The sequence below is a fragment of the Sander lucioperca genome, chromosome 9, assembly GCF_008315115.2.
Source record: "Sander lucioperca isolate FBNREF2018 chromosome 9, SLUC_FBN_1.2, whole genome shotgun sequence".
NCBI lineage: Eukaryota > Metazoa > Chordata > Actinopteri > Perciformes > Percidae > Sander > Sander lucioperca.
In genome coordinates, this window is record NC_050181.1 from 26,934,981 (window position 1) to 27,007,069 (window position 72,089).

The window sequence follows — 72,089 nt, forward strand, 5'->3', positions numbered from 1 at the left end:
TCAAACAGTGTTTGTGACAGGAAGAGATCAGTAAACCACAGCCCAGGTTCACATATTTCACCTCCATCTCAGCCAGAGTCACAAACAGTGTTGGGCAGTAACGCATTACTAAGTAATCTATTACTGTTATATTATTAGGATACTTTCCCCAGTAATGAGTAGTGTAAGGGATTACAATTTAGAAAACAGTAATCATATTACAGTTATTAATCCAGTTAGGAAGTAATATAGTAATATAACAAGTACAATAACTCATTAGTGTTGATACTAAGTAATATGTAAGGTAATATTACTTTTTTAAGTAGTAATAACTAACAAGTAACTGATTCCACTTCCTGAGTAAGTTGTCTAACACTGGTCACAAACACTTCCTGTGTCTCCTTCACAATAAAAGCTTTGCAGACACATTTCTAACATCACATGTTGGAACTGATTTCAGCAGAAAATCTCACTTTAGTCTTTTCATCCAACCAGAACTTTGATCCAGAACCTGAGACCAGACATGATGGTTATGGTCCTCAGAGGATAAATCCTAATATTTATACTAGGGCTGTCAGCATTGACGCGTTAATCGCGATGCGATTAAGGGTCGAGCATAATGCGTTAACTTTTTTTAATTCGTATTAATCGCATGCCGCCATTTATTAATTTATTTTCACTTCACTCGGCTTTGCGTCGTGCCTAACAGGCTACTATTTTGCCGTACTTCCTCGTAACACATTCTGCTGCTGCAGGAATAGCAACGCGCATTTCGGTGCCTCATTCTGGTGCCACTGATATGTCTGCACTTCCGTTACAGGAAACGGAAACATCGCTGCACATGACGCTAGTTAACACTACACTCGACAGCAGCTAACGTTAGCCTACCGCTAGCTAGTAGCTGGATTAAACACGGTTACAATGCTGACAGCTAAACGGTGTAAAGTGTGACTGTATTTCACTGGAGAGGATTCCTACACCGGGATGTAACAATCTGCAGCTGTTGTTGTCGGAAAAACACAGACGGTGCGTTCAATGAAACTGGTAATTTACAGCCTCATGGTGCATTCAAAGTTGTTGTTAAATTCAAATGTGTGACTACATTAAATATATAATAAGCAAATACAAATCTTAAAATCATGTTCACTTTCTTTGCATTCATTTGATTCCCAATCAAGATACACTGGTAAGAATGGCTTTCCATTGTTAATATGTACTTAAAAACAGTTCTGAAATGCAAAATAATAGAATTTTAAATATGTGATAAAACATGCGATTAATCGCGATTAATTATAGAAATTCAACGATAAATCGCGATTAAGAAAATGTAATCGTTTGACAGCCCTAATTTTTACACATTTTAAGATTTCTTATAAACTGTTAACATCAATATCTGTTAGCATCAATATCAACAGAGAAATGTCTAATGACAACATGTGACAGAATATGGATTGAAGATATTTGAAGGTTTTAAAACAAAGTATAATTATATTAATGTCAAACCCTATATATATTCATCCAAACACTGAAATCACTTTGAATGAATGATTAAACTGCAACAAACCTTTTCATCCAATAACGTTAACTTCAGCTTTAATATTTCTGACCTTAAGTTCAGCAAATATTTTAATAGTAGGAGGATCACAACTCTTTCTACTTTAGATAAAAACAAGACTACATTGCAACACAGAAACATAAATGTATTATAATGGACAATATAAAAGTGTGAGCTGACGATGTTACAGGATAAAAACGTATCAAAGTCAGTACTGGTTAATAATTTGGAATGGTTCACCTCAGCAGACACATTCAACAGCAGACAGGTTTTTGTATCACTCAGTTTCACTGTGAGAGCCAGATGAAGGGGACAGATTGTATTACAGGATCTTTGGCTCTGGAACTAAACTGATTGTAACAGGTAAGAATACACTTTCATATCCTTAAGTTATTTTAATAAATAAGTTGAAAATGTATTTTAATGAGTTTCTGCTGCTTCAGGATTCACATGTTAGTTTTTTCATCATTAGAAGAGAATTCTTGCAGCCATGCAGCTATTGTTACATAAAAAGGTTCATAGTTCCTGAAAACATGTTTAAATCTCACTGCACAACTCCAGTTATTCTTTATTTCTGCAGGAGATTAAACTGATTTATTGAAAAAGTTTGATGAAATGTTAGAAACATAGAGTATTTGATCCTTTCAGTAATTCAGCAATAAGATAATATATGATTTTAAACAATCTAATATATGACAGTAAATGCATTTTGTAAAGTGTACAACTTTAATTTTATTGTTTAGGTGTTTAGGTTAAGTGTTTTTCATATGATGGTACATTTGTCTTTTAGTGGAAGATATATTTATACATGAAGACACAGAGATACTGAATATATTACAATAAATATAACTATGCATAATAATTTATATATTTCTCTACATGATACAAGATTATATATAACAGCACACATACACACACACATATATATATATATATATATATATATATATATATATATATATATATACAGTATATATAGCATACTATATAAATAATATTTGATAATATTTGATAATTAACATAATCTGAACAATTTGTTGTATTTGTCGAAGTTGTTGTGAAAAAACATTGAAATTACTGATATATTGATTTGTTTCTTAAGCAATTAGATAAAAAATAAGATGGTAAATGTATGTTATATGTAGCCTATTTTAGTAATTAAAATGATAATTGTATTTTATGAAAAGATAAATATGTAATATATTGTAATATGTAAGTTAACTCTACAACACTTTTCCTTTTGTGTGAAGGTACATTTTGTAATTATTATATGTCATTTTTCAATCAAGGATCAAGATAGTACGGAGCCCCGGAGGTGACATGGAGGAAAAAAAAAAAAATCGAAGAAAAAAAAAAAAAAAAAAACATGTACTGGGGGGAAACACTAACTCGAGGTCTCGACTTTCAAACTCGAGATCTCGAGTTTATGACGGAGAAAAAACAAAAAAACCCGAAGAAAAAAAAAAACAAAAAAAAAAGAAGAAAAAAAAATAAATAAATAAAAACACGTACTGGGGGAAAACACTAAACTCGAGATCTCGACTTTCAAACTCGAGATCTCAACTTTCAAAGTGAGCCAGTCCAGATGTCAGCGGGAGGCGGAGATTTCCGCCCGGCTGCAGCGTGTCCTCCCCCGGGCAGGAACACAGCTTCGCCTAGCTGCTGCGCCGGTCCCCCGGTCATGTCCGCCAGACTCCCCTTAAGAAACCTGTGATTTAAACTTCAGCAGCCTGTGAGAGTCCACTCTGCTCAATCCTGGTACTGGTTCTCCCGGGCTTCCCTTCCTTCCAGCGGGCCCAGCAGTACAGCCTGGGGCTCCAGCTGCGTGGTGTCGGTTTTGGCTCCCAGGAAGCAGGCAGTGAGCTCCAGATCCTGCAGCCGCAAACGGACTCTGCTGCCCCGCACCACAATAGCTCCTCTCCGTCCGCCTGCCACCGGCAAAGGCAATGGAACTTTCCGCCGAAATCGACGTACAGGTCGTCCTGGACTACGTGGAAGATCCCCCCGATCACCACTGTGTCTTTGTCCGGTCCCATCTGGATCAGCAGGGACCGGCACAGCAGCGAGGCAAAGCTGCCGGTGGCAGCGTCTCTTCCCCCGGGCAGGAACACAGCTGCTCCCCGTCATAAACTCGAGATCTCGAGTTAGTGTTTGCCCCTAGTGCATGTTTTCCTTCGTCTTCTTTGATTTTTTTTTTTCCTCCATGTCACCTCCGGGGCTCCGTATGATAGTCTGTTTATTATATTGCAGTTATTATTTATATTTGATATATCATAAAAATCATTCACGGTTTAATGTGAGGATTTTGTTGACGTAAAAATGATTTCTACTCGTTCAAAGTCAATCTTTATTGGCTCCTATACAAATAGTTTTTCATTAGTGGTTATCAAATAAGGACTAAGACTCAAATAAATAGTTATATTTGATCTTTATATAAAATGTATAAACACATCATGAACAGTGTCATAGATGAGTTAAAGTTCATACTGAAAGTGGATGCTGTTATTTAAAAAAAAACTATCAAATCTAATAACAATTACTTAACTTACTGGAGAGACAGTGATTTCTATCTGTTTTTGACCACATACATTTAAAATATAAATTATTTAAATCTTTCTTGTTGTTGTTATATTTACTTGCCCCGGGCCATGGGGCAACACTTATTGTTGAACATTGTTATTGTAGTTGTGTATAAACGTGAACATTGTTGTTAAAAATGATGACAATTTTTATAGTTTATTATTATGTTATATAGATTGTAATAATTCAAAATTGCTCAAACATTAAATGTGAAAGTTAATCTTATTTATTATTATATAGAAAAAAATTGTCCATTCTATGAAGGAAAATGTCATCTATATATTATGTTTTTAATAATAATTATAGTGAATAGACTTTGTACATTAATCCATAATGTGTGTCCATAATTGTCTTTAGTCTCCATATAACACGTGTTGACATGAGATGATCCGTGTGTTTGATATGAAGGTGAATACAGTATATGTAGTGAACTTTGTGCTGTATTGATGAGTAGTTTAGTGATCAGAGTCCATGTAGTTTCCAGGATCAGACTGAATGCAGTGCTGTAAGCTGCTGTTGACTGTGTGAATGTGTGTCTGTGCTGCTTGTTGCTGCTGTCAAACTTCAGATGAGCCGGTAGTGAAGCCCGTGGTGAGCGTGTACCCAGCAGCATCCAGAGCCCACCTGGAGGGGAAGAGCTCCCTGCTGTGTCTGGCCTCAGCTATGTTTCCTCCTCTGGTGAAGTTCTCCTGGAAAAGACGAAATGGGAATGGTCCTCTGGAGGAGCTGCCCTCTGATGAGGGAGAGCAGCTGGAGATCAGAGAGTCTGGACGCACCGCCTCCATCTTGCTGATCCATCAGCAAGTTAACAAAAACTACAAATACCACTGCTACGTCCACCATGAGGGGGGCACAGTGGAGGCCCAAACAGAACAAGGTAATGAAGGCTTGGTGACTGCACTTAATAATTCGGTTTTATCTCTTATTCGGAAAAAGACTATTTTCTGACTAAGCTGTTTCCATAGCTAAATAAAGAGAATATTCCACTAATATTCCCGTATACATGCAGCCGTGCAAAATAGGATTTTTGTTCCAGCATTAGTGGACTTGTTGGATTATGTGAACACAGCCTCCCTCTTTCATTCCTTCAACCAGCTTCTTGAAAAAGTTGGCATCTCTACAGCAGCCTTGCACACTGTTGCTTTTTGTACAACAACCATAGCAACGCACAGAGCTGACCCTAATGAAGGCTTGGTGACTGTGTTCAGCAGTGATTCAGCTTCATGTGGAGATGCTGTCAAAGAGCACAGAGGAGTAGATGACTGACATTTGTCACTGCAACTCCAAACATTTCACTGCTTTTCTGTTTCAGAGGTTCCAGCTCCAGCAGCCTCCCATCCTCCAGAGAGAGATCCACCAGACCAGCTAGCTCTGGAGGAAGCTGACTGTAAGATCACCTGCTCACTCTCCTTCAATAACAATGTTTTCTTTTGCACTTCAGCTTTTGTTGTCAATGCCAACATTTAACGACACTGTCCCGGCTCCATAACTAAAATGGGGGGTGTAGCCGACCCCTGTCTTCATTTGAAGCTGGTTGTCCGTCTACAAAAGTCCAAAATATTTCGATGAAATGAAATGAAATGTATATAGTAGAACATACTGAAACCTGTCTCTCTATGTGTGTGTGTGTGTGTGTGTGTGTGTGTGTGTGTGTGTGTGTGTGTGTGTGTGTGTATCTGTCTGTGTGTCAGTGTCCTTCCAGTTTCAGTGCAGGGTGAAGTTGTTCTGTCTGCTGTACACACAGCTGATAGTGAAGAGTCTGGTGTACTGCTGTGGACTCTCTCTGCTGATGATCCTCAGAAACAAGGGACCGTCCACCAACTGAACACATGCTGACTGACTGTTTTCTGCTCGCCATCAAATCTCATCAATTCATCTCATTTATCACTTTGATCAGTATTCACAAATATCAATTATGAATTGTTGTAGTTGTCATCTTAACCATATAAATACATATATATCTTAACAGTTACTAAGTTTAAATTCTGTGCTGTTTTTAGATACTTTAGTTTATTTTTACTTTTAATTGTGACTTGAATAATGATAGATAATTTGAATAATCTGTCTGGTAGGTATTTTATAGTTCATAGTGTTTTTTCTGTTCTTGTGTTTCTCTTTCATACATTATGTCGAGTGAGGCAGCTTTGTTAATTTTTTTCAGTGTAACATTCTTAATGAACGTAAATGAACATAACATAAAAGTTTCTGTTTTTTTCATCCTTGTTTTTTGAATTTCATTTTAATAATTAGAATTAGAATCATTGTTATTGGACAGGTAACCAAATATAACAAATACTGTATATGTAACCAGTTGTATACAAATCAGAAGGTGTGGTTGTTCCACGCTGGAGTCTTCTCGAGGACAAATCTTTTATGGTGAGTTATTCGGTAATACCTGGGGTCATGCAGTATATGGGGCACAGGTATTTTTTAATCGTAAAATTCTGTAAAAATAGGCTTTAACATTTCATGGGGTCGTGCGGTGTTTGGGGCACAGGAAATGTCCAACAGAAATATTTAATTGGCTTTTTAATTATCTTTAAAAAAAAAGAGAAGAGTCAAACTAGTTTGCAAATTTAAACATTCAATTTCATAATACTTGTAATACAAAAACTAATTGTCTTAATGTAGGTAATCAACTGGGAAGGTTTCATGGTGATGTATGTTACAATATGAACACTTATTCACCTGTAGTCTTTAAAATGTCTTAATAATACATATAGTTAATTTTATAATCCATATCTTTAAAGGTTTTGTTCTCATACTCTGAGCAAGAAATCTCCACTTCAGTAGCACTTACATAAACCACACTACACACTTTCATTTTTTTTACACTGGTCATTGTTCAGATATCATTCAGAGTCTGACTTGTACAACATTGTATGTATGCAAAAAAAGCACATATTTAATAAGAGAATGCCTTATTTGCATTGCATATATTAACCACTGAGACATCACATCAGAAAATACTCAATGTGTTGTTTTGGAGTTGTTTTTCTTGTTTGTATGAGGACTTTCATCAAATCCAAGTGTAAACTGTAAAGTTCACCTTTGATGGCTAAAATCCCCATAAATAAAGTCCATGGACGTGACCTCCAGGTGGGTCATCATTGTTGCTCTCTGGGCTCAGTTAAACTGTGTGTGGGTAGAGGGCTCAGTGGAAAAAAAGTCTTCCAGACCACAAGAGAAAAGACACACAGCTGCAGAGAGGAAGAGGAGTTCCTGAGTGTTTACAGCAGCAGCAGATATGAATCTGTTCTCAGTGGTTATTAGAAATCATAAAAAACTGTTGACAGCGAATCACCACTTCCTTTCCTGCAGCAGATGGGCTGTGTGGGTTTCTGCTCTGCAGCCTTTCTCACGTTAACAACACAATGACAGTTACAACCATCCACTCTGGTTAAAGGATCATTCCAGGAACTTGAGTTTGATTTCAGCGCTCAGTATTCACTCTTTTAGCTCTTAGTTTTAATTTGAAAGAGAAACATCTCAAATTAAAAAGAAAAAAAGTATTTAGTGAAAAAATAACATTCATGTGCAGACTATACAAAACCGCAAACATCACGTAAATTATATTTCCGTTTATTTTTTAGAATAAAGCAAAAAAAGGGAATAAAAGAGTATGAATATGTTTTTCTTATGTTCCCCTTAAATCATAAATAATTGTTAACTAAAACTCTGATTCATAAAACAGTGGATATTATGAATAACAATGTGTAATAATACATCATTATTATACATACACATAAACGTTGAAGAAGTCGACCGCAGTATTTAAGCGGTACATCTGTTATCATTGATCAGAGCGACAGAACACAAACCACAGAGACAAACAAGTCATCTTGTTGTTTCACCCCCTCAAAAAAACATCTGCATCTCTAACAGCAGAACTAGAGCGTCCATGTTAACATGTTAACATCAAACAACCTATCGCTGCACCGCCGTAACTCAAGCTTTTGAAAACACAATCATAATTTACATAACCAACCATACATATTTTATTTTCCTGTATGTGTCATAAAATGTTTTGAAATTGTCTGAATTATAGTTTTTTTGGACCCCAGGAAGACTAGCCGGTTGTCTAGGCGACAGCTAATGGGGCTCCTTATAATAACCAATAAAACGATGATCAGCTCTGTGCTCCTCCTGTTGTTACTTTGACACTGCTGTCCTCTGGTGGCTGCAGAGACTCACTGCTTCAAACTACAGGTCTTGTGTTTCTTTATTTGTGTTTTTCTTGTCTCTTTTTGTTGTTTCTTGTATACAGTGTTGCAGAAAGTATTCTGATCCTTTACCGCAGTAAAAGTATTGTAAAAATACACTGTTACAGTAAAAGTCCTGCATTGAAAATGTTCTTTCAGTGAAAGTCTGTAAGTATAATAGTAAAGTTAGTTAGTTAGCTAATGGACATTTTGAGCCTCACTTGTTAACTACATGCTGGTAAAGAGTAAATAGTGAGAGGTGTTGTTCAACTAGTGAGACGAGATGTCTAACTAGTGCTGACAAAGACTGAAATCGTTGAGGAAACTGACGTCTGATATTAAGAATATGAAATAAATGCTTGAGTGCATTTTTCATATTTTTACCCTTGGTGTTGAAATGGTACAAATGTGTTCCTTCTTTTATGTAGTACCCTTAAAGTTCTGGCCTTTTAAAAAACAATATTGTACTGTTAGGGGAACATTTTAAAGAGTGAACCTGTAAGAATAGAAATGTTCTTGTCTTGTATCTCCAGTTTTGAGTGTGTGTAAGAGGCCTAGTGTCAGGATTTATGCAGGCTTGGACCCAAAAATGCAGAGTTAAGACGAGGAGGCAGAGGAAGGTTTCGAAGGTTTATTAAATTAAAATGGCTACAACAAAAGGTGTCCTGAAGCAAGCAGGTCTGAAACTGGCAAAGAGATAATTACAAAACACTAGGAGCAAAACTACAGTCACAGGAAAAGACACACATCTTGACAACCGAGTGTTTGCAAGTGAGACAAAATAATGGATATCGCTGAAAACATTACCAGTTCATGTGTAATACATGTCCGTTTAAGCATTATCCACACAAATACGATACATACTGTATAATAAAAAAAAATAAAACGAAACAACGCACTAGATATCTAGCTGGGATTCCAACCTTGGATGTCATGGACAAAAGAATTAACAGACTAGCTTCTACATCATCTATGCCACTACACGACGCACCGCTGAAATCATTTTGTGATTTCTATCTATATATTGGACTTTTATTGGACTTTTAGTCTAAGTTAACACAGGTTAACATATGAGAGAAATATACACTCATCTTAACTGGTGATATCACAATTTAACATGGGCAAATACAAGCCTGGAAACAGTAAAGTAGGTTCATCTTTGCCTCACATACCAAAACCTAACTGATGTACAACAAACAGGCATGACCCCACTTAACACTTTAATCTGTTTTTGGGGGTAAAAATGAAACATGTCAGTCATTCGCAAACGTGATCATTTATCATTGTCATTGTGGGCCATCTCAGAAGAATGTGTAGGCCTATCTCAGCACAAACAGTCTCTTTCAACCTGTGCCACAAGTCAACTGATTATAGTTGTGTTTAATTTAATTAAAATAACAATATGCTCTAAGTACTGCGGATTGATAAAAAATAAATGGATGTTCAAACTTTTAAGCTGTAGCCTCACTTAACCGTCCATGTTTTGTACTTTTTTTTAAATTTCATCTTCATATTGATACTTATTTTTCCTGTGCACTATAGCAATTTTTTTATATATTGTCAGACAGGTTTCAGTTACTAAGTGATTCATTTCCTCTGGATGCTCATGATACAGAAACCTTTAAAACGTCTAAAAAAGAAATCCAGGTCTTCAACCAGCTCCTGCAAACTCAAGTATTCATATAGATTATCTTGCTTTCACTTCAGTTGTTTGCTGTAACAAAAAAACAATAAAAACAAACATATAGATCAATGACTTGAACTATTATAATCAGATGTATTTCTTTTACAATTTTATAATTTACAAAAAAAAAAAACATTTTTAAATTTTACCAATAATTAAAAAGTCAACTGAAGTAAAGCCATTAGAGTATGTAACTGACATGAGTAAGTCAAATTTTAGAAACAAATCTGCTGAATCCTTTGACGAAAAAGAGTAATCACATTTTTTAATGTACTCAGCAGTTGTTTTATGGAGGTTCAAATGTGTTTAGTCACTATTTGTTACTTGTCAGATTGTTTAAATGATGTTTTATGTTGTGTTTTGTTCATAGCCAGCCTTGAATTTGACTTTAAAAGCAGATTGTAATGTAGGAGGAGCTAACTATGAACAAATTCTCACAGGGATCCAGTTGACATCATATTTAAAGATGGATTCATGGATTGCAAAACACCGTGAACATGGCTTACAGAAAGGTAACTCTCTTGGTGGTTGCTGTGATACTTTCGGCTGGTGCTGAAGGTCAGACCATAACACAGTCTGAACCAGCTTTTAGAAAACCTGGAGAATCCCACAGACTCACGTGCACAACATCTGGATTTAGCTTCAGTAGCTCAGTTTGGAACTGGATCAGACAGGATCCTTGGAAAGGACTGGAGTGGATTGCTGTTATACACACATATAGTTTTCCTATCTATTACTCCCAGTCAGTCCAGGGGAGATTCACCATCTCCAGAGATGACTCCAGCAGTAAAGTCTATCTGCAGATGAACAGTCTGAAGACCAAGGACACAGCAGTGTATTACTGTGCCAGAAGAGACACAGTGAGAGACACTAATAGGAGAGTCATACAAAAATTACTTCCTCTTTTTTCCACCACAACTGATAACATTAAACCATGTTCTCTGTAGCTCTGCTGCTGCTGTTGGCAGCTGGATGTCAGTCTCTCTGGATTTGTCAAAGTCAGCAGTTATTCTTTTTCAGTATAACTTTATCATTTATCACACGTTTGTCTTTAACAGGTGTGAAGTGTGAACAGTTGACACAGCCAGCCTCTGTGACTGTGCAGCCAGGTCAACGTCTGACCATCACCTGTCAGGTCTCTTATTCTCTTGTGGCTACTACACAGCTTGGATCAGACAGCCTGCAGGGAAAGGACTGGAATGGATTAATAGGAACACAAATGTAAAAGATTCACTGAAGAGCAAGTTCAGTGTAAACTTGGACTCTTCCAGCAAGACATAGGCCCTCTTTTATGAAACGTGTGTACGACCTAAAACAGATGTAGGATGGGCGTACGCCGATTCCTACACAAAGCAAGGGATTTATCAATTTGAACGTGAGCGTAGTCTGCAACATTGTTTGAGCCTGTGGGGTTTTGCACAACATCGCTCAGGAAAACAGGGTGCCATAAATGTAGTGATGGAGCTGTACGAAAGAGACAGGATTTTATTCCTCGCTTTTAAAAGGTATAGTGTTATGTTTGGCAATGATATTCAATACAGAAAACATGACGATGCACAACATTTTTATTTATTCTTCAGGTTTTCGTTTCTCTTTTAAAGTGTCGTTAATGGCCACAACTGAACAATTTATTTCTGCCATTGACCGAGTTATTTTGGCTTGTTTTTCCAGCCCCTCTGCTGTCAGGAGACAGGGTCGGGGTGGTGGTCCAGCACGGGGGGGGCGGACACGCGCTCTCCCTCACAGCTCACGGTTGCCTCGCTCTGACTCATGAAAAAAACATGAGTAAAATAAAAGACACTGCATAAACTCCGCTACTGTGGAATTATTTAAATATAAGTACACCTACATGTAGGCCTAAGCCTGTATATTACTATTAGGACTATAGCATATGTCAAGGATGTATACATTAAATAAACTTCAGCTGGAGTCTGATTTACTACGGCAACACTGTTGACTGCGTAAGTGATCTGTTTCCATTTCACATTCTTTCTACAGCCTTTAATACCAGTTTTCAGGCTGCCAAATAGTACACACGTTGGTGCAAAAGAACCTGAGATATCAGGGTTTCAATCTCCACCTCTGAAAAGTGCCGCTTCTCAGCCGGATTATGTCTCGCCATGTCGTAAATTGTAGGGGCGGGGCCTCAAAACCAAGAATATATTGGGGCGTGATATTTAAATTACGATTGTTTCCAGCCACTGCATTTATCAATGTACGACCATTTTTACGCTGTGATTGGTGTGATACGAACGTTTCATGAATCACACGTGGAGCCTGTCGTAAGATGATTTCTGCGCTCATATCTGCGCTGGTTACTAAATTAGGTTGATAAATGAGGGCCAGTGACTCTAAATGGATGGAATGTGCAGCCTGAAGACACTGCTGTGTATTACTGTGCCAGGAGATCCACAGTAACGCAAACCACCAGTAGACCTGAACAAAAACCCCTCAGAGCCTGAACACTTGTAACATGAAGCCACCAGAGGAGGAGCCCTCACTAATGATTTCAACACCAGCTCACTGTTACAGCAAGGAGAGAAACATCTCTTTAGATTTTATAAATGCTTCTAAATTAAAAACAGTTTTCATTAATTTAAATACCTTGAAATTACAATCAATGATACATCATTACACAGTACCAGTCAAAAGTTTGGACACACCATCTCAATCAATGGTTTTAATTCATTTTTATTATTTCCTACATTGTAGATTCATATTAAAGACATCAAAACTATGAAGGAAACATTTGGAATTATATAGTAAACAAAAAGTGTTAAACAAACCAGAATATGGTTTATATATTTTAAAATCGTCAAAGTAGCCACCTTTTACTTTGATGACAGCTTTGCACACTCTTGGCATTCTCTCAGTCAGCTTCATGAGGTAGTCACCAGGAATGGTTTTCCAACAGTCTTCAAGGAGTTCCCAGAGGTGCTGAGCACTTGTTGGCTGCTTTGCGTTCACTCTGCGGTCCAACTCATCCCAAACCAGCTTAATTGGGTTAAGGTCGAGTGATTGTGGAGGCCAGGTCATGGACACAGCACTCCATCACTCTCTTTCTTGCTTAATTAGCCCTTACATAGCCTGGATGTGTGTTTGGGATCATTGTCCTGTTGAAAAACAAATGATGGTCCCACTAAGCGCAAACCAGATGGGATGGCATGTCGCTGCAGAATGCTGTGGTAGCCATGCTGGTTAAGTGTACCTTGAATTTTGAATAAATCACCAACAGTGTCACCTGCAAAGCATCCCCACACCATCACACCTCCTCCTCCATGCTTCACGTTGGGAACCACACATTCAGAAACCATCCGCTCACCTATTCTGCGTCTCACAAAGACAACGGTTAGAACCAAAAATCTCACATTTAGACTCATCAGATCAAGGTACAGATTTCCACTGGTCTAATGTCCAATTCATGTGTTCCTTGGCTCAAGCAATTCTCTTCTTTTTGTTGTTCTTCCTCATTAGTGGCTTCTCTGCAACAATTCGACCATGACGGCCTGATTCATGCAATCTCCTCTGAACAGTTGATGTTGAGATGTGTCCGCTACTTGACCTCTGTGAAGCATTCATGTGGGCTCTAATCTGGGGTGCTGTTAATTTGCAGTTACTGAGGCATGTAACTCTAATGAACTTATCCTCTGCAGCACAGGCAACTCTTGGTCTTCCTTTCCTGGGGCGGTCCTCATGAGAGCCAGTTTCATCATAGATGAATGATGGTTTTCGCGACTGCACTTGAGGATATATTCAAAGTTCTTGAAATTTTCCGGTGTGACTGACATTCATGTCTTAAAGTAATGATGGATTGTTTGGAGTATTTCTTGCCATAATATGAATTTAAACAGTAGGTGAACAGGGCTTTTTACTGTTTATCGCTGTGTACCTACCCTACCTCTGCACAACACAACTGATGGTCTTAAACACATTTAAAAGGCAAGAAATTCCACAAATTAACTCTGACAAGGCACACCTGTTAATTGAAAACCATTACTGGTGACTACCTCATGAAGCTGATTGAGAGAATGCCAAGAGTGTGCAAAGCTGTCATCAAAGCAAAAAGTGGCTGCTTTGAAGAATCTAAAATATAAAACATATTCTGGTTTGTGGTTGTCTTTTTCCTTTACTACATAATTCCATTGGTGTTTTTTCATAGTTTGATGTATTAAGTATTAATCCACAATGTAGAAAATAATGATGGAATAAATTCAGCTCACAACTTCGTAAAGGTTGTGATCTAACTACAGTATAAATAAGTCCTCAAAGTCAGTTTCTCTTTCATAAAAGTATTTAAAAATGTAAATCATAACTGCATAAGTAACTAAATCACTAGTCTTTAGCCAACTTCAGTGTGATATTAATTAGTCAAACCAAAGAAAAATTTATTTTCTATAACCAAGTGTGTTTGTCAGAGATTCCACCTTCTGTTTGTGTGAGTGTAAGTTTATAGAGTTCCCTGAATGGTAGAGGCATTGATTATTACTGGTAGGAGGAAAAGTTGAAAATGTTAATGTGTCAGTGTAGATCTCATTTGATTTCCACTGCAGGAGATATCAATATAGAAGAGACTTAGAGAAAGATTATTTTCTCTCAATACAAGATGCATATAACACATTTTCATAGTATATATATTTTTGTGTATTGTGATGCCTAGACAAGCAATGCAATGTGATAGAAAATAACATCTGACAACTACATTTTAACAGCAGCTATACATCTCTTCACAAATAGGATGACATTTACCTTCTGGAATTTGGCCAATATGAAAGAAGCTCTAAACTGCTAAACCATGGGTTAAAGATTGTCAAGGTAGAACATTGTAGTTTATGTCCCATTATTTTCTATCAGTCCAGAAATTAGTTTTTCAGAACTTTGATAGTTCACAGTTTCCTCTGCTGTTGTAGAGATACTCTACTTATGGAAATGTATCTGTGTGACATGTTCCCATTTTAAACCTGTAGAGGGAGGTCTATCCAAACTCTTCCTCTCTTATAAACACACCAACACCAACTTTTGCCAGAACACTGGGGCAGTTTAATATATTTCTGAAACACTCAGATCAGAAAGCACTGAACTACAGTGTTTCTCACAGAATGGAAAATACCTGGAGTTTATTATTTGTAGTTACTATTCATTGTGAGAAAATCAATTCTGCAATACGTCCTTAGTGAATGTCCAACCTGTACTTTAAAAGTCTGTTAGATGATGATCACTTTTTTATCAACTTACAGGAGTTTGGAGTGAGATCAAACTGGACCAGTCTCCCTTTGAGGTGAAAAGACCTGGAGAGACAGTGAAGATGTCATGTATCATATCTGGTTATAACATGACAAGCAACTTTATTTACTGGATACAACAGAGACCAGGGGAAGCTCTGGAGTGGATTGGGTGGATGAACACAGGTTCAAACTCTACCATGCTAGCTATGGCAGCTCCTTTCAAAGCCGTTTCATCACGACTGAAGATATTCCCAGCAGCACTCAGTACCTCGAGGTCCAGAGCCTGACAGCAGCAGATTCTGCTGTTTACTTCTGTGCTCAACAGACACAGTGACTGAAGACAGTGACGCAGCTGCACAAAAGCCTCCACAGACAACAAACTGCAATGTGAGCTTAAGCATCTGAGTTTTTTAGCACCTAAGCCCTTTGATATATCCACATTAAATTTCCTTAATATTTTACTGTATGAGTACATATTTCCTTTCATCATGATGTGACATACCTCACATTAATAGACAGAGTTCCTGCAACAGTCAAAGCATTATCTACTGTAAAACTAAATTATATAAAATTAATATTCATAGGTAAAAGCCATGATGTTACAATGGTATTAAATTGTGAAATGACAATAAAGTAATTGAAACAGAGCCTTGAAAACAAAATTAATTATGATTCAACAAGTTTGAATTAACCTTGCATGTTACTGTATGTATGTGTCAGATCTCATTTGTGTATTAATATAATAACTGTGGTTGTGGTGTTAATATTGATAAACATTTTACACAAATTAAAACATGTCAGACCAGGGTCAAAACAGCTGACTTGGAGGGTTGACTCTGACCTGGTTCATCAAATAGCTCCAGTTGTTTCCTCCCTGTGAGGAGGAGTCAATGCAAAACTCAGATATCTTCCACCTCTACTTATCAGGCTGCAGAGAGGAGGACAGAGAACAGTGGACACACAGTTTAACATGATGGACTATAGGACAGGACTGCTGCTTTTAACTATCTGCTGGACAGGTGAAGATTTTCACTGATCTTAATCTTACATATCTTTTATTTTTTATTTTTTATACAATGTCTTTTTTCTTGTTGACAGGTGTTGATGGTCAGACTCTGACACAATCTGAACCAGCGATTAAAACACCTGGAGCACCCCACAGAATGACCTGTACAGCCTCTGGGTTGGACGTTAATGTCTGGATGTACTGGATCATGCAGACTGCTAGGAAAGAACTGCGATGGATCGCTTACATCAGCAGTGATAGTAGCAGCCTCTACTCGGGTGTTCCAAACCGGTTTACCGTCTCCAGAGACATCAACAGAAAGCAGGTGTATCTGCAGATTAACGGTGTGCAGACTGAAGATTCTGCTGTTTATTATTGTGCTCAACAGCCACAGTGACTGGAGTTGGTTGAGCAGCTGTACAAAATCCCACAGTACTCATTTATTCAGGCTGGTAGAGCCCAAGCATTAAGTATTTTTCATAACATTTATATATATATTTTTTATTTTTTATATTAGCTTTTGTTGTTTTGAGGATGGTAATTTGTTTCATATGCTGTGATTTACTTTAAATGTTTTTAAAATAAAGTAATAATCCTCCCTGCATTAAAAACACAATAAAGATCACTCATTGGTACAAGGTCCACAGACAGCACAACATTCTGGTTGCTGAAATTAAACTACTACAAATAATGTACATTTCTACAAATTAAGACACAAAACTGTTAATAATAAAAGTAAATAAAAGTGAGTCATAATGAGAGGTGTCAAGTAACTAAGTACAAATACTTCGTTACCTTACTTAAGTAGACATTTTGTGTATCTATACTTTACTGGAGTAATTATTTTACAGCAGACTTTTTACTTCTACTCCTTACACTTTCACGCAATTATCTGTACTTTCTACTCCTTAAATTTTAAAAAAAATAGCCTCGTTACTCCTGTTTCAGTTCGTCTTGTTTTCATTCCGGCTTGTCATCATTAAAAAAACACACAAAAAAAATCAAAAAACCTAATCCAGACAAATCGCGCCATCCGGATAGAGTGAATTTGATTGTGTTTGGATGAGAAGTATAAACATATACCATTCCGACACCCTATTGGTTTGTACGCGATCCATCGCACCTGCACATGACACAAATCACAAATAGCAGACATAGGTATGTAGCCTAGTACGAAGATGTCCGTGGCAGAGACTCAAGAGAACTTGAACGTAATGTCCCAACCAAGCACCAGCGAGGACTGCAGTTAGACCAACGCTGATGCTTCATATGTTTGATTTATGCAAACTCAGTGACCTTTCTCAGCTATAAAAACATCACATCTGGCTTTCAGTGGAGTTCACATCTCATCAGTTTCAACATAAACCATGTTCTCTGTAGCTCTGCTGCTGCTGTTGGCAGCTGGATGTGAGTCTCTCTGGATGTGTCAAAGTCAACAGTTTTTTTGCAGCATAACTATGATTTGTTACAAAACCTTTTCTTTTTTCAACAGGTGTGAAGTGTGAACAGTTGACACAGCCAGCCTCTGTGACTGTGCAGCCAGGTCAACGTCTGACCATCACCTGTCAGGTCTCTTATTCTCTTAGTGGCTACTACACAGCTTGGATCAGACAGCCTGCAGGGAAAGGACTGGAGTGGATTGGAATGAAAAGCACTGGAGCTTCTTAATACAAAGATTCACTAAATAACAAGTTCAGTATTGACTTCCAGCAAGACAGTGACTCTAAATCATGGATGTCAAACTCAACTCCCCACTAGAAAATGAGAATCATATCAAGGGCCAGACATGTTTTACAAGTTTATTGCTTTTATGTCATGGGAAAAGTCAAATATCTTTGACTGTATTATTGCATGTCTCATATAGTCTTCTGCCTTACAGTTTGGTCGACAAAAATGTCGAAGAAAATGCCAAAAACGTTTGGAAAAAGCATCAAAAATGTAAAAAAAAAAAAAAAAAAACGTGAAAAGTGACTAAAATTAGGTGGGCCAAAATGTATTGTGAACCTAAATGTATATAGGGGCCGGATCAAAATTAGCAATGGGCCGGATTTGGCCCGCGGGCCTTGAGTTTGACACGTGTGCTCTAAATGTTATAGAATACGAACATTCAATTTAAGATATTATGAGAAATTATAATCACACACTGTGTAATACAGTGTGTAAAACTTGGTAGCACTTTTTGTCATTCATACACATTTGAGTAATCAAAATGACGCAGTTTCCCAAGTATCCTTTACTGGGCCTTTACATGCTCACACCACTCAAATTATGGAAAAAACATTTTGAATTTTGAATATCAGAATATATACTGTATGTGGAAGACACAACTGTAACGATTAGCCAATTTGTGCATTGAACAAATCAATTATTTGATGTGCAAAAAAACTGCCCAAGACAAATATACATAAATCAATAAATACATTAAAAAAAATGTTGGTGCCAAATAACAATTAAAGATCATTTCTCACCTTGAATCACTTAAGTAAAGAATGCCAATCCCAGAACAGTCTGACTTATGGACTTAGAGAAAACGTTTAACACCAACATTAAGACAATCAGCCAACTATCACGTTAACAGAATAGTTAATAGACAATTTGTGCTTGTTTGAGAATCAGATGAGAAAATCAATGTACTTCTAATAAGTGTCTGCATTACATTTTCTTTCCTTTAATAAAATAAATGGTCATAATAATCTTGTCTACGAGTTACAGGACAGTTTATCCTTCTTTTGGCCTGTCAGTGTCCTTCTCTATGCAAAGTGAACTTCCTTATACTATATGCTATAAGTCTTGATATCATGATGTCAGTTGCAGCAGAAGAAGAGAAGCTCCCATCAGATCAACTTCAATACCAACCATGTTCTCTGTAGCTCTGCTGCTGCTGCTGGCTGCTGGATCCTGTGAGGAGCTTTCAGTAGATTCACACTAATCAACACATTAGAAACCCTGACTAGTCAGATGAATGATGGCGATAATGTTGATTTGTGTTTCCGCAGGTGTGACCATTATTGATCTCATCCAGACAGACTCAATGGTCTCAGCCTGGTCAGTCTCTGACCGTCAGCTGTCAGGTCCCTGGTTATTCTTTGACTGATGACAGCTATGCAACAGGTTGGATCAGACAGAGTGAAGGAAAACCAATGGACTGGATTTCCCTTCGGTGGGGTGGAGGAGACTTTTACCAAAATAATGCTCTGAAGAACAAGTTATTTTACCACACACACACACACACACACACATACACACATGTCTACTAGCTCGGTGACATTAACAGGAGTGAATCTGCCGCCTGAGGACACAGCTGTATATTACTGTGTGCGTGTAAGCAACAACAACCAACAACTACCCAGCAACCAGCATGTGACTCAAGCACAAATTTACATGAGATTGCTTTGGATAAATGTAATAAAATCATTAATTCTTGCGTTCAACTTAACATGTACAAATGGCCTTTATTTATATTTCTTGGTTAGATTATTGAACACTACAAAATAAAAAAAGTGCTCTTGTCTCTAAATGTGATATTGTATGTAGAAGGACAAGCGACTGTAATTGAAAAATTTGCATATAATAAATTATACAAACTATAACAGTGCTGGTTTAGGAGCCACTCCCTCCCCATGATATCCCAACCCAGTCTCACAGCAGTGGAGTGGAGCCATGGACGTGACCTCCAGGTGGGTCATCATTGTTGCTCTCTGGGCTCAGTTAAACTGTGTGTGGGTAGAGGGCTCAGTGGGAAAAAGGCTTCCAGACAACAAGAGAAAAGACACACAGCTGCAGAGAGGAAGAGGAGTTCCTGAGTGTTTACAGCAGCAGCAGATATGAGTCTGTTCTCAGTGGTTATTAGAAATCATAAAAAACTGTTGACAGCGAATCACCACTTCCTTTCCTGCAGCAGACGGGCTGTGTGGGTTTCTGCTCTGCAGCCTTTCTCACATTAACAACACAATGACAGTTACAACCATCCACTCTGGTTAAAGGATCATTCCAGGAACTTGAGTTTGATCTCAGCGCTCAGTATTCACTCTCTCAGCTTGGATCTGTTATTAAAATCTGAGAAAATGTCTCATATGTAATAACTTATATTCAAAAACTTAAATACCAGTTTTTAAATATTTAGTGATTAAAAAAACAAACATAAACAACCATGTGCTGCAGGCCTTTAGACAAACAGAATAAAAATCCAATGTTTAAAAAAAAATCACAAGGACGTATGTATTTGCCAGTGTTTTCTCATATTTTCGACTTAAATCATGAATCATTATTACAACCCCAAATCAGAAAAAGTTGGGACAGTATGGAAAACACAAATAAAAAAAGAAAGTAGTGATTTCTAAATGTACTTTGACTTTCATTGCAGACAATGTGAACACAAAATATTTCATGTTTTGTCTGGTCAACTTAATTTCATTTGTAAATATACATCCTTTCCTGTCATTCAGACCTGCAACACATTCCAAAAAAGGTTGGGACAGGAGCACTTTAGGGCTAGTAATCAGGTAAATTGGTTAAATAATGATGTGATTTGAAACAGGTGATGTCAACAGGTGATTGTAATTATGATTTGGTACAAAAGCAGCATCCAAGAAAGGTCTAGTCCTTTAGGAGCAAAGATGGGCCGAGGATAGCCAGTTTGCCAACAAATATGTGAGAAAATTATTGAAATGTTTAAAAACAATGTTCCTCAAAGGAAGATAGGAAGACATTTGCTTATTTCACCTTCAACAGTGCATAACATAATTAAAAGATTCAAGGAATGTGGAGGAATTTCACTGCGTAAAGGACAAGGGCGCGAGCCTAAGCTGAACAACCGTGATCTCCGATCCCTCAGGCGGCACTGCATCGATATCACCACATGGGCTCAGGACTACTTTGGCAAACCTTTGTCAAGTATCACAATACGTAGTTGCATCCACAAATGCCAGTTAAAACTGTACTGTGCCAAAAGGAAGCCCTATGTTAACAGTGTCCAGAAGCGCCATCGACTTCTCTGGGCTCGGAGGCATCTGGGATGGACCATCACACAGTGGAAACATGTACTGTGGTCAGATGAATCAGTATTTCAGGTATTTTTTGGAAGAAATGGACGCCGTGTGCTCCGGACCAAAGAAGAAAAGGATCATCCAGACTGTTACCAGCAACAAGTCCAAAAGCCAGGGTCTGTCATGGTATGGGGTTGTGTCAGTGTCTTGGCAAAGGTAACTTGCACTTCTGTGATGGCACCATTAATGCTGAAAAGTACATAGAGATTTTGGAGCACAATATGCTGCCTTCAAGAAGACATCTTTTCCAGGGACGTCCATGCATATTTCAACAAGATAATGCAAAACCACATTCTGCACACATTACAAAGTCCTGGCTGCAGAGGAAGAGGATACGGGTACTTGACTGGCCTGCCTGCAGTCCTGACCTGTCTCCAATAGAAAATGTGTGGCGCATTTTGAAGCGCAAAATGCGACAACAAAGACCCCGTACTGTTGCCCACCTTAAGACTTGTTTGCAACAAGAATGGGACAAAATTACACCTGAAACACTTCATCACTTGGTGTCTTCAGTCCCTAAACGTCTTTTAAGTGTTGTGAAAAGGAATGGCAACATTACAAAGTGATAAATGCTTTACTGTTCCATCTTTTTTTGAAATGTGTTGCAAGAACCAAAATAGGAATTTTGTTTTTTTGAAAAAAAAAAAAACAATAAAAATCATGAGGAACACATTACATTATGTGCTGTTGTATTGTCTGCAATGAAATACAAGTCAATGTACATTTAGAAATCACTACTTTCTTTTTTTATTTGTGTTTTCCATACTGTCCCAACTTTTTCTGATTTGGGGTTGTAATTTCCTTCTTCTGACCTACAAAGCTCTAAATGGTCAAGCACCATCATATCTTGAAGAGCTCATAGTACCTTATTGTCCCACTAGAGCACTGCACTCCCAGAATGCAGAGTTACTTGTGGTTCCTAGAGTCTCTAAAAGTAGAATGGGAGCCAGAGCATTCAGCTACCAGGCTCCTCTCCTGTGGAACCAGCTCCCAGTCTGGGTTCGGGGGGCAGAGACCGTCACCACCTTTAAGAGTAAACTTAAAACTCTCCACTTTGATAAAGCTTATAGTTAGGGAGTGAGGAGTTGCAGCGTTCGCCTAGACCGGCGGGGGAAGGTGTGTAGCCACAGTCATGACGCACCCCCTCCCTATCTCTGCTTCTCTTCATAGAAAGCTCACTATATTTAGGGTATCAGGAGTTGCAGCGTTCGCCTAGACCGGCAGGGGTGGGTGTGTAGCCACAGTCATGGTGCACCCCCACCCTATCTCTGCTTCTCCCCATAGAAAGCTTACGTATATTTAGGGAGTAAGGAGTCGCAGCGTTAGCCTAGACCGGCGGGGGAAGGTGGGTAGTCACAATCACTGAACACAGCCTCCCTATCTCCCCTTCCTGCAGCTCTTAGTTATGCGGTTATAGTTCTAGATTACCGGGGTACCTCTTTTGACACACTGAGCTTCTCTCTCCTCTCTTTTTCCATCAGTGTGTATTCAAGTCCCAGAAATGCTTGTTACTAACCTAGCTACTCATCAATACAGCACAAAGTTCACTACATATGGCGTTTTTCCATTACATGGTACCTGCTCAACTCGCCTCGACTATACTCGCCTTTTTTGGTTTTCCATTACGAAAAAAAGTCCGTGGTACCTGCTAACAGGTACTTCTTTTAGTACCATCTCCGTCGAGGTTGCAAGCGAGCTGAGGCGATACCAAAAGGTGGCGTGAAAACCTGCAGACTGCTGATTGGTCAGAGTGAATCGTCACTAATCACTGCGTCATCATTGCTAGCAACAGACCGGGGTTTCTTGAACAAACCCACCATTTTTAAATAGTTTTTTTTACAGATACAGGGGATAGAGATTGATTAATGATGTTGATTTTGTCAGCGAAAAAGTGGAGGAATGAGTTGCAGAGATCTGGAGTAGAGGTAGGGAGGGTGTTGGTCCGAGGCTTGAGGAGATTGTTCACTGTGGAGAAGAGGGTTCTGGGGTTTTGGCAGGGGTCAGTGAGGATGGTGGAGAGGTAGGCAGACGTGGCAGCAATGAGGGAGTCTTTGTAGGCAGTGAGATGGAGTTTATAGGCTTCATGGTGGACTGTGAGGGATGATTTCTTTGTCAGACGTTCAAGTTGGCGGCCAGCTTGTTTCATTTTCCGGAGTGCAGGTGTGTACCAGGGTGAAGAGGTGTTAAAAGTGATGGTTTTTGTTTTGAGGGTGGCCAGAGTGTTGAGGGAGGTAGACAAGGTGGAGTTGAGGTGGTTTGTGAGGTCATCAGGTGAGGTGAGGGTTGAGTCCAGGTGGAGAGTAGTGGAGAGCAGGTCAGAGAGATGGTGGGGCTCGATTGATTTAAGCTTGTGGAAGGTGATTTCTGTGAGGAGGCGGGGGCGTGGGGTTGGAGAAGGGATGGTGAACCGTATCAGTTTGTGATCAGAGAGGGGAAAGAGGCATGGATGGAGGTCGAGCACCGGTTGATTTGTGGAGCAGACCAGGTCGAGGATGTGTCCTTTATCATGGGTGGGGAATGTGACATGTTGGGTGAGAGTGAAGTTGTCCAGTAAAATGGTGAATTCTGATGAGAGCTTGCAGGTGGGGGAGTCCATGTGGATGTTTAAGTCACCATGTAGCAGCAGACGTGGAGAGAGAGATGAGGCTAGTGTGAGGAGTTCAGTAAAATCAGAGAGGAAGGAGGGATTTGGTTTAGGTGGCCGGTAAATGAGGATGACTGTCATGGAGGAAAGAGCTTTGAAGGCAAGATATTCAAATGATGATACTGAGGGGAGGGTGAGTTCTGTGATCTTGAAGTTCTGATTGAAAATAACAGCGAGGCCACCTCCACGGCGGGAGGGGTGGGGTTTGTAGATGTAGCTGTAGCCAGGAGGGGATGCTTGGTTGAGGGAGAAGAAGTCATTGGGTTGTTGCCCACTTTGCCCAAGTTTCGGTGAGCAGAAGAATGTCCAGTGTTGTCAAGGATTAGGAGGGCAGGGGCTTTTTTGCTGAGCGATTGTGTGTTGAAGAGGGCAAAGTTGGCATGGTGAGAGGGTGATAGGATGGGGGCAGGCTGGAGAGACCTGAGGTTGTCCCGGTTAACAGTGTGTGTGGTCAGTGTGGAGGGGCGCTATTGCAGTTGAGGGGGGACAGAGAGTGGATTTGCAAATGATTGGACAATAGGTGTATGTGACGGACGGAGAGCAATGTAGTCCAGTCTGGATTTTCTGTGCAGCCTGACGGTGTGTTCAGCCCTATGTGATCCAGTGGTGGCTTTCTGATGATGTGGGAGAGGTGCGACAGAGCGTGCAGGTGACCAGATGGATGGAATGGATTGTCCGTGGTGGAAGTAAACAAGCTTGCGGCGAGAGCTTCTGTGGATATAACGGGGTCGACGTAGAAGTCCGAGCTGTTTGATGACTGGGATGCAAGATGGAATGGAGTAGTTGAAGAATTCGACCAGATGCAGAGTTGAATATTTGAACATGATGCAGAGTGGAGGGACTGAGAGCTCTGTGATAGCGGTTAGCCGTGGGCTAGGACCACGGAGGTGGATGACTGATGTGAGTGCCAAAATGATCCACAGCATGACAGGAGGAGATGAAAATCCAGTCCCCGTTACGGCTGTGAGATTGCCTGTGAGAAGGACAGTGGCAGTCGGGTTAGCCGCTGTAACAGCTGTTCACCCACAGTTCATTGGGTGAACGAGGGTAGCCAGCTAGCGGCTAACCGAAGAGGCGACAGATCGTTCGAGGAGCCCGAGCGGCTTTGGGAAGCAGCTGAGAGGCTGTCCAGAGGTGAAACCCACAGTGTTAGTCAGCCGACACCCAGAGGTTGACCCGGCCGGTGTTTGAGGATAGCGGCAGCAGGTAACAATGGAATATCGTCGAGGTTGGTGGTGTCAGCTGGTATACACTTGGAGAACAGGTAGAGTTGAGCCAGTGGGATGAGATGATTGAAAGAAACTTGCTTTCCGTCAAGGGTGCAGAGAACACAGACAAACAAGAACACAAGAGGCAATAGCAAGCGGAGAAGCGGTGAAAAGACAGCGCCAGTGACCTCTCCGTGCAGCGTCCTCATGTGAAAAAAAAAACTACTAAGCTCTAAATGGTCAAGCATCATCATATCTTGAAGAGCTCATAGTACCTTATTGTCCCACTAGAGCACTGCGCTCCCAGAATGCAGAGTTACTTGTGGTTCCTAGAGTCTCTAAAAGTAGAATGGGAGGCAGAGCATTCAGCTACCAGGCTCCTCTCCTGTGGAACCAGCTCCCAGTCTGGGTTCGGGAGGCAGACACCGTCACCACCTTTAAGAGTAAACTTAAAACTCTCCTCTTTGATAAAGCTTATAGTTAGGGAGTGAGGATTTGCAGCGTCCACCTAGCCCATCTGCTTCTCTTCATAGTCATCAGATTCACCTACCAACCCTTATAGAACTGGCTCAGGTTTGCTTTGCAGCAGCTCTTAATTATGCTGCCGGGGGGACTTCCTTCCTTTGACACATTGAGATCCTCTCTCCTCTCTCTTTCCATCTGTGTACATCCATGTCCCAGAAATGCCTGTTACTAACCTAGCTCTGGGGCGCTTACTCCCCGGAGCCCTTATGTTTTTTGTCGCCCAGCAGTTTTCCTTGGATTAGGGTGGCACCTAAATCATGGTTGCAGCTGTCGCCGTGGTCCTGCTCCATGCCCTTCTATTCCCTGCTACACCCTGCCGCGCTCTGTGGTGCCCTGCTACGTCCTGCTACACCCTGTAACACCCTGCAGTGACCTGCTACAACATGAACTACTACAACTACTATTTCTAGTCATAGTTCCATTATCTTTATTGTGACTGTTATTGCCACTGTTCATCACACCCCCAACCGACATCGCCAGACACTGCCCAGCAAGAGTTTGGGTCTGTCCCAGGTTTCTTCCTAAAAAGAAGTTTTCCTCACCACTGTCACACTAAATGCTTACTCTTGGGGGAATTACTGGAATTGTTGAGTCTTTGTAAATTATAGAGTGTGGTCTAGACCTACTCTATCTGTAAAGTGTCTTGAGATAGCTCTTGTTATGATTTGATACTATAAATAAAATTGAATTGAGTTGAATTGAAGTTCAGCAATTATTTAAAAATGTAGGAAGATCACAACTCTTTCTACTTCAGATAAAAACAAGACTACACTGCAACACAGAGACATTATACATGTATAGTAATGGACAATGTTAAAATGTGAGCTGATGATGTTACTGGATAAAAACTTATCAAAGTCAGCAGGATTCATCCTCTGAGGAACATGAACGTCTGAACCAACGATCCACAGAGACACTCTGCTAGTGGGTCTAAAAAGGACATAAAAGAAGAGACAGTCATGTTAATATGAACATTAGAGAAACACATCATGGAGCTGGAATATGATACTGGTTAATAATTTGGACTGGTTCACCTCAGCAGACACATTCAACAGCTGACAGGTTTTTGTATCACTCAGTTTCACTGTGGGAGTCGGATGGAACAGAGTACTACTTGATCTTTGGCTCTGGAACTAAACTGATTGTATCAGGTAAGAATAAACATTAATTTCCTTCAGTTGTTTTATTGAACAAGTTGAAAATGTATTTAATGAGTTTCTGCTGCTTCAGGCTTCAAATGTTAATTTTTTCATAATTAGAAGAGAATTCTTGCAGCCATGCAGCTATTGTTACATAAAAAGGTTCATAGTTCCTGAAAACATGTTTAAATCTTACTGCACAACTCCAGTTATTCTTTATTTCTGCAGGAGATTAAAATGATTTATAGAAAAAGTTTGATGAAATGTTAGAAACATACAGTATTTGATCCTCTCAGTTAATCAGCAATATGATAATATATGATGTTAAACATAATCTAATATATGTCAGTATATATAGTATATAGTACAATCATTTTTAAAAGTTATTGTATTTTATATGATGGTACATTTGTCTTATAGTGGAAGATATATTTATACATGAAGACACAGAGATACTGAATATGATATTACAATTTATATATATGATACATGATATATATAGTATTTAAGTAATTTATTTTAATATGTAAGTTAAACACTTTTCCTTTGTGTGAAGGCACATTTTATAATTATTATATGTTAATTTCCAATCAGGGATCAAGATAGTTCGTTATCGATAGTTAAATTTGATATAACATAAAAATCATTCACGGTTTAATGTTAAGATTTATTTGACGTAAAAATGATTTCTACTCGTTCGAAGTCAATCTTTATACAAATAGTTTTTCATTAGTGGTTATCAAATAAGGACAAGGACTCAAATAAATTGTTATATTTGATCTTTATATAAAAGATATATATATATATATATATATATATATATATATATATATATATAAAAAACATCATGAACAGAGTCATAGATGAGTTAAAATTCATACTGAAAGTGGAGGCTGTTATTTAAAAAAAAATAAGGAGAATGGTCCTCTGGAGGAGCTGCCCTCTGATGAGAGAGAGCAGCTGGAGATCATAGAGTCAGGACGCACCGCCTCCATCTTGCTGATCCATCAGCAAGAGAACGGCACATATAAATACCACTGCTATGTCCACTATGAGGGGGGCACAGTGGAGGCCCAAACAGAACAAGGTAATGAAGGCTTAGTGACTGTGTTCAGTACTGACTACGTTTAAATGTACTTGATAACTCAGTTTTATCTCTTATTTTGAAAAAGACCATATTCTGACTACACTGTTTACATAGCTAAATAAAGAGAATATTCCACTAATAGCTAACTACAGCTTTTGGTACAACAACCATAGCAACGCACAGAGCTGACCCTAATGAAGGCTTGGTGACTGTGTTCAGCAGTGATTCAGCTTCATGTGGAGATGCTGTCAAAGAGAGCAGAGGAGTAGATGACTGACATTTGTCACTGCAACTCCAAACATTTCACTGCTTTTCTGTTTCAGAGGTTCCAGCTCCAGCAGCCTCCTGTCCTCCAGAGAGAGATCCACCAGACCAGCTAGCTCTGGAGGAAGCTGACTGTAAGATCACCTGCTCACTCTCCTTCAATAACAATGTTTTCTTTTGCACTTCAGCTTTTGTTTTCAATGCCAACATATAACGTCACTGTCACTGCTCCATAACTATAATGCTTGGTGGGGCCCTGACGTGTTTGTATTTAATTATGGCCTTTGAAATTTATTTCAAATTGTAGCCGAACCCTGTCTTCATTTGAAGCTGTTTGTCCCGTCTAGAAAAGTCCAAGTTATATCAATGAAAATCTGATGATGTTCTGATGAAATATACGCAGTTGAACAGACAACAACTGTGTCTGTATCTGTGTCTGTCTCTCTCTGTCTGTCTGTCTGTATATCAGTGTCCTTCCAGTTTCAGTGCAGGGTGAAGTTGTTCTGTCTGCTGTACACACAGCTGATAGTGAAGAGTCTGGTGTACTGCTGTGGACTCTCTCTGCTGATGATCCTCAGAAACAAGGGACCGTCCACCAACTGCAAATGTTCTGACTGACTGTTTTCTAGTCGACTTTTCTCGCCATCGAATCTCATCAATTCATCTCATTTATCACTTTGATCAGTATTCACAAATATCAATTATGACTTGCTGTAGTTGTCATCTGACCCATATAAATACATATATCTTAGCAGTTACTACGTTTCAATTCTGTGGTGTTATTAGATACTATAGTTTATTTCTAATCTTTTAATTGTGACTTGTATAATGATAGATAATTTGAATAATCAGCTGTCTGGTAGATATTCTATAGTTCATAGTATTTTTTCTGTTCTTGTGTTTATCTGTAATACATTATGCAGAGTGTGGCAGCTTTGTCAATTTTTTTCAGTGTAACAGTCTTAATGAACGTACATGAATATATACATATAAAAGTTTCAGTTTTTTTCATCCTTGCTTTTTGGATTATTTAAATAATTAGAATCAGAATCAAAGTCATTGGACAACTAACCAAAGATAACAAATATATGTAACCAGTTGTTGTTTACTAATCAGTAGGTGTGGTTGTTTCACTCTGGAGTCTTCTCGAGGACAAATCTTTTATGGTGAGTTGCTCGGTAATGCCTGGGGTCGTGCAGAATATGGGGCACAGGAAATGTCCAACAGAAATGTTTAATTGGCTTATTAATTATCTTTAAAAATAAAAATAGAGTCAAACTCTACGCTGATAATGTTGTTACTTACACACATCAACAAACAGCAGAGCAAGCTGCTTTTAAGCTATGACTTTATTTTGGGCTATTTATCCTCCATAACATGTCTTCTTTAGGACTAGCAGAAAGAATACATTTATTTTACTACACGAATTGTCTTACCTAAAAATAAAACTTGTAGTACAAAACATAATTGTGTCAAAGTAGGTAATCAACTGGGGAGGTTTCATGTTCATATCTGTTAGTTAAAATATTAACACTTATTTACCTGTAGAGTCTTTAAAATGTCTTAATTTTATAATCCATATCTTTAAAGGTTTTGTTCTCATACGCTGAGCCAGAAATCTCCACTTCAGTAGAACTTACATAAACCAAACTTTACACAACATTGTATGTACAGTATGCAAATAAGCACATATTTAATAAGAAGATTACTTATTTGCATTGCAGACTTCAGTTCAGAAAACACCCATGTGAGTTGTCGTATTTGTATGAGGACTTTCATCAAATCCAAGTGTAAACTGTAAAGTTCACCTTTGATGGCTAAAATCCCCATAAATAAAGTCCATGGACGTGACCTCCAGGTGGGTCATCATTGTAGCTCTCTGGGCTCAGTTAAACTGTGTGTGGGTAGAGGGCTCAGTGGAAAAAAGGCTTCCAGACCACAAGAGAAAAGACACACAGCTGCAGAGAGGAAGAGGAGTTCCTGAGTGTTTCCAGCAGCAGCAGATATGAATCTGTTCTCAGTGGTTATTAGAAATCATAAAAAACTGTTGACAGCGAATCACCACTTCCTTTCCTGCAGCAGACGGGCTGTGTGGGTTTCTGCTCTGCAGCCTTTCTCACATTAACAACACAATGACAGTTACAACCATCCACTCTGGTTAAAGGATCATTCCAGGAACTTGAGTTTGAGTTCAGCTCTCAGTATTCACTCTCTCAGCTTGGATATGTTATTAATCTGAGAAAGAAACAGCTCAAATCAAAAATAAAAATAAAATTAGTGAATAAAAAACAACCATGTGCAGTATATACAACAGTATATATCCACAAACATCACATGAATTATATTTCTGATTATTTTTAAGAATAAAGCAAACAAAAACAATAGCAAAAATAGAAATAGGATTAAAAGTGTACAAATATTTTTTTCTGATTTTCCCCTTAAATCCCTCAAAAAAACATCTGCATCTCTAAAAGCAGAACTAGAGCGTCCATGTTAACATGTTAACATCAAACAACCTATCGGTGCACCGCTGTAACTCAAGCTTCTGAAAACACAATCATAATTTACATAACCAACCATACAGGTTGATTTCATCTTAAGGGGAGACTCTGCAGGTGAATGGGTTAAATAATGTAACTAATAGATATCACCATCAACCTTCCCCAGCTGATTACTTCATTTAGAAAATTAATATTTGTATTACACGCATTCTGAAATTTCAGAAATATCTTTTGGTAGATTTAGGAGAAATCTACAGACACAAATAAACGAAGTGTAATAAAATAAATATTTTCTTTCTACTAATCTGAAAGATGACATGTTAACACATTTTAGATTTCCCTCATGTCATTTTGAATACATTTGCCATATTTGTCTGTTCTTATTTTATTTTATTGTAATAAATATTTGTTCATCTTTGTGAGCTACCTATGTTAACTCTTAACCCCTGTGTTATGTTGTGTAATGTAATTTAGTTTTTCAGATTATTTTTTGGGGGGTTCTTTCCTTGATATACTCACCCATGTCCCTGTGTGTTCCTCTCTGTATACGTGTTTACTGCTGTCTGGGTTGTATTAAAATTGTATTTTATGTCATTTAAACTGTATGTATGTCTAATGTATTCATGTTCTAGCCCTCTTTCCCTTTCCCTAAGTGGCTTAGCCACTTGTCAGGCCTCCATTGTAAATAAGAACCTGTTCTTAATGACTGGCCTAAAAAAATAAAGATGAAATGAAAAAATAAAAAAAGTATTTTGTTTTATATTTGTCAAAGTTTATGTTTCTTTTATTTTCCTGTATGTGTCATAAAATGTTTTAATATTGTCTGAATTATTGTTTTTTTGGACCCCAGGAAGACTAGCCGGTTGTCTAGGCAACAGCTAATGGGGCTCCTTATAATAACCAATAAAATTATGATGACCTCTGTCTCCTCCTGTTGTTACTTTGACACTGCTGTCCTCTGGTGGCTGCAGAGACTCACTGCTTCAAACTACAGGTCTTATGTTTCTTTATTTGTGTTTTTCTTGTCTCTTTTTGTTGTTTCTTGTATGCAGTGTTGCAGAAAGTATTCTGATCCTTTACTGCAGTAAAAGTAAAGTAAAAATACACTGTTACAGTAAAAGTCCTGCATTGAAAATGTTCCTTCAGTGAAAGTCTGTGAGTATAATAGTAAAGTTAGTTAGTTAGCTAATGGACATTTTGAGCCTCACTAGTTAACTAGATGATGATAAAGAGTAAATAGTGAGAGGTGTTGTTCAACTAGTGAGACGAGATGTCTAACTAGTGCTGACAAAGACTGAAATCATTGAGGAAACTGACGTCTGATATCAAGAATATGAAATAAATGCTTGAGTGCATTTTTCATATTTTTACCCTTGGTGTTGAAATGGTACAAATGTGTTTGACTTATTTTATGTTGTACCCTTAAATTAGTCGAAAGGTACAGTTATGGCCTCTTAAAAAACAATATTGTACTGTTAGGGGAACATTTTAAAGAGTAAACCTGTAAGTACAGAAATGTTCTTGTCTTGTATCTCCATTTTTGAGATTGTTTAAGAGGCTTAGTGTCAGGATGTGTGCAGGCTTGGACACAAAAATGAAGAGAGTTAAGACGAGGAGGCAGCGTAAGGTTTCGAAGGTTTATTAAATTAAAATAGCGACAACAAAAGGTGTCCTGAAGAGACCTGTACTACGAATCAAGGATTTATTTATTATTATTTATTGGATTTATTTCAGTTACCTGGCTTCACCTAACCTAAGAACCGCGGTCCTGCATAAAGCGTGAATTATACTGGTCGTTCCTAACATGTCGCATGCCATCATGACGGCAAAATGACGTAGATCTTGCCGGCGTGCCTGGATTTATAGTGCGCGATTTTCTGCGGTGCGCGACAAAGCGGAAACAGGAAGCATGAACAAGCTCCTGGGCAACGTGATGCCAGGACTCTCAGAGTGACGGCAAGTCTCTCTTGTAAACTTACTGGGTTAAGATGAGTTCTTTTATGGTAAATGAAAGGCTTGATCCCACCAAGTAGCTCATCCAATCAAATCGAAGCATTGACGTCAATGCTGCTGCCAGTTCTGCCGTTGTTTACCTTTTTCTTCTTCTTCTAGTCCGTAGAAATAGCAAAGTTGGTAGCCTTTCCTCATTAGCGTCACCTCTGTTCAGGAGAAGACTGCAACTAGTGTCGCGACCACCAGCGCGGGTTAAACAGTTACGGCGATTCCATGACGTCATATTTGCGCACGCCAGCTAGGCTTCGGCCAGTATAATTCACGCTTAAGCTGTGTCACCACGGTGGTTAACAACTAGTTCAATCAACTCAGGGTTTTCCAATCCAGCGGCGCGCGCGTTCATATAAAAGAGGCGGTGTTTACACAGCACGACCAATCACAAACATCTATCACAGACGCATATTTTACATAAGAAGAGCAAATTATAATTCTACATAAATATGAAGAACACAGACACGGTTTTACAGGCAAAACACAATACAGTTGCTGCTTCCTAAAACAGGAAGGAAAGCTGGCAAAAAAATAGCCGATGCTGTAAATGTGTAAATCACAATGCTTATCCATATCACTTCCCCATCAGTCAGGACCAAGATCTGATCATAATTACACTTGTGCTTTCCATAAACTGTCATTGCTTTAGTCTATTACTTCAGTTGCAACCCTGGCAGTGGTAAGCCATCATGAGAGGAAATAAAAAAAATATATAAAAACATAATTCAAACCGGTGTGTGGCATTGGCAACACACGGCTCAACAAGCCGACAAATAGCCTATATGAAATTCCTTCTGCTGAATATCTTTCATAACAATAGCCATCAGGGAATGTTAACGGGGTTGTCGGTCTCTAAATGTTTTAACTTTTATGAGCGAACCCCCTCTGTCTCTCTCTCTCTCTCTGTCTGTCTGTCTGTCTCTCTCTCTCTCTCTCTCTCTCTCTGTGTGCACCGAGCTCCAGCTGATCTTCTAAGAATGGTGATGCCGTTATCAGTCGAGTATTGATTGGTCAGTAGGCGGTGCTTTTACACCGGTTGATCTCTGATCTCCAACATAACCTGCTCCCGACCAGGTTAGGTGTTCATTATGAGTTACCACGGCGATTGAACCCGGTAACAAGTAATCCACCGTCGTGATACAGAAAACCCTGGGTTGAACCTGAAGTTACCTCGTTAACGTCAAATCTTGCTTCATAGTACAGGCCTCCTGTGTCATAGTTGTGTTTTTCCAGTTTTATTTTGTTAATTCATTCCCTGTGTTCCTGTTTCCTTGTTATTTGTTCATGGTTATGTTTTCCCCGTGTTCTTTCTGTATTCTCTCTTTTGTTTTCCTACTTCCATCCTTGTGTTTTCATGCTTCAGTTTCCTGAGGCCTCATCAGAGACATCTTTCTCTTTTTATCTGATGGTTTATAGACCAAATCAGCAGATTAATTGATAAAGAAAGTAATCTTTGCTTTGTCACATGTGATGGTCAGGACCACGCTGAATCTGCAGACGCAGAGTTCTGCTGATTTATCACAGATTTTAAACACATTTAAGAAAATAAAATAAAAGTCAGAATGTTATCACATCTCCAACCCAAGCAGAAAAAACAGTAAAAAAAGAAAAAAAAAAAATCTTCAGATTGTGTTTGGGTCTGCTGATGGTAAACTGAATCTAGTTTAGATTTATTTTACTGCATTCTTGCATCCTATAAAATAATTGAATAGAAACAGATGAAGTTAAGAATCAGAATCAGAAGGAGATTAATTACCAGGTAAGTAGCACTTACTAGGAATTTGTTTTGGTTGATGGTGCGTATATAAAAACATATTCAAATATTAATATGAAATAAACAAACTATAAATACAGAAACAATTAAAACATACATATAACTATATAACATTAAGTCAGTGAGTGTCAGCCCATAAGTAGAAAGAACTATCAGTATTAGGAGCAGCAGCAGCCACAGTAGTAGTAGTAATGCCTGGTAATAGTAGTATTTGGGATAGGTCTCAGGTTGGTAAATTGTCTCCACGTTTCCTTCACCTGCTTTCCTTCCTTCCCATCACACGGAGGAAACATGGGAGAGATGAGAGGAGAGAGAGAACAAGGAAATGTGTTTTAGAGGGATGAGACGTCCTTTCCTCTAAAGAGTAACGTGAATTTGTCAGCTGTTTGGGTGGAGTTAGCAGCGGCTTTCAGCTGCACGGCTTCCAGGAAGACTGCTCTCTGTATCATCGCTCATAGCTCCACGATGATCCCTCCTCGATGCTCGCTCCTCAGGGCAGAAATAAGAGCTTTGAGACGGCCTTCGCCATGAGGGACAGAACAACTTCCGGTAACAGCGAGGAGCGAGGAGATATCAACTAAGAGACTTGGGATTCACCCTTACAGTAAAGGCTGTGTGTGTGAATCAGTTTGTTGTTGCAGACACTAGGGGGCAGCAGTGTGAAGGAAATGTTCTAATCAGTAACAACAGTAGTTTCATTCAGATACTTTACTGCAGTAAAAGTACTGATACCACACAGTACAAATACTCTGTTACAGTAAAAGTCCTGCATTGAAAATGTTCCTTCAGTGAAAGTCTGTAAGGATCATCAGTGAAATGTAGTTTTGAAAGTTAAAATGTCCCCTGTGACTGTTTTAATATTATATATTAGATTATTTATACTCAGCATTAATGTAAAAGCAGGATTTTACTGTTGGAGTTGGTTGAGCTGGAGCTCATTTGGAACTTTTAACTGATGAATATTTTCATTCTGGATTCATCTGCTGATTATTTTCTTCATTAATTGATTGATTGGTTTGTAAAAATAGTAAGAAAGGTTCATCACAAATTACCCAGAGCTCTAGTTCTGTCAAACCAAAAGTCCAAACCTCACAATTGACCCTTCGCTAAGCCAATCGTGGCTTAGCAACCGTAACTAGGCGCGGGAGGTCTGTCAAGCTTTCGAGTGAGGGAAACACCGTACGCCGAAGTGTTGTGCAAATCCGATACCCGATATCCTAAAAGTCTGGAGGGGTGGTGGAATTTTTCCCTTCCCGAAACCTAAAACCCAAGGGGAGAAAGGCCGGGCGTGGATCAAGCAGTGTGGGAGGCCCCATTCACAACTAGCTAAATGTCGACAGTATTAACAAAAACACATACGTTTGCTCCAAGGCAAAAACACGCCTAGCTAGCTAACTCAGCACAGCATTGCTTGGAAATAATGACGGTTCTTTGTTCATAATGCATATATTTGAACGTAAAATAAAGGACCATTCCGTTGCAAAACAAACCTAGGGGTTAAATAACAGATATGTACCCACTCTGTCGCTCTCTGGGACATGTTTTCATGCTAATCTAATAAAGTGTTTGTAGCTTGAAACAAGCTAGCGTGGACTGATGATTAGCTTACAACGCTAGTATTTGGGTCATAGGGAAAGTAAAAACAAATCTGTATTTATTCCACTAAAAAGGCTCAAAATAGCACATAGATTATAAAGACAGTAGCGTTCTTGTATACAGGCGGCCGCCGTCTTTGGAGCTACTGTCTTTCTAAACTATCTTTTTAACAAACTGTCTGTACACTTACAATGTTCTCAATGCTTCGGTTAACATTTAGGGACCCTCATTATGCTACCGTGGAAGTGTGGTGATATTTTGAGCCCTTTTAGTGGTATAAATAGCGATTTGTTTTTACTTTCCTTGTGCCCCGAACAACGGCGGAGCGGGGGGGTGGCTAATTGGGCTTAAGCCCCGAATGTTTTGTCAAAAGCCCCGAATCTTTTAGGTTTTTTAAAATAACTTCAACTTTGTTTCATTTCCTCTCTCAGTCTTTCTGACTGGAGCGGCAAAAAATGAAACAAAAGCTCTATTACCGTGCGTGGTGATGGACGGTAATGCATCGCGCATCACTCTGCTTGTTTGCCAACTGTCAATAAAAACTAACGAAGAAGAATATACATCTTCTTCTTTGTCGTTAACTTGTCATCAGGGGCTGGCGGGCTGTTGTCATGCATGTTGTCATGTTGTATGTTTCATCGGTGTCGCGAGCTTACTGGCTAACCGGCTGAAGTTATGGATATAACAACGTTTTTTATACGGAACAGGAACACTAGTAACTATAGTAACAGACCTCACCGGCCGGAGAGATTCAGGAGCAGCGTCAGACGAACCGCGGACAAGCGCTGCAGGTTTGTGAATCTGCTGTTGTAACACTTGAGTTAAGTGACTGTATTGCTGGCTAGCTAGCGAGTTAACATTATTAGTTGTTATTAAGAGAAATTAGTTGCTAATAGAGATGGGCGGATGATTTGTCTGATGATTTGTCATGTACACAGGGGGGTTGGGGGGGGGCACTCGTAAAACTGAAACACACAGCTTGTATCAAATGCTAAGTTATCTCAGGGCATGTTTTACAGCTAATCTCGGCACATTGGTGGGATAAGAGACTAATTGAGAAGTGATAAAGAAGATCAGAAAGACATGAGAGTTTATTTTCTCCTCCTGATGACAACAATTCCAAGTACAGATGCATCAATAAAAAAGTGATTCCCCCCCCCCCCTCACCTGGCCTTCATCCTCACCTGGCCTTCATCCTCACCTGGCCTCCATCCTCACCTGGCCTCCATCCTCACCTGGCCTTCATCCTCACCTGGCCTTCATCCTTACCTGGCCTTCATACTCACCTGGCCTTCATCCTCACCTGGCCTTCATCCTCACCTGGCCTTCATCCTCACCTGGCCTCCATCCTCACTTGGCCTTCATCCTCACCTGGCCTTCATCCTCACCTGGCCTTCATCCTCACCTGGCCTCCATCCTCACCTGGCCTTCATCCTCACCTGGCCTCCATCCTCACCTGGCCTTCATCCTCACCTGGCCTTCATCCTCACCTGGCCTTCATCCTCACCTGGCCTCCATCCTCACCTGGCCTTCATCCTCACCTGGCCTTCATCCTTACCTGTACTGCTTTCTTTCTAAGTTTCTATTTTACCTGTTAAGGATATTTTTTGTATAAATTGAAATGCATGAATTAATAAATTGTTCTTGTTCTAAAAGAGATTTTTATTGTTTTATTATATTACATTATTAATACTTGTGTATTGTTTAAAAATACACGATAAACCTTGTTGTGCAGTTAAAGCTTCAATTGTTCTTTTTTACATTTCAGGGATTCTGATGGAGAAAATTTATCAGCTAAGCACAAACTAAACAGAACTGAACTCTTAAGGGTGGTATTTCAGAAAGCAGGTTTAGTGAAAACTCTGAGTTAGTTAACCCTGAGATGAGGGAAACTCTGGGTTTTCTGTTTCAGAAAGAGAGGTAACTTCACCTCAGAGTCAGTTACTATGGTAACTTCACCTCAGAGTCAGTTACTATGGTAACTGAGTCTGTGAACCTAACCTGGTCGGGAGCAGGTTTTCTTCAAGACCTCGAGTTTCTCTCAGTCTCCTCCCTCTGACACAGCGCTCTTTCATTTCCTCATTCATTCATTCTGTATCAGGCGCGTTTTAGCGCAGTTTGTTATCGGCATGAATTAAAAAAAAAAATATGTTGGTTTATTAACCATGTTAGGCAGACTATAAAACGTTTTATTTCTCAAAACATGGCATTTCCTTTTGTCGACGATCCTGTTGATGAAGAAGCTGCTTTACTTCGCAGGGTGATATGTCGGGAGATGATATTGAAACCCCGACATTTTAATTTTTAGATAACTTCCTATTTGAGCGGTAGGCCTATTGTTTTTCTTCCCAGTCGATCAGTTAGCCTAGGCTACATAACCTTATCCGTTCTCATATCACTAACGTCACCCATCTATGCTCTTACATCCCAGCAGATTATTTGTGTCGCATTACGTTGTTTTGCAAATAGAATTTGTCTTTACAACATTGGTGATGCAGAGCATAGTAAAGCCACTGTAGCAAAGGGCTAGTGTGACTCGCTCTGTTTTAAACGTTTTTAAAAGTAGTTCCACAAGATTGCAGGTGAATGATGTAAACACTTTGAAATAAAAGATTATGAATTATAATGCTGTTAATGATGGTGCTGCAGCCTCAGAATGGGATTAGTAGGACTAGGACTACTAGGACTTTTTCGTCCGCAGAAATGAAATAGATTTTAGGTTCAATACCATTTCACCAGTAATATTAGGCTATACTTATGATTAAATATGAAATACACTATATTGGAATATACGCATTTACTCTAGCAGCAATTTTCTCCCACGTACATTCTCCGTCTTTTGCAGCAGCCGCCGTTTTTTTTTTTTTTTAACTCGCCGTATGTGCGCATGAGTATTTCCGCCGACCCGTTTGTTTGTGGTTGTTGCCATGGTGAATCGTAGTATCATGGCTCCATTCATGCTGCCTTTTTATTGTGGTGGTGAACATACTCTTGAGTTGATTGAACCAACTCATATCAGCTGCTCTGAAACCGAAAACTCAGAGTTTCCCATCTCAGGGTAAATCAACTCAGAGATCAGGGTTAGACTCAGAGTTTGGTAAACCTCCTTCCTGAAATACCACCAAGATTAGTAATGATGTTTACACCAAATTCCAATTTTACCTATGTAGGCTAACATTATCTGACTAAAATAGTCAGATAATGGTTGCCTCTTATTAGTTTTTAGTGAAAATGAGTCATCCTTAACAGTTTTGGTGTTTTGGATTCACTGCAGCCGGAGAACAATTAAATACAAAATAGGTTGTAGGCTCTACTGGGTGATTTTCTTTGTTTTTTTTTTACTGAGTAACTATCATCATTTTCCCAGATAGTGTATAGAATTTTAGGCATTCTATTATCTCAAACAGCCTGAAAAATAGTGCATTTAGCTGACGTAATTGGGAAAAAAATCTCCACCGGGGGAGCATGCCCCCGGACCACCCTAGGTTTGGGCTAAGCCCCGAATGTTTATTTCGTCTGGCTCCGCCCCTGGCCCCGAATACTAGCATTGTAAGCTAATCAGCGGTCCGCACTAGCTTGTTTCAAGCTAAAAACACATTTGATTAGCTTGAAAACATGTCCCAGAGAGCGATCGAGTGGGTACACATCTGTCATTAACCCATCCTTAAGATGATAAAAGGCAAGATGGAGGCTCACTGACATACTTTAAAATATATTTCAGCATTTTGTTAATCTCTTAAAATATAAGTAGGAGAATGTTATCATTGGAAAGTGGTCAAGCTAATGTCTTGTGTTTATTCCACAAGATTTATGGATAAGCTGTTTGATTTGTAATTTCGCTTAGCGAAGGGTCATTTATTACTCATACATTAACAATATTAACTATAATAAACTATTTAAAAATAAGTCAAAGTTAAACATATTAAAAAATATTTAAAATAAGTTACTCCAACAAATAGAAATGATTACAAGAAAAAAAATCTAAATTAAGAAATAAATTCTTTAAAAAAAATTGAATTATAAAAAAATGAATAAAATTGTTAATAAAATCAATTACAAATATATTAATAAACATATTTGAATATTTAATCCTGAAATGTAACATTTCTATTTTATATTAACTTTATTAACATTAATAAATGAAATGACTTCAATCATCAAAATAGTTTCACATTAATTTAAATAATAAAATGCTCCACCTGTTTTTAAACTCAGACAGCAGCCTTATCTGTCTGCTGCAGGGGCTGATGGGAGATGTGAGGAGCTGTTAGAAACCACGTGGTCCTCGTCTGATCTCACAGCTCGTCCTTGTTTGGCCTCAGCTGCATCAGAGCTCCACTTCTCCCCAGGTTCACCAGAGGAAACACCACTGAACTAAATGCTTTTCCTCCCAGCTGCTGCTCTGTGCTGTCTGTGTTCAGGTGAGTGTTTCCAGCCAATCAGGAGCCAACAAACTCCACCTTTAACAAACACTGGCTCACACTCACCTTCATCTACCTGTCTGTTTCTCTACAGCGCTGGCCGCCATGGAAACACAGCTGATTCAGGATGATTTCAGGAGAGTTGGTGGAGACGTCTCCTTCAGCTGTCGAGGCACTGAGCATTGTGACTATGATGAAGTATACTGGTACCAGGAGAGAGACACAGAAACATTCACACTGATTCTGTATATTGACAAGAGTAATGGCGACATAGATAAGAGATTCAATCATTCTCAGAAAGATGATTTCTCAGCTGTGTATAAACAGAACAGCTGGGAGTTGCAGATCCAGAAAGCTAAACTCAATCATTCAGCCACCTACTACTGCTCCTGTTATAAGTCTGTTCTCCACAGTGAGAAAGTCTCCCTGCAGCCTGAACAAAAACCTCCAGATGAACAGATGTCAAACAGTGTTTGTGACAGGAAGAGATCAGTAAACCACAGCCCAGGTTCACATATTTCACCTCCATCTCAGCCAGAGTCACAGTGTTGGGCTGTAACGCATTACTAAGTGATATAGTGATTACTAAATGAAAACATAAATAATTCCTTTTTGAAAAGCAATTTACAAAATGTAGAGAACATTGGCAAAATGATGAAACCAAAAACCAGCTTCAACATTTAAAGATTAAATCCTCTGATTTGACCTGCTGCAGGAATAAAGTCTGTTCCTCCTCACAATGCTGATCTGCTCTTAATGCAAACACTTCCTGTGTCTCCTTCAAAATAAAAGCTTTGCAGACCCATTTCTAACATCACATGTTGGAACTGATTTCAGCAGATAATCTCACTTTAGTCTTTTCATCCAACCAGAACTTTGATCCAGAACCAGAGACCAGACATGATGTTCATGGTCCCCAGAGGATAAATCCTAATATTTATACACATTTTAAGATGTCTTATAAACTGTTAATCAACAGAGAAATGTCTAATGACAGCATGTAACAGAATATGGATTGAAGATATTTGAAGGTTTTAAAACAAAGTATAATTATATTAATGTCAGACCCTATATATATTCATCCAAACACTGAAATCACTTTGAATGAATGATTAAATTGCAACAAATCTTTTCATCCAATAACGTTAATTTCAGCTTTAATATTTCTGACCTTAAGTTCAGCAATTATTTAAAAAGTAGGAGGATCACAACTCTTTCTACTTCAGATAAAAACAGACTACATTGCAACACACAGACATTATAAATGTATAGTAATGGATGTTAGGCGCTCCCCACCCTGCTCTCTTTTTCCTCTGTTCATCTCAGGTGTTCCTGATGTCTGAGTGAGGGTGGCCCCTCCCCTGGATATAAGAGAGGCTGGGAGACAGAAATCTGTCTCTGACACTGGAGCAGCTGATCACCGTTGGTTTCTCTTCTCTTCTTTTGGGTATCTTTGCTTTGAGGATGGAGGTCTGGTAGTCTAGTTTTCTCAGCTTTGTTTCTGTTAGTTAGTTACTACTTTTTAGTTTGGGGAGTTCTGGGTCTGACGGCCCTTGATGGGTTGGCTCAGGCTTCTTCTCTTCTTCTGTTCTTTGTGGCCAGACCTCCAGACTCCCGTAGTTTTGGTTTAATCAATAATAGTTAATTTGTGAATACAGCTTAATTTACTTTAACTAATCCTCAGGTTTGGTGTTATTCGATATGTTGACGGTCACATTTAAGTTGTGTTTGTTTGCTGTGGCCGTAACATATTTGGGGGCTCGTCAAACGGTCAGGTGTGTAGATCTCTAGAGTGTGGTTGTGATTTGGTGAATACCTTGGTTGTGGCGTTGTGTGATGAGGCCTTCCTGAAGGGTGTGTTGTCAGTAACTACACTGCAACACACAGACATTATAAATGTATAGTAATGGACAATATAAAAATGTGAACTGATGATGTTACTGGATAAAAACGTAGTTTTCCTCACCACTGTCACACTAAATGCTAATGAAAGTAGAAAGAAAGAAAATAAATTACTCTTGGGGGAATTACTGGAATTGTTGAGTCTTTGTAAATTATAGAGTGTGGTCTAGACCTACTCTATCTGTAAAGTGTCTTGAGATAGCTCTTGTTATGATTGATATAAAATTGAATTGAGTTGAATTGAAGTTCAGCAATTATTTAAAAATGTAGGAAGATCACAACTCTTTCTACTTCAGATAAAAACAAGACTACATTGCAACACAGAGACATTATACATGTATAGTAATGGACAATGTTAAAATGTGAGCTGATGATGTTACTGGATAAAAACTTATCAAAGTCAGTAGGATTCATCCTCTGAGGAACATGAACGTCTGAACCAACGATCCACAGAGACACTCTGCTAGTGGGTCTAAAAAGGACATAAAAGAAGAGACAGTCATGTTAATATGAACATTAGAGAAACACATCATGGAGCTGGAATATGATACTGGTTAAAAATTTGGACTGGTTCACCTCAGCAGACACATTCAACAGCTGACAGGTTTTTGTATCACTCAGTTTCACTGTGGGAGGCAGATAGATGGTACAAGATCTTTGGCTCTGGAACTAAACTGATTGTATCAGGTAAGAATAAACATTAATTTCCTTCAGTTGTTGTAATGAACAAGTTGAAAATGTGTTTAATGAGTTTCTGCTGCTTCAGGCTTCACATGTTAGTTTTTCATCATTAGAAGAGAATTCTTGCAGCCATGCAGCTATTGTTACATAAAAAGGTTCATAGTTCCTGAAAACATGTTTAAATCTCACTGCACAACTCCAGTTATTCTTTATTTCTGCAGGAGATTAAACTGATTTATAGAAAAAGTTTGATGAAATGTTAGAAACATACAGTATTTGATCCTCTCAGTTAATCAGCAATAAGATAATATATGATGTTAAACATAATCTAATATATGTCAGTAAATGTATTTTATAAAGAGTATAACTTTAATTATATTGTTTAAGATAATTAATAAATAATTTTTAAATGTAAATTGTATTTTATATATATATTTTTTTTTTATATTTTTATATATTTATATGATGGTACATTTGTCTTTTAGTGGAAGATATATTTATACATGAAGACACAGAGATACTGAATATATTACAATAAATATAACTTAGGCATAATTTATATATTTATATATATGATACACGATTATATATATAACAGCACAAACATATATTTACATGTATCTCAGTACTTTTAATATAAATAGTATTTGATGATTAACATAATATGAAAATGTTATTGTAATTGTGTATAAAAGGTAAAATTGTTGTGAAAATACCATGAAATTACTCATATATTGATTTGTTTCTTAAGCAATTACAGTAAAATATAAGGTGGAAAATATATATATATATATATATATATATATATATATCGTATGTAGCCTATTGTAGTAATTAAAATGATAATTGTATTTTATGAAAAGATAAATATGTAATTTATTTTAATATGTAAGTTAACTCTACAACACATTTCCTTTGTGTGAAGGAACATTTTATAATTATTATATGTTAATTTACAATCAGGGATCAAGATAGTCCGTTTATTATATTGCAGTTTTTATTTAAATTTGATATATCATAAAAACAACCCGTTCTCACTCCGAACTCGTAAAATAAGGACGTTTGGACAGTGGCTGTCAGCGTCTGAAGAGACGCTAAAAGCTCCTTCAGCGTGTTTGTAGAGAGCACCAGGGAGAGCAGCAGCTACATGGAGCTTGAATATGACTTAGCATTAAGAGAGACTACGGTAGAGAGTAGTATGAAAGACTGAAAATCTGCATAGGGAGGTTGGTTGGGGGGGTGGATGGGTCAGACCACACAGGACTTTCACCCAGGAGACCGGGGATCGTGTCCCGCGTGTCACGTTTCCTAAACCCAACCGTCCCGTTCTTGTCCCGCGTGTCCTGGAAACGTAAGCCCACCCACCATCTTTTCCTAAACCTAACTGGTCAAAAATGGGCCGCATAGTCCCGACCCAGCACGTTTAGATAAAACACGTTTAGATCTGACACTAAAGGAGACTTTTATCATCAATAACAACGCCAAAGGAACCTGACCAAGCGTCTGTATTTTAGGAGATGGGAGTGAGAATCTGTTGAATAAAAATCATTCACGGTTTAATGTTGAGAATATTTTGACGTAAAAAATCGAAATCAATCTTTATTGGCTCCTATACAAATAGTTTTTCATTAGTGGTTATCAAATAAGGACAAAGACTCAAATAAATAGTTATATTTGATCTTTATATAAAATGTATAAACACATCATGAACAGAGTCATAGATGAGTTAAAGTTCATACTGAAAGTGGAGGCTGTTATTTAAAAAATAACTATCACATCTAATTACAATTACTTAACTTACCAGAGAGACAGTGATTTCTATCTGTTTTTGACCACATACATTTAAAATATAAATTATTGAAATCTTATTTGTTGTTGTTATATTTACTTGCCCCGGGCCATGGGGCAACACTTATTGTTGAACATTTTATTGTAGTTGTGTATAAATGTGAACATTGTTGTTAGAAATTATGACATTTTTTTTATTAATTGTGTAGTTTCAATAAATATTAAAATATGTTATATAGATTGTAGTACTTAAAAATTGCTCAAGTATTATATGTGAAAGTATAAAAAGCAATGGTCCATTCTATGAAGGAACATGCCATCACTATATCTTGTTAGTAATAATAATTATAGTTAGTTGACTTTGTACATTGACATGAAGAATTGCCAAATCCATAATTGTCTTTAGTCTCCATATAAGACGTGCTGACATGAGATGATCCGTGTGTTTGATATGAAGGTGAATACAGTATATATAGTGAACTTTGTGCTGTATTGATGAGTAGTTTAGTGATCAGAGTCCATGTAGTTTCCAGGATCAGACTGAATGCAGTGCTGTAAGCTGCTGTTGACTGTGTGAATGTGTGTCTGTGCTGCTTGTTGCTGCTGTCAAACTTCAGATGAGCCGGTAGTGAAGCCCGTGGTGAGCGTGTACCCAGCAGCATCCAGAGCCCACCTGGAGGGGAAGAGCTCCCTGCTGTGTCTGGCCTCAGCCATGTTTCCTCCTCTGGTCCAGTTCTCCTGGAAAAGACGAAAGGAGAATGGTCCTCTGGAGGATCTGCTCCCTGATGAGGGAGAGCAGCTGGAGATCAGAGAGTCAGGACGCACCGCCTCCATCTTGCTGATCCATCAGCAAGAGAACAGCACATATAAATACCGCTGTGAGGTCCAGCATGAGGGGGGACCAGTGAATGCCCAAACAGAACAAGGTAATGAAGACTTGGTGACTGTGTTCAGCACTGAAATGCACTTAATAACTCGGTTTATCTCTTATTCTGAAAAAGACAATATTCTGACTAAGCTGTTTACATAGCTAAATAAAGAGAATATTCCTCTAATATTCCCATTTACATGCAGCCGTGCAAAATAGGATTTTTGGACTTGTTGGATTATGTGAACACAGCCTCCCTCTTTCATTCCTTCAACCAGCTTCTTGAAAAAGTCAGCATCTCTACAGCAGCCTTGCAAACTGTTGCTTTTTGTACAACAACCATAGCAACGCACAGAGCTGACCCTAATGAAGGCTTGGTGACTGTGTTCAGCAGTGATTCAGCTTCATGTGGAGATGCTGTCAAAGAGAGCAGAGGAGTAGATGACTGACATTTGTCACTGCAACTCCAAACATTTCACTGCTTTTCTGTTTCAGAGGTTCCAGCTCCAGCAGCCTCCTGTCCTCCAGAGAGAGATCCACCAGACCAGCTAGCTCTGGAGGAAGCTGACTGTAAGATCACCTGCTCACTCTCCTTCAATAACCTTTTACACTTCAGCTTCTGTTTTCAATGTCAACACTTACAGTCACTGTCCTGGCTCCATAACTGAAAAGCTTGGTAGAGATTTGACTTGTTTGTTTTTAATAGGGGCCTTTGAACTTTCATGTAAATTGTAGCCGACCCCCGTCTTTATGTGAAGGTGGTTGTCCCGTCTGGAAACGTCCAAGTTATACTGATGAAAATCTGAAGATGTTCTGATGAAATATATATATTAGAATATACTGAAAACTGTGTCTGTCTGTGTGTGTGTGTGTGTGTGTGTGTGTGTGTGTGTGTGTGTGTGTGTGTGTGTCTCAGTGTCCTTCCAGTTTCAGTGCAGGGTGAAGTTGTTCTGTCTGCTGTACACACAGCTGATAGTGAAGAGTCTGGTGTACTGCTGTGGACTCTCTCTGCTGATGATCCTCAGAAACAAGGGACCGTCCACCAACTGAACACATGCTGACTGACTGTTTTCTGCTCGACTTTTCTCGCCATCAAATCTCATCAATTCATCTCATTTATCACTTTAATCACTATTCACAAATATCAATTATGACTTGTTATAGTTGTCATCTGAACCATATAAATACATATATATCTTAACCAGTGTTGCCACAGTTACTTTGAAAAAGTAACTTAGTTACTTTACAGATTACTTGATTTTAAAAGTAATTTAGTTACTTTACAGATTACTTGATTTTAAAAGTAACTAAGTTAGATTACAAGTTACTTTATTAGTTACATTCAGTAGCTGCTGACAACACCCCCACAGCCTCAACATAAAAATGACAACCGTGACAAAGCTGTTCTGTGAGGCAACTCGGCATTGACAGTACTAGGGATCTTGTTTATTATCGCACGAAACGAAGGCGAGTCAACCGTGTTTAAGGGCAGCATTTCCTCTACAACATACTGCCCGACCAACTTCTTCAACTCTCCCCCACTTACTGGTTTTGCACCGAAGTCCAGCTTTTGTTGTTTGGTGGTGGGGGACCTCCTGCTCTCTGCTTTGCACCACCTGGCGGGACTTGCTCTGTAAATTTGACTGTGCGGTGCTGCGACTCCAAATGTTTCTTCAAATTTGACGTAGTATTTTTGTAGCTAGATAGCACTTTGTCGCCACCAGTACAACGAACCTTAATATTGCCATCTTTAGCTGACACAAACTCAAAATAGTGACTGTATTTCCAGCTAGAAAACGCGCATCTCTCTCCTCCCTCCATTGTTGTTTACGTTTGTGTCGCTGCGTGGTACACGTTAACTGTCCACATGCTGAAAACGTGACTTGTCGTCGCATACGTGACTTCACTCCCCGAGACGCAAGAAGAAAGCAAAAACAATATATATTTTTACTAAGGAAAATGACAAAAATAGTAACGCACAGTGACTTGGATAAGTAACTTTAATTTGATTACTGGTTTGGAAATAGTAACGCGTTAGATTACTCGTTACTGAAAAAAGTGGTCAGATTAGAGTAACGCGTTACCCGGGATCACTGATCTTAACAGGTACTAAGTTTAAATTTTGTGGTGTTTTTAGATACTTTAGTTTATTTCTACTTTTAATTGTGACTTGTATGATGATAATTTGAATAATCAGCTGTCTGGTAGATATTTCATAGTTCATAGTATATTTTCTGTTCTTGGGTTTCTCTTTAATACATTATGCAGAGTGTTCTCAGTGGTTATTAGAAATCATAAAAACTGTTGACAGCGAATCACCACTTCCTTTCCTGCAGCAGACGGGCTGTGTGGGTTTCTGCTCTGCAGCCTTTCTCACATTAACAACACAATGACAGTTACAACCATCCACTCTGGTTAAAGGATCATTCCAGGAACTTGAGTTTGAGTTCAGCTCTCAGTATTCACTCTCTCAGCTTGGATCTGTTATTAATCTGAGAAAGAAACAGCTCAAATCAAAAATAAAAATAAAATGAGTGAATAAAAACCAACCATGTGCAGTATATACAAAACCACAAACATCACATACATTATATTTCTGTTTATTTTTAAGAATAAACCAATCAAAATAAATAAAAAAATAAAAAATAAAAACGGAATAAAAGTGTACAAATATTTTTTTATTATTTTCCCCTTAAATCATAAATAATTGTTTACTAAACTCTGATTCATAAAACAGTGGATATTATGAATAAGAATGTGTAGTAATACATCATTATTATACATACACATAAATGTTTAAGAAGTCGACCGCAGTATTTTCCAAAAATAAGCGGTACATCTGTTATCATTGATCAGAGCGACAGAACACAAACCACAGAGACAAACAAGTCATCTTGTTGTTTCACCCCCTCAAAAAAACATCTGCATCTCTAACAGCAGAACTAGAGCGTCCATGTTAACATGTTAACATCAAACAACCTATCGCTGCACCGCCGTAACTCAAGCTTCTGAAAACACAATCATAATTTACATAACCAACCATACAGGTTGGGGGGAGACTCTGCAGGTGAATGGGTTAAAAAATGTAACTAATAGATATCACCATCAACCTTCCCCATTTGATTACTTCATTTTGATAATTAATATTTGTATTACACGTTTTCTGAAATTTCAGAAATAACTTTTGGTAGATTTAGGAGAAATCTACAGACACAAATAAACAAAGTGTAGTAAAATAAATGTTTTCTTTCCACTAATCTGAAAGAAGACATGTTAACACATAACACAACAGCCATATTTTTCTTTTCTTATTTTATTTTGTTGTAATAAATATTCATTCGTCTTTGTGAGCTACCTATGTTAACTCTTAACCTCTGTGTTATGTTGTGTAATGTAATTTAGTTTTTCAGATTATTTTTTGGGGGGTTCTTTCCTTGATATACTCACCCATGTCCCTGTGTGTTCCTCTCTGTATACGTGTTTACTGCTGTCTGGGTTGTATTAAAATTGTATTTTATGTCATTTAAACTGTATGTATGTCTAATGTATTCATGTTCTAGCCCTCTTTCCCTTTCCCTAAGTGGCTTAGCCACTTGTCAGGCCACCATTGTAAATAAGAACCTGTTCTTGATGATTTATCTAAATAAAAAAAGCATTTTGTTTTATACTTGTTAGAGTTTGTTATGTTTCTTTTCTTTTTCTTTTCCTGTATGTGTCATAAAATGTTTTAATATTGTCTGAATTATTGACATGTTCAGGAAGACTAGCCGGTTGTCTAGGTGACAGCTAATAGGGATCCTTATAATAACCAATAAAATGATGATGACCTCTGTCTCCTCCTGTTGTTACTTTGACACTGCTGTCCTCTGGTGGCTGCAGAGACTCACTGCTTCAAACTACAGGTCTTGTGTTTCTTTATTTGTGTTTTCCTTGTCTCTTTTTTGTTGTTTCTTGTATGAAGTGTTGGAGAAAGTATTAAGATCCTTTACTGCAGTAAAGTACTGATACTCCACTGTAAAAATACTCGGTATTACACGGTGAAAGTCTGTAGGCTAAGTATAATTAGTAGTAGGTGAAGTATAAAAATGTCCCCAGTGATTGTTATACTTTTACAGTGGTCAAAACTGAAGTCACAATGTGAAATGTCTTAACACTATCAGCTAAACAGAAATCTATGTGGACCAAACTGTGAATCATTTTTCATTGCTTTCTCACAAAATACATTTAATGCCCACATTCACCAAAATCCATGAACTAAATGGAACGTAAATGGAGCATGTTTTCAGGTTATAGGTATAGGTTTGTAGCCTGTAAATCCAGACATGTATCCAGAGCCCGATACTCTAAGCTATCAGCGGAGCTAACTGGTAGATTAATCTCTTAGCTACCAGAGGAGCTAACTGGTAGATTAAACTCTTAGCTACCAGAGGAGCTAACTGGTAGATTAAACTCTTAGCTACCAGAGGAGCTAACTGGTAGATTAAACTCTTAGCTACCAGAGGAGCTAACTAGTAGATTAATCTCTTAGCTACCAGCGAAGCTAACTAGTAGATGAAAGTGTCGTCATCTGTTTAGCTCGCCTCTGGCCCGCCTATATCAGATGCAATGTTGTGATTGGTGCAGCTCGGCTACCAGGGCATAGTTAATGAGCATCATTACTGAATGCCAGAGTGACTCGTTCATCAAATTGAAATTGTGCTCTCGCGAGAACTCTGGCTTTCCAGGGTAATAGGTTTGTGCTCTGAGCCCCGAATGTTTACAGCGTCTAACTCCGGCCCCGGCAACGGCCGCTGAAACGACTGTCCCCTCACGGTGCTCTGCACCCGACTCACAGTCACCTTTTCTCTGCTAAAGTTAACCGTCATGTGGACGGTCGTCACGTGAAAGTGGGTTCATGACAATGTGTTGCTTTAGATCGAGAGTTTCTTGTGAGCAACAAATACTGAACAATCATAGTTTTTCTCAAGTATCAAGATAAAATCCACTCAAGGTGGATTTCTTCTTCAACTGCAAAAGCATGTACTTCTTTGTTTGTTGTAAAGAAAGTTAGATAACTTTAGAAGAAGCAGAAGTAGTGTATTTTCTTTCCCAGAATTGTGTCCAGTCTGATAATAATACTAATGTTTCTGTGTATCTGTGGACAGACAGATTGGGTGTGAAGTGTCAGACTTTGGACTCTCATGATGTTCAAACATTAACTGTTCGCGACCATAAAGCCATAAAACACAACCACTCACGCAACCTGCAAACTGACCATCTGCTTTGTTTCTATCTTTGTTTTAGCCTGAAAACCATCAGCCTGCCAAAACATCATCTCATATGTTCATTCATTCTAACTACACACATCAAAACATTTTAAAATATGTTCATACGAGTTCAAGCAGATTTTACTTTTCCATTAAAGGGTAATGTAGTTTTTTTTTCTATTTTTCCTGCATTTGTGTCTAATGGTGACTAATATGAACAAAAATATTTGAAATTGGTCCAGTATTGAGCGAGAACACTGTAACTAGCAAGTGTTAACTGAGCTGCGATGTAACACTACAGGACAAATGTTCAACATCAGTCAGCGTCCACTAAAAGTTCTGTTGTTGCCGCTGACAGACTCAGATTATTATTCTAAGTGTCTGACAACATTATGCAAAGGATCCCTACAGAGATAGACCTTTTAGTTAAAGAGTAAGATCCTTTTAGTTTAACATGAAACAGCCCCGAAATCACCATCACCAAACCCACCAGACTCCATGTAAATAATCAGTACTTTTAGCGTGTATAGGGCCAGCATATTTCCACCAGACTCCATGTAAATAATCAGTACTTTTAGCGTGTATAGGGCCAGCATATTTCCACATGTAAATGGGTGAATTAAGGGTTTATTTCAACCAAACCAGAGTGATGATTGTTAGAACAGTGGAAAGATGAACCAAGACAGCTTTTCATAGTTTTATTTTGTTTCTGTTGACTTTGAATGAAGTGTGTTTTACAATGATAAAAGTCCTGTTTATTTACATGGATTTCGGTGGGTTTGGTGATAGTGATTTTTCACTGTTCCATGTTAAACAAAAAGGATCTTATTTTTTTTAGGGTTACATTGCAGCTTGTTTCACGATCTTGCTCAACACTGGACCAATTTCAAAGATTGTTGTTCCCATCAGTCACTCAAAGAGGGTCCAGGATAAAAAAAAACTGAAGTTACCATTTAAGTCAAATCAATTTTACAAGAAGACTCAATAAACAGCAGGTATGTGGTGTTGAAATAACTTAAATGTATCATATTTTCCACAATTTATCCATTCATAACAACAGTTTCAGGTCTTATAAAGTGACGAAGAAGTTATGTCATTGGTATCACTGGCTTGTTATTCATTTGACTCATCGGCCTGACAGCAGGGCAGTGTCTGGAGCTCCTTATTTGGACATACATTTTTTTATTATCCTTTAACTTCCTGCTGCTAGAGACCAACTTCTCCTTTATAAACAAGTTGTTCACCGGATGGACGATGTGAACAGTAAACTTCCGTTTGTAGCAGAGTGAGAAAAGTTTAAAGCAGTAGCACAGATTAAAACCAGAATAAAAACAAATGCTGAAACTGATGTTGAGCAGATGTTGTTGGAAAGTTCACTGCAATAAATGTTTATCTCAGATTCAGAGGAATAACTGTTGCTGGTTATTTCAGTTTCTATTTTAGCTCATTTGAATCTTTTCAGCTGTAATTTATTTCAGGGGCAGAGCGAGGGGGTGGCTTCCAAAGCCCCAAATGTTTTCTCAAAATCCCTGAATCTTTAAGGTCTATGCTACGCTACTCCGTATAAAATCTAATATAATTGAGTAAATGTTCTTTTGGGGATCCTTGATTTACTGATTAGTATTCAAATGCAGCAGATTTGTCAGCTAAACATTCTGTGACCTATAACAATAATAGGTTTCTGGATTGTTAATTATGTTTAGTGACTCCTACCCTACCTAATTTATGCAATATTTTAACCCTCTTTTTAAGGGGCAACACTTAATGTGTTTTTGTTTCATAATGATGAAGACAGTTGGAGAACAGTTAGGGCCCTATCTCGCACCCTGCGCAGCGCGGCGCAGCACAAAGCCCGACGCAAGTGTCGTTGCTAGTTTAAGACCGACGCAGTTTCCCGTCCAGCGCCCACGTCGTTTAAATAGGTCTTACAGGGAGGTGTGTTCAGGTGCGTTCTGGGCGTGCTGGTCTTACAGGGAGGTGTGTTCAGGTGCATTCTGGGCGTATTGCTATCTTGAGGCAGCGGGAAGTGATCGCTACGTCTAAAGTCAATAACACAGCATTTCATTGTTATTTAACAGCAAATTAGTAAAATGTGCTTGCACACTATGCTTGTTACACACACAGGGACGCACAGCAGCACACACACATGCAGAAGATAAAATAAAAATATTACGGTGCAAATCCTCCATCATAATAGCAATGCGCCAAGGTACAAACGCGCCTGGCTTTTAAAGGGAATGGGAGATGATCTCTGATTGGTTGATTGTTACGCCCAAAACACATCTATACCTCTCTAACGTGGACGTTTTGGGACTGATTGGTGGGATTGCTGTAGACAAAGTACACACAGAGATACACTGGTAAGAGCTAATGAGGTTTACCATGTATCAGCTAATTTAAATAGCTCACGTTACTGTATTGTGTCAACAGTTATCTTCATTTAATATTGTATGTGGCGTTTTCTTTTGGGGGTTGCAAATGTTCCACCAAAACAAGTTAGCGGAGCTTAGCGCGATGGTGATTGGTTTGAAGAAATGCAAACAACCCAGAGCGGGTTTTTTTTCTCCTGTCCCAGAATGCATCTGTGGTGTAGCCAGACCTTTACTCCACAGCGCTGTGGAGATGGGTCTGGCAATGCATCGAAACGATTGACGACTGAAGAGAAGAAGTACATTCTTGGAGCCACTCCGACTGCTAGTAGTCAGTTCTACTATCTTTACTGTTCCTTTAATTGCCACTGTTCATCATGTGATTCCATAATACTTACTGCTATAATTATTATGAATCACATTTTTCTCTCTCTCGCCCAACGGGCAGTGTCAGATTGCCGCCCACCAAGAGTCTGGTTCTGTCCGAGGTTTCTGCCTAAAAGGCAGTTCTTCCTCACCACTATCGCACTAAATGCTTGCTCTTGGGGGATATTGTTGGGTCTCTGTAAAAATAGAGTGTGGTCTAGACCTATACTATCTGTAATGTTTCCTGAGATAACTGTTATGATTTGACACTATAAATAAAACTGAATAGGATTGTAGTTCTGTGTGTGACTCCCGCAGGACGCCAACACAAACACCTGTGGATGGTTTCAAGGATAGTTCAGGTGTGGCAGAAAGACTCACTGCCATAATCATCATCATCATCATGATCAATACTGAGTGGGAGGCGGTAGGGGAACTACAGGGAGCGGCTCCTGGCAGTTTATGGCCCCTGAGAGGGTAAAGTTCTCCGGTTATAGCTACAGATGTCAGATTAACAAGAAATAACTGACAGAGAGAGACCAGAGCCTCCAACAACCCATCCTGACTCTGACTTTTGCTCTGAATTAGGACAGAAAAGACCTTGTGATCCCACCATTCCTGCCACTATTTTAGAAGGCTTCTTGTTTTTAGATTTGTTGGATTTTTTTCTGGGTGTCTCTCTGGAAACGTTGCCACCATGTCGACGGCTGTGGAAGCGACCGGGTTCCTCATGTGTATAATCAGCTGGCTGGTCACCGGTTCTGCGCTGGCCAACGACTACTGGAAGCTTTCCTCCGTGTCCGGCAGCGTCATCATCTCCCAGAGGCTGTTTGAGAACTTGTGGCACTCCTGCGCCGAGAACAGCGCCGGCATCGCTGAGTGTAGAGACTTTGAGTCGCTGCTGTCCCTTCCCGGTAAGAGACAACACCCACCAATGAGATTCAAGGCTTATTGTATTCTGAAACATTGTACATATGGGATACATGTTGGAGTACAAAGAGCACAAATTCAAGACATTTTGTTAGATATTTCTAATACTTTCAAATTTAAAACATTTTCAGACACACAATATGGATATGAATGATTTTTTTTGTTTATATACAGATCAAATGCAATGAAAGGCTGTACACATTGTGATTATAATGATATAATAGGAGAGAATAATATATGAATGCAAAAATAGCTGTACAAATCAAAGCTACTCGATGCGTTTCGGTTTTTGCTTCTCGAGTCTTTCATATAATATAAATATGGAAAATGTTATTGTTGAAAGAAATCAAACAAAACAAGATACAGTATAAGGGCCAAATAAAGCAAAACAGATACCCTCGTCAACTTTAAAAACAATGTTTCTAGATCTGTTTCTATTTTTTTTTAGATTTCAAAAGTGACATTCACCACTGGGGCCACTGAAACTGTTTAAATTAAATGACTTCTTGCCAAAATTTTAATCATCTGCAACTTGTTTAGAAAGGATTCTTTGACCGAACTGATTTAAAAAATAAAATTGCTAACAAACTTTCCTGACTTTTTGGTGACACAAATACATTTTTTAAACTGATTAAGAGTGACTCAGCGGTGAAGAAGACGTAACTTCCTCGTATACATGAGGTCAAAAAGCTGCTGAAGGAAATCTGAAGGAAATCTCAGAGGTTTCATGTTTTAAAAGATGAAATTAACGCCCAATGTTTGAGCCTCACCTGTTGATCCGTGGAGCTTCTAACACTCATAAAAGTGAGCTTTTGTACATTTATTTTAAAACCTTGTTGGATCCGTTGCACAGTAAATAGGTCAACCTGCCATGTGGCACCATTTCAGACACATTAGTCCAAAGGTTGGTTGGTTTTACAGCCGCACGTTTTCCCGCCTGAAACAGATCAGTTTCTAGTTAGAACGACTGTCAAAGAAAACTTCATCCACAACTTGATTTAGTTAAGTTAATTCAACACTGGATTGTTTCTCCTCCCAAGACCTGTCATGGAAGATTGTCTTTTGGGCGCCATTTTGAGCCTCGTCATCCACCGACAATAAAATGGAGGATACACCACAATCAAGCAGCAAAATAAAGCAAAGTTTAAAAGGCACGTTTTATTTTTACTTTACAGTGCTGTGTCACGCACTACGTCCCATGTGTAATCGGAAGGGAAGTAATGTCTGACTTTAAGCCAAACCAAGATCCTTTCTAGACTTAATTAAGTTGTTTTTTTTCCCTGCCTGACAAGAACAAAACTATGTAAAGTGCAAAATCTTTCTCTTTTTCCATCCAAATCAAGTGATGAACTTGTTTAACCGTTCTTGTGTTGTCTACCTCTTGACAATGCAACTTTTAGTTTTTCTGGGTCAACATTTTTAACTTTTTTTTCAACATTTTGGTCACTTTTCCTGATGGTTTTTTCTACACTATTTTTGAACATTTTCTGTCGCTTTTTTGTCAATTCTTTTCAACGTTCTTATACTATTTTTTTTTTTCAAATGCTATAACATTGCATAAAACACCCAAATTCAATGAAAATAGTGAATTGATAATTTGTTTTACTTGTGAAAAGTGTTGTATGGAACCATCCATGTTATTTATTTTTTTGACAAGTTGGTTGAAAGAAACCCAAATTTCTGATATAGAAACTTTGAAAATGGATCAAATTTGCAACCATACTATTTCAACATAATTTACATAATTAAACACAAGACTGTGTTTATTTTTATACCCAATTCAAATCCTTGATGTCTTGATGAAAAACTTCCCTTAAATTTCAGCCCATGTTTGGTATATTTAAACCTTTTTGGATCTCCGTGATAACTTAAAATAAAGTACTGTGAGTTTGAACAAAACACAAATAAGTTTGCAAAAATGGAGCCACAGAAAGAAAAGTTTTTTTTATTATAGCTTTCTTAGTCATAAAAATGCAGACTGGTTAACCTCTGGAACACATATTCTCTCCCTTACATTTACCCACAAATTATTCAATCATACTTTTAACACACAAGTTTTTCCCCACATCAAATTTAAATATCCTGGATGTCTTGTACATCATTTCAGAAACATGTCCCTTGAACTTCAGCCCATGTTTGGTATCTTACCTTTTTGGATCTCTGTGATAATTTAAACTATAGTTGTGTGAGTTTGAATAAAAGAAGTTTGTGAAAATGGAGCCACAGAAAGAAGAGAAAGAGGGTTAAAGCTGGAAAAAAGCCTTCCCTGAGAGAGTTTAACTTAAGAAAATACTTTTTTGATTTGATGCACAGGAGAAGAGGCACATCTTTAATATTCCTGATAATAACATTGTATGATTCATTGTTCATTTCCCAGTTTACTGTTTCACTGAAACTGTGTGCGGATCATAAAGAGGTGCAGCAGGTTTTTATGATCATTAGAGGTCATTTTGTTAATTATTAATGACTAAAGTACAGCTGCAGTAAAACTAACACACATAATGTTACTTCCAGTTCCTCCTTTTCTTTTACATCTTCAATGGATTCATTTCTCTATAAGTTCTCATTTTGTTTTGCGACTATTTTCATGCAAGTGTTGTGGTTGTTGTGTATCAGAAATATGGGTTTCTTTCAACCAAATTGCCCAGAAATAACATGGATGGTGTTAGTCATGCATATAAGTGAACAAACCGTTTTTACATTTACATTTTCGGCCTTATAAATACGCTAAATTTCCATCAACTCTCTGAAGACACTGATCATTTTGGTGTGTGGCTTAAAGCGGCTGTTAGCACTGATCTTTGTGAATTTGGATAGTAAACTGAATATCTTTAGGTTGTGGACAAAACAAGACATTTGAGGACGTCATTTTGGGCTTTGGGAAACACTGATCCACATTTTTCAACATTTTAGAGACTAAACAACTAATCCATTCATCCAGAAAACAATCCACACATTAATCCATGATGAAAATAGCAGCCCTAGACTTTTGCACAGAAAGGGGACAACTTTGCACCAAATGTTTGCAAACAAAATAAATGAGGTGACGTGCAAAAAGGAGAGGGGCACCGAGATGCTGTCTGCTTGACAGCATTTTACTCTTTTTGTTTCTTTATGTCTACATTTGCACAGGTTTAACTGCGCAAATTGTGACAACTACTTGTCCTCAAAACGTTGTGACATTATCATTTTAAAGATGTGTTTTCTATCAGGTCAGTTTTTTGTTTTTAGGTTTTTCATTTGATAGTAATGTTTAAAGTAGCAGTTTGCACATTTTTAATATATGTCCGTGAACCGAGCAGCAAGGACTTTTTTTGAAGTCTTGGTGAAAATGTTAAGGATGTAAAGATGCTGTATCTTTCCATCTCTGCAGCTCACATTCAGGCATGTCGGGCTCTGATGATCATCTCTCTGCTGCTCGGCCTTGGCTCCATGATCATGTCTATGCTCGGGCTGAAGTGCATCAAGATCGGCTCGGCCACCGACCGAACCAAGGCCAAGATCTGTGGCACGGGAGGAATCCTGAGCATACTTGCCGGTGAGTCTGCAGCCCGAGTAATGACATGTTTTACCTTCATGTGTACATGTGATAGAGGCATAGCTTAATTAGATTTGCATAACAAAATCTTAAAACATTTTATGGCAGGCACAAAGCGTAGTTCGAAATGAGAAACGTTAAAAACAGAAATACAAATTTGAGACAAATACAACAATACATAAACATTTATAAAATAAAACTACGAGGAATAAATAAATAAAGTCAATAAATATGGATAACCGTAAACACAAAACACAATGTTAATATCTAGTTACTTGGAGATCATACATAAAACTATGTTTTAGCCAATTAAAACGGCAGAAGATCAAAAAACATTGACCACTGACACGATATAAGATACGATATAAGATATCTAACAGAAAATATGGCAGCATCGTCAGCATAGAGAGGGAGCCATCATCACAGATTAAAGAAGAAAACTACTGAAACGATTTGTGTTCATTTTCTGTTTGTGTGTTGCAGGTTTGTGCTGCATGGTCGCATGTTCCCTGTATGCCTACAGAGTCGTGCAGGACTTCCACAACCCGTTCTTTGGAGGCGTGAAGTGAGTTAAACCCAAACACACATCTATAAAAAGTGATTGGCAAGAAGTCAACCCGTTTTCACTCTACAACCCGTCAAAAACTGACACTTGGTCAGTGGCTCTCAGCGTCAGATATCAACGCGTCAGGGATCAAGAGCGTCAGATACTGATGCCAAGAGTCCCGTCCTAGTGCCTTGAAAAATGAAGCCAAAGGCTTACCCAGAGCAGCAAATATCGCTGCGAATGGGATAACATTGGAGTTGAACACCTGTTTCCTGGGTGAAAGTCTTGTGATTTCTCTTTAACTTCTTCCGGGACATGAACGCTGCTCCCCCTCTTGAAAGCCCTGTGTTTTAGGAGCCAAACATCCCCCCCGACCTCCTCTCTACGAGGATCTTCACGCTCTTATACAGAAGCAGTCAATGTGCTGCTGACAGTGATTAATACGTGGAATACATTACAATTACAGTGCTTTACCTTTCATAGCTATGTATACCAATGCTTCATGAGAACAGCCTGTTGCTTATTGTAAACTCTGAGTTCTGTGTTTGCAGGTTCGAGCTGAGTACTGGTCTCTACATGGGATGGGGCGGAGCCTCTCTGGCTATACTGGGTGGAGCGTTCCTCTGCACCGCCTGTAAGAGAGCAACAGCTGGAGGCAAGAAAGGGTAAGTCCTTTTTTTATCCTTCTTTCAAAAAGGATCTCTTTAATTTCAGTGACTTTATCGCTCAGTTTGAGTCTGACTTTGTGTCTCTCTATCTTGTTTCGCAGCGGTTTTTATGGAAACAAACCACAGAAGGTTTACACGGCTACAAACAAGTCTGATCCAGATTCAGCCAGAGCTTACGTCTAAAGACACATCAACACTTGTAAGGACATTGTACGGGCTTACCTTCACATGCCGACGCCCCTAACTTTAACCTGATTCATGTAAACTGACGTAACAAAGTTGAGACCCTAAAAATAAGTCTTTTTTTTAGGAGAGCAGCTGTTTGTCCCCAGATGGGAGGACAGCTCCCATAATATGATAATTACTGTAAACACACCATGTCTGCTGATAAATGTCTCATAACATATATGGACATGTGGTTCTTTTTCTGTCCTTTTGAAATATTAGCTTATTTTTATAAAGAGTGTTTGACGTGGAAACCTAAATCTTGAGGATAAATAAAGATTAGATGGTTGTTAGTGATTGTGTAATTCTGTTTGGTGTTTATTATTATCAGAATAAAGTTTGTGTTACATAATAAATTAGGCTTCTGGTTTGTTTTCTAAAGGTTTAAAGGGCCTGCATACATGTTGATGAAACATATTTCATTCACATTTTATGTTGTGATTCTTTTTTGATGTTTAATATACACATTTGTGAGTCTCAATATCATTGTGCATATCCTTATGAATTGTTAACAAAAACATAAATAAACCAACATGTCCTCATACCTAAATGAATGAAAAGTTGAATGTCAATGACTCCCAAAACTACATATATGACGGCTGCAAGGTGGCCGTTTTAAACACGTATACGTCATGTTTATTAAACGTAAACGTGTAACAGAAATAGTTACGTTTAAGCAACACAAATACTTAGGGTTAGTGAAACATTAGGGTTTGGCTTAAAATTAGTCACGTAAAACTACTAAAATGAGGACGTAAGGTGACATCGCAGACATGTCCGTAAAAGTCTGTTAACTTCCACAAAGCGACCGTTGACTTTTGGTCCCAGTTTGGTTAGGTTTAGGCACCAAAGCTACTTAGTTAAGTTTAGAAAAATAATCGGTTATCCTAACCTTAACCACTCAAGGTAAAATGCCTAACCCCAACCAATCGAGCTGCTTTGTAGGGCGGGTCTTGGCGTGGCCATAGTGGGATTCGTAATTTCGCTACCAGGACATTTGGCGATCCTATACTTCCTCACCTTACTTCCTGCTTTACTTTCGTAATAGTTACTGCGGCCACTAGATGTGGTCAACAAATGTAAATATCGGTATTATATTATTATAATATCGGTTGCTTGTGCAATAAACCTATACAGTTGGTTTCTGTGTGAGGACAGTCACTTAAAAATGTCCTTATACTGGTTACTACTACTATCATCTATCATCACGTATATCGTGAATGTGTGTAATAAAGTAAAGTGCATCTCAAATTAACAGACCACACAGGTTGTATCCTGCACATGTATGTCAGCGTGTGTGCGTGTGTCTGTTTGTGTGTAGGTGTGTGTGTGTGTATTGTAATCTCTTGTGTAATAATGATGATTAATGTTCTGCAGGGCGATAATCCACCTCTGTCAGTTTACTTGCTGACAGGCAGAACAGTGGATTAAATCTCCACAGCATCACTCTGTCTATCTATAGACGTTGTCAAATTAACTGTAAACCGGATCAAACCTGGTGCTCAACCTTCAGGCTTCCTCACTCTGGACCCAGACGTCTGAACACATCTTGTTTTTCTGCCTGTCCACACAAATTTTTAATTATAATATATAACCTTAAACACATTCATTAACAGTTTTGTATGGAAACATACGAAAACGTATGCACAACAATGTGTATGATATCCTACAAATTAGGTGACCGCCGGCCAATGTGGTGCTGACAGTTACAATTACAGTGTTTTACTTTTCAGAGCTATGTGTATAAATGATTCATGAGATCAGCATTAACATTTCCGCATTAAAATGTAAAGGAAAAAATTCTTGACCTTAGTTCTAAATGTTGTTGAGTTGTTATCTCAAATGTTTCCAACAATGTTCAGACCTGAGAAATCTGTTATTTTATTCAAGGTAATGCTTGGTTACGTTTGGTTGCCTGTCGATCAGGCATCAGGTCTCTCCCTCTCTCCCTTAATGTGTCTAAGCTGACCATTTATAGACCCACGTGTAGACCGAGTTAAACGAGAAAGAAGAGAACCCGGTTTTGTGCTTTATTTTGGAATATTGGAATAACTTGGAACAACATGATTATGTTTGTATGTATAACTCTTTTTCAGGAAAGTTTCAGGAAACATGTTTAAACAATAATGTGGCTGTGTGTTTTCTCCCTCTTTCTTTCTCTCTCTAATCTGACCGTGTTGTGCTGACTGAGGGGAAACCAGCTTCAATCCTCTCAGTCGGCTCATTCACAGAAAGTCTGTCTGTCTGTCTGTGTGTGTGTGTGTGTGTGTGTGTGTGTGTGTGTGTGTGTGTGTCTGTCTGTCTGTCTGTGTGTCTGTCTGTGTGTCTGTTTGTCTGTCTGTCTGTCTGTCTGTCTGGCTTCTAGAGGCGGAGGAGGGTCAGTTTGAGTACTGAGGGTTTAGCAAAGTTCACAGCCGGGTGACCTGATTGGCTGGCGGAGGATGATGGGGTCTGTGACGGACAGCAGGTGTTTACATATAGAGCTCCTCTGACCGACAGTTGTCTCCCCCTCTCATCCAACAACACGTCTTCTTCCTCTTCTGCAACACAGGTGAGTCTCTCTGACCCTAACACACATCTACGCCGAGACATATTTCACATGTTCTGAGTCCTTTTGTGTGTTTTAGGGCGTTTTCACACCTATCTCATTTGGACTTTTCAGTTTGGTCCAAACCAAAATTGTAGGTGAGAAAGGTGCCTCGGACCACGTACGGTCCGGATCAAAGGACCAAATTTTGGTCCGATCAAAAGAGGTGGTCTCGGTCTGGACCAAACTGAACCATGGCCCGGTTTGTTTGCAGTGTGAAAACACTTTTTGGATGGTTCTGACTTTCGGACCAGTTACAGGAAGCTCTGGCAGGCTCTCTTGGTGTTACGAGACTGGGGAAGCTCCTTAAGGTACAGCTCAGTGCTTAGTGTGTAGCCTACGTGAGAGAGAGAGTGCAGACAGCTGTCGGCTATCAGAGCTGAATATAAATCAGCAGTTTACTTGTTAAGTGGTAGGCCTCGTAAATGTACAGTGTAGGTTTCCGTTTGTCTCTAAATAAATGCTCCAGAAAAAAAGTTCCCATGTCTTGCTTCTCAACATCACAACAAAACAAAAAGACACAGAGAGAGGATACGAGAGGATGGGGAAGCCCGTCTACAAACCAATCAGTTATAAGTATCTGGAGACGCAGCTCACGTATGTGACGACAGCAGGGCGTAGTTTTGTCACGTATAGATCTTAAGTGTGCTTGCATAACTGCAGTGTGAAACCAAGACTTAATGGATCAAATGTATACAATGTAACAAAAACATGAACCTTGGTCATGACTTTTTGGTGTGAATACGCCCTTAGTCCTGAAAATCCGAAACGTTAGAGGGACAAAACGTTCCCTAAAATGGTAAAAGCAGAGAGGAGGAGCTTCCTTTCAAGTCTAATGGGATATTTTCAAAATGACGAAATGTTGGAAATGCAAATAGTTTCTTTGTATAAAGTCCTGGAAATCTAAGATGAGCGCCAACATCTTAAACAAAATGTACATTTCTTGTGGGGAACCAGATTCATTTGTGTGTTCTGATTTGATTTCATCTTTATGGACTTTACTTGATAACAAAGACTCTAAAGTAGAGAATGATTAATCCAGATTGAGGGTTTAAGGATGATGATGTTTGTTGTTTATGTTTTGAAGCCCTCAGATAAATCTGTGACTCTGGGTGATTTAAATGAAATTGTGTTGACTCGATTTGACTTGGAAACAATTAAGATGCTGCAAAGACAGAAAACACAATATCAAATATATACAATGCTCATGCATTATATCTATGTTTAGGCAAAGATGTGAGTATAACTTTTTTAAGTCCTGAAAATCTAAAATTAGCTCCACCATCCTAACGAAAATGTACATATATCTGTCGGAAAAAAATTGATTTGTGTTCAGATGTGATTTCATGTCTTTTAGCTAAATCTGGCATATTTACATGTTTTTAATATGCACCGTCTCTCAATAAAGATAAAGATAAAGGAAACATGATTTCTGGGACGTAATAACAAACAAAGACTCAAAAGTAGAGAATGATTAATCCAGATGGAGGGTTTAGGGACAGATGATGATGTTTGTTGTTCATCTTGTGAAACTCTCTAAATCTGTGACTCACAGTGATTTACAGTACATTTTCTTGACAACATTCAGTGGTGTAGTCTACGTGATACGCAGGTGTACGCTGGTATACCTACTAAGAAATCTGCAGGATTTCCATATACCCACTTAAAAATGTGCAATGATACGCAACAACATAGTTTTGTGACAGAACTTTCACTTCAGATATTTTTATTCACAAATACGGGGTCGAGTAATGTGACAGCAAACTAAACTAACACTGCAGAACATGCAGAGAGACTTTTCTCATCTTTCATCAACCCGCTCCCCGCTGAGCGCAGTGCGTAGTGTGTGCGTAGTGTAGTGTGTAGTGCGTAGTGTAGTGTAGTGTGTGCGTAGTGTGTGCATAGTGTAGTGTAGTGTGTGTGTAGTGTGTGCATAGTGTACTGTGTGCGTAGTGTAGTGTGTGTAGTGTAGTGTGTGAGTAGTGTAGTGTGTAGTGCGTAGTGTAGTGTAGTGTGTGAGTAGTGTAGTGTGTAGTGCGTAGTGTAGTGTGTAGTGCGTAGTGTAGTGTAGTGTGTGTAGTGTGTGCATAGTGTACTGTGTGCATAGTGTAGTGTGTGTAGTGTAGTGTGTGAATAGTGTAGTGCGTAGTGTAGTGTAGTGTGTGCGTAGTGTATGCGTAGTGTAGTGTAGTGTGTGCGTAGTGTAGTGTGTGTAGTGTAGTGTGTAAGTAGTGTAGTGTGTAAGTAATGTAGTGTAGTGTGTGTAGTGTAGTGTGCGTAGTGTAGTGTATGCGTAGTGTAGTGTGTGTAGTGTAGTGTGTGAGTAGTGTAGTGTGTGCATAGTGTAGTGTAGTGTGTGCGTAGTATAGTGTGTGTAGTGTAGTGTGTGAGTAGTGTAGTGTGTGTAGTGTAGTGTGTGAGTAGTGTAGTGTGTGTAGTGTAGTGTGTGAGTAGTGTAGTGTGTGTAGTGTAGTGTGTGAGTAGTGTAGTGTGTGTAGTGTAGTGTGTGTAGTGTAGTGTGTGAGTAGTGTAGTGTGTGTAGTGTAGTGTGTGAGTAGTGTAGTGTGTGTAGTGTAGTGTGTGTAGTGTAATGTGTGTAGTGTAGTGTGTGCATAGTGTAGTGTGTGCATAGTGTAGTGTGTGCGTAGCGACCGGGCCCCAATGCTCCGCCTACACTAACGCCAGCATCCTGCCTTCATCGCAGCTTTAAGACTAATATAAGTAGCCTATTTTATTTTGTCCTGGTTGCTTTAGGGTTAACTTCTGTGACCCAGGCTCAGGTCTCTGATGTGAAAGCCTCTTACTGCTTTATATTCCATTATATTGTTGATATATTTTGAATGTCATCTGTGATTTACTTCTCATATGATAAATAAAGGTATTCCCACCATAAATTGGTGCATAAAAGTGTAGCAGAATGTCGGATATTAGTCTTTGACGCTCAAAAAAACCCTGGGGGAGGACACCCAGACCCCAAAGGCCCATTCTGAGCCAGGAAAAGATATTTATATATGTACATGTGGTACAGTATATCCACTACAATACATCAGACTACACCATTGACAAGATTGGACTTGGAAGCAATTAGGATGGAGCTTGTCTTGCTGCAAAGACAAAAAAAGACAAGATAAATATACAATGCTGTCAAGTAATATGCATGAAGGCATACATTTAAGTATGACAGAAGTTGTTATTTTCTTTTCATGTATAGCTAGATGTGTCGTAAACATGCAGCCCTTCGCACTTTGTGAAGCGTTTGATTATTTTAGTAGACTCCAACACAATGAAAGTAAATCAGAGAGCTTGTATGGAGTGAGTTAGTGTGATTAGTTGTGTAGTAGGTGAGAGGTGAACCCCATCTTAGAAGGTTTTAAAAGGATTAAGAAGCTCAGCAGGGTTAATTCCCTCAGCCGTCTCAACTCAATTAACTCAACAAGGGGAACTCATTTATTTATATACAGGTAGTCTGGTATTGCCGGCTCTATCTCCACAGCACTACAGAGTAACGTCTGGCTACACCCCAGATGCATTCTGGGATAGAAGAAAAAAACGCTCTGGGTTGTTTGCATTTCTTTACACCAATCACAGTCCTCGTGGGCGGCGCTAAGCTCTGGACGCAGCGACGGTGGCTCTGCTAAATAGTCTCAGGAAGGAACTTGTTTTGGTGGAACATTTGCACCCCGCAGAAGAAAACTCCTCATACAATATTAAATGAAGTTAACTGTTGACACAATACAGTACACACACATGCACACACACACACGCACACACGCACACACACACACACACACAAAGAAACACACAGAGAGACATGTTCACACACACACACACACACACACAGAGACATGGTCTCACACACACACACACACACACACAGAGACATGGTCACACACACACACACACACAGAGACATGTTCACACACACACACACACACACACACACACACACACAGAGACATGGTCACACACACACACACACACACACACACACACACACACACACACACAGAGACATGGTCACACACACACACACACACACACACACAGACATGGTCACACACACACACAGAGAGACATGGTCACACACACACACACACACACACACGCACACACACACACACACACAGAGACATGGTCTCACACACACACACACACACACAGAGAGACATGGTCACACACACACACACACAGACATGGTCACACACACACACACAGAGAGACATGGTCACACACACACACACACACACACACACACACACACACACACACACACACAGAGACATGGTCACACACACAAAGAGAGACATGGTCACACACACACAGAGAGACATGGTAACACACACACACACACACACACACACACACACAGAGACATGGTCACACACACAAAGAGAGACATGGTCACACACACACAGAGAGACATGGTAACACACACACAGACACACACACACACACACCAGAGCTAAATCAAGATGTCTGTGTCTCTTTTCTTTCTCTCAGGCGCTGCTCACTCGCTGCCCTCGATCTGCACCAACATGAGTCTAAAAAATGTTGTTTACAAGAAGATTTGCAAGGACAATTCGGTGAGTGGAATATCTGACTGAAAGTACTTGAGTTCATAGTCTGATAGGAAAGGAGATCATGACCTCAGATACAGCGGATTAGTAATTGTAAATGTCTTTTGGTGAATGTTTCCGTTTCACTGAGTTTAATTCTGTTAAGTAGTTGAGCTGCTTGAGGTCGACACAAAGTCACGACAGCATGAGGTGAACTGAGTTTGATTGACAGCTTTTTGTCAGATTATACAGGTGACTGCTGCTCAAATGTTTATGTTATCAACTAAATATCTCACCTTAATGTTTAATGCACCAAAGTCTCAACAGCTAAAAAAAATAGATGATTTAACCAGTATGTATTCAGATGAATGTTTTTGTCAGGGATTTATGATTGCTCTTGATCTCAATAATGGTCTCAATCACTGGTTCTCAAGCTTTTTTCACTAATGTTCCCCCTTTGAACAGTGTTTTTAAGCCTAACCAGCGTGAATAATCTTTGGTAGAAAAAACAAGTCTCTATAAAGAGGAAGAATACAGCGATGACAGAGATAGATTTACTAAACAACAGTGTTGGACCTGGAAAATGTTTAGATGATGATGGAAAAAGGAGACAAATACTTGGAAAAAGACGGTAGAAAGAAGGAAGGAAGGCAAGAATAGGTCGACAATAGTAATAAATACTTAGAAAAACAACACAATAGAAAGAAGAAAGGCTTCACTAGGGCGACAAAAGTGACAAAAAATTCAAATAAGCGTCAAACTTCGAAAAAAGAGACAAAAGGCAGTAGAAAAAAGTCAGGAAGAAAGGCAAGAATAGGTCAAAACAAACGACAAAACCTTCAAAAAAAGGTGACAAACTTCAAAAACAAAGACAAAAACTTTGAAAAAAGCGACAAACTTGGAGAAAAAAAAGAGCTTTGGAACTGAAAAACATTTTGCAAAACAATGTCACGTACCCCCTGCAGTCCTCCAGAATACCCCTAGGGGGACACGTACCCCCTGCAGTCCTCCAGAGTACCTCTAGGGGGACACGTACCCCCTGCAGTCCTCCAGAGTACCCCTAGGGGGACACATACCCCCTGCAGTCCTCCAGAGTACCTCTAGGGGGACACGTACCCCCTGCAGTCCTCCAGAGTACCCCTAGGGGGACACATACCCCCTGCAGTCCTCCAAAGTACCTCTAGGGGGACACGTACCCCCTGCAGTCATCCAGAGTACCCCTAGGGGGACACGTACCCCCTGCAGTCCTCCAGAGTACCCCTAGGGGGACACGTACCCCCTGCAGTCCTCCAGAGTACCTCTAGGGGGACACGGACCCCCTGCAGTCCTCCAGAGTACCCCTAGGGGGACACATACCCCCTGCAGTCCTCCAGAGTACCTCTAGGGGGACACGTACCCCCTGCAGTCCTCCAGAGTACCCCTAGGGGGACACATACCCCCTGCAGTCCTCCAAAGTACCTCTAGGGGGACACGTACCCCCTGCAGTCATCCAGAGTACCCCTAGGGGGACACGTACCCCCTGCAGTCCTCCAGAGTACCTCTAGGGGGACACGTACCCCCTGCAGTCCTCCAGAGTACCCCTAGGGGGACACATACCCCCTGCAGTCCTCCAAAGTACCTCTAGGGGGACACGTACCCCCTGCAGTCCTCCAGAGTACCCCTAGGGGGACACGTACCCCCTGCAGTCCTCCAGAGTACCTCTAGGGGGACACGGACCCCCTGCAGTCCTCCAGAGTACCCCTAGGGGGACACGTACCCCCTGCAGTCCTCCAGAGTACCTCTAGGGGGACACGTACCCCCTGCAGTCCTCCAGAGTACCTCTAGGGGGACACGTACCCCCTGCAGTCCTCCAGAGTACCCCTAGGGGGACACATACCCCCTGCAGTCCTCCAAAGTACCTCTAGGGGGACACGTACCCCCTGCAGTCCTCCAGAGTACCCCTAGGGGGACACGTACCCCCTGCAGTCCTCCAGAGTACCTCTAGGGGGACACGTACCCCCTGCAGTCCTCCAAAGTACCTCTAGGGGGACACGTACCCCCTGCAGTCATCCAGAGTACCCCTAGGGGGACACGTACCCCCTGCAGTCCTCCAGAGTACCCCTAGGGGGACACGTACCCCCTGCAGTCCTCCAGAGTACCCCTAGGGGGACACATTACATTACATGTCATGTTTAGCTGACGCTTTTATCCAAAGCGACTTACAATTGCTATATATTTCAGAGGCTTCACGCCTCTGGAGCAACTAGGGGTTAAGTGCCTTGCTCAGGGACACATTGGCTGATGTATCACAGTGGGAATCGAACCCAGGTCTCCCACACCAAAGGCAGGTGTCATACCCACTGCGCCATCACCACCCCACATAGGACACGTACCCCCTGCAGTCCTCCAGAGTACCCCTAGGGGGACACGTACCCCCATTTGAGAACCACTGGTCTAAATGATGGTCTAAAGATGCTTTAGTTTGTAATCTATTGATATAATGTACACAGCACTCTGGTCGTGGCTTTTAAGAATTGCTAAGCGTCACATTTCCAAAGTATCTGTTCTTCTGATTCAGGTTGGAGTCTACATGGGGAGAAGAGACTTTGTCGACCGTGTTGACTCCGTGGATCCAGTGGGTGAGTTTTCCCATGAAAAACATCCGCCAGTAAACGAGCAGTCACACGTCTGATGTACTGTGAGTCCCTGAGGGTTAGAGCTGCGAGTCAGAGACGTTTATCTGCTTCCTGATGCAAACAAAGCAATAAATAATTTGATTTACTATTTCTAATCTATCCGTTATCAAAATGTCTATATCAGAAATATGGGTTTCTTTTTAACCCAAGTACCCAAAAATAACATGGATGGTTCCCTACAACGCTCTTCTCAAGTACAATTAATGATCACTATACTTTCATTACATTTTGAGTGTTTTCTTCAATTTTAAAGCATTTGACAAAAAAATGTAAACGGTTTCTAAACAGTATTCGGACTAAACTCTGACATACACCAGTGTGTGATTATCCACCAACATACATTACTCTAATATTAGTCAAAATAATTCATAATTTCTGCTTTTTTGACTCAAAAAGTTGGTATAATTTCCTTTAAAAGAGGTTTGTTGACCATGAATTCCAAAAATAACAGTAGTGGTAATAAGTTGGTGAGTGGTGTGTATACAGTACTGGTGGTAGTGGACAAAAGCATCAACAGTCAAAATTTCACATTTTAAGAAAGTGTCAAAAAAAGTGTTAATTTTCTATTTTGACCTGAGAAGACAACAACTGCGTGGTTGGCGTGAAGACAACACGAGGCACTGACAGAATTGCCTCTAAAATATTGAGTATCAAAAAATGCCTCGTCATTCAATACCAAATTTCAATACCTCAAGAGGAAATCTCATCAGCGTCAGTGGGCCAATCAGCACGCAGCATGCTTCTACCAAGATCTAATAATGTCTGTGATTGGCTGTCTTAACGTTACACGTCGTAGAGACACGCAGAAAAACTCTCCGTTACACAGAGACGGACCATTGTAGTAGGAGCTGATTGGCTGTTTATTCTGCTTAATCTACTGTATACAGAGTGTCTGGTATCACAACAGGGTCTCTGGGCTCAAACTTTGCCTATACATTTTTTGTCTTTATTTATATATTTGCTTATATTCACCCAGCTAATTTTAGTCAGAAGAACGAGCACAAGTTTTACTTTGAAAGAGCAAAGTTAGTTTAGTTATCTAAACTCTACCTCCTTGAAGCTGCGGGCGGTAGAAAGCAAAAAAAAATTTGAAGTAGAGTGAGACTTCTTCTCTCCCCTCTCTGTCAGCATGCGCAGAACAGCCAATAGAAACTCTCTCTCTCTCTCTCTCTCTCTCTCTCTCTCTCTCTCTCTCTCTCTCTCTCTCTCTCTCTCTCTCTCTCTATCTTTCTCAAATGTCCTGTGGTTGGCCAAAGTCTCCCATCACAGCTAGATTATCTAAAGCCTGAAAACAGAGCCGGGAGTAGGAGAACACTTGAATTACAATACACTTCTGCCCTACGAAGCCCAAAAAATTATTCTTCCACAGCTTTAAACTGTTTTTCTGTCTTTTAATGTTGACTTCAGTGTAGTTTTCTGTGTAATATCATCAACAAAGTTTAAACTGTAAATGTCACTGAATGAAATGACTGAATCATGAAAGAGGAAAAGGAACTGTGGACTCAACACATTTATTGCACCATATGAAGAAGGCTTATTTAAGTAGTTGTAACATACATTTTGATCATCCTCCACCATGTCTAATTGCCTAAAGATCGTTTTTTTCTCACCACTAGATGGCGTCATCATCATTGATCCTGAGGCTCTGCAGCGGAGGAAAGGTCAGCACACACACACACACACACACACACACACACACACACAGAACAAAGACACGGTCTCTCACTCACACACACACACACACACACACACACACACACACACACACTTTTCACTCTTTAGCATTATTACAGGACACATGAAGCCTTTATGGAGGTTTCTAGTCTCTATCTCTAAAAATTAAAAAAGTTTAATTTCCCCTTGAAGTAGCTTTAACCCTCCTGTTGTCTTTGGGTCAAATTTGACCCATTTTGTAAAAGTTTTTATATCACAAATTTGGGTTTCTTTCAACCAAATTGTCAAAGAAAATAACATGGATGGTTCCCTACAACGCTCTTCACAAGTAAGTACACTCTTTATTGAATTTGGATGTTTTATTCAATTTTATAGCATTTGAGAAAAAAAAGACAAAAGAACGTTGAAAAAAGCTTCAAAAATGTCAGAAAAAGCTTCAAAAATTGGAGGAAAAAAATCTACAAAAACATCGGGAAAAATGACAAAAAACTTGGAAAAAAAGTGGACAAAACATCCGGAAGTGACAAAAAGTGTCGAAAACGAAAAAAGAAACGTTGAAAAAAAAAGTTTTAATTTAAACGACGGGTTAAGGGTTAAGGTTGTAGAAAATAATTAGGTTGCCCACTGTCTGACAGCATTACATAAAGTTGATGTGCCATCTTGTTCCAGATCCTCAGTGAAGTTAAATATATTCTTTATGTTTTGCTGTTTTTGGACACATCTCCCCAAAACTCAGTCTGACAGATTTGTTATCTTTGTGATCTCTCCACTAGAGTTTGTACTGACAAGTCAAACTGCTGTTAAAGTTAAAGAAGCTCTTCATCCATCCCCCCTTTCCAGTTTTATTTTGAAATGATGCTGACACTTCGCTGCAACACAAACAAATATATTTATTCACCTCTATTCACACACAATGTTGTGATTGAACTGTATTTTTCGAGGAACTATAGGGCACTTAACATCTACAACAGGTCTACAAAATGCATTTTACAAGAAATTGCTCAGAGGGAAATCAAAACCCAAAGTATAGAAT

At 39.2% G+C, this 72,089-nt stretch overlaps 2 protein-coding genes, 2 pseudogenes and 1 gene segment (V, D, J or C); 4 read left to right on the forward strand and 1 right to left on the reverse strand.

Moving 5' to 3' along the window:
* The first annotated feature begins 1,715 nt into the window (after positions 1-1,715).
* On the forward strand, positions 1,716-29,114 carry LOC116045015. The segment is given in 5 exon segments: positions 1,716-1,733; positions 1,834-1,897; positions 4,683-4,991; positions 28,200-28,274; positions 28,610-29,114. Coding segments are annotated over 5 exon segments (615 nt in total).
* Positions 3,267-4,184, reverse strand: LOC118495764 (annotated as a pseudogene).
* A 12,586-nt stretch (positions 29,115-41,700) lies between the features above and the next one.
* On the forward strand, positions 41,701-46,811 carry LOC116045213 (annotated as a pseudogene).
* A 7,343-nt stretch (positions 46,812-54,154) lies between these two features.
* Positions 54,155-59,538, forward strand: cldn15la (claudin 15-like a). Its single transcript, XM_031292529.2, has 5 exons — positions 54,155-54,570; positions 57,960-58,124; positions 58,608-58,689; positions 59,223-59,336; positions 59,441-59,538. The coding sequence occupies exons 1-5, from the start codon at positions 54,354-54,356 to the stop codon at positions 59,520-59,522; spliced, it is 660 nt and encodes a 219-aa protein (XP_031148389.1). The 5' UTR covers positions 54,155-54,353; the 3' UTR covers positions 59,523-59,538.
* Positions 59,539-61,968: 2,430 nt separating this feature from the next.
* saga (S-antigen; retina and pineal gland (arrestin) a) overlaps positions 61,969-72,089 on the forward strand; it is a 25,145-nt gene continuing 15,024 nt past the window's right edge. For 3 of the 5 annotated variants that reach the window (XM_031292495.1, XM_036005248.1, XM_031292510.2), the window contains exons 1-4: positions 61,970-62,115; positions 66,652-66,734; positions 69,265-69,325; positions 70,999-71,043. In XM_031292495.1, coding sequence (XP_031148355.1) covers positions 66,687-66,734; positions 69,265-69,325; positions 70,999-71,043 — 154 coding nt within the window. In that variant the 5' untranslated portion in view covers positions 61,970-62,115; positions 66,652-66,686. Of the gene's footprint in view, positions 62,116-66,651; positions 66,735-69,264; positions 69,326-70,998; positions 71,044-72,089 lie in introns of all 5 variants that reach the window. The other 2 variants (XM_031292501.1, XM_036005247.1) reach the window with 1 other exon arrangement.

Bases quoted from the DNA above. Each gene is read 5' to 3' on its own strand.
- cldn15la (XM_031292529.2), top strand. From the start codon at position 54,354: ATGTCGACGGCTGTGGAAGCGACCGGGTTCCTCATGTGTATAATCAGC. The intron at 54,571-57,959 runs GTAAGAGACAAC...CCATCTCTGCAG, and splicing joins GTCGCTGCTGTCCCTTCCCG to CTCACATTCAGGCATGTCGG. The intron at 58,125-58,607 runs GTGAGTCTGCAG...TGTGTGTTGCAG, and splicing joins AATCCTGAGCATACTTGCCG to GTTTGTGCTGCATGGTCGCA.